The sequence below is a fragment of the Choloepus didactylus genome, chromosome 4, assembly GCF_015220235.1.
Source record: "Choloepus didactylus isolate mChoDid1 chromosome 4, mChoDid1.pri, whole genome shotgun sequence".
Classification (NCBI taxonomy): Eukaryota; Metazoa; Chordata; class Mammalia; order Pilosa; family Megalonychidae; genus Choloepus; species Choloepus didactylus.
Genome location: NC_051310.1, coordinates 154,378,198 through 154,449,599, shown reverse-complemented (window position 1 = coordinate 154,449,599; position 71,402 = coordinate 154,378,198). Strand labels below are relative to the sequence as shown.

The following is a 71,402-nucleotide window of genomic DNA, read 5'->3' as shown; positions in this document are numbered from 1 at the left end:
TCCAGAACTTTGGGCAGTTGGACCCCTGAGGAATCTTTGTCCTTTCTTGGGTTGCCAAATTGATACCGGACAAAAGCAGTGTGTTGTCTGCCCAATGTGTGTAACAGCCAATCCATGACACTAGGATTTCAAAGAGAGAGAGAGTTTAATGCTATGTGTGAAGCAGGAGAGCAGATGGCCTATTAGCCCCCAAATCCGTCTCCCTGAGTCTAAGAAGTTCCGGTTTTTATGGGGGTTTGGGGTTGTTACCATTAAAATAGTAAGTATACACAAGCTGTGACCAGGCTATAATACTGCCCAGGGCTGCAACGAAGCTAAAATAACCATTACAACAGTAAGTATACACAAGGCTGATACCATGCTAGATCCACCGTAACAGTAGAAAGTATAAACAAGGGTGAGACTAGTTGTTTCAGTAATTTCAGGTATTAACTTCTGCCTTTTCTGCAATATAGAAAGAAAAACATCTATATAATGATCTGTTAATTCTCAGTTTCTCAGTTACAGCTTTTGACAGGTTTGAGTCGCTGCACTGTTTCCTGAGAGATAGTGTCATTGGATCATAAAATCTCCTAAATTAGTGCAATCTAAATTGACCTTTGTCTCCATGAAGTTACCTCAGATAGTCCAGGGCCTCTGCCCTAAAGAGGAATCAGGGCCCCTTTTTTAGCCGCTAAGTGTTATTTGGCTAAAATAATCCCCAAAGAGTTAATGAGTGCTTTGCTGCAGTACCTGAGCTGTGAGCCCTGGCAGCCAGTGCCTTTCTCTGCTCTTCCTTGTGAACCAGCAAACAGATGAGGTTCACTTGCCTCCCACACAGGCAAAGACTCACTCTTTCCTTAAAAGCCTGGAGAAAAGGGTGGCCTGGTGATCCCCACCCCCAGCCCTTCTTCACCTAGTCCTTGTTTCTCTCTAAACTGAGTCCCAGATGCTCCTCCCACTTTTCTCTTCTTGAAAGCCAAACCCCTTTGCAATCTGTATAAAATCCACACCTCAAGACTGAGTGACTGTAGAAGCTGTCCTTTCTTCTACTTTCTCCAGAAGACCCAGGTAAACTGCCCAGGAGCTTGTCTCAGGAGCTGCTTTTGCTTGAGGGTTGGAGAGGAGGGAACCCAGGTGGATGCGACTAGCATAGAGAAAACTTGGACCAGGCAAACATCACCCAGGGATAGAAAATTTGGGAGTATCCAGGCTGCAGAGAATCCATGGAGCTGGAGAAGGGGGAGTCCCCGAGTTGGAGGTGGGTGGATGGGCGGGAGCATCTCTCTTTGGAATCCTGTGGAATTCCTTTATGATCTGGTGTCAGGCCCTGAGCTGAATTTCCCTTGTGCTGTGGAACAGCAAGGCAACATCAGTCTTGATCCTGGATGTAATGATGATACCTCCAGGGTACAATTTGGCTCATGGTTCAATTGAAAATGATCTTCTAATAAGCAGTTAAGAACTGGTACAACCATTCATTTTTCAGATGTATTTTAGGTCAAAGAAACTCAAGTATCCAAAGGCAGGACTGCTAGGATTTCAGGACATCCCTAATTTTTGTTTGTCCTGTGAAGTAGCATCAGATTTATGCAACTCACTTAGAGGGGAAGGAAGCCTCTCTCTAGCAAGTGGGAGTAAAATGTTCTTGGAGAGGGTCATATGTGAGTGTCTCATTACTTGGTTAATTTCTCAGGAAGAGGACTTGCATTTGGCTGACCTGAAAGGGAGACTGCAAGCTAGGGCAGGCAATGGTGAGATCTGGGGTTCTCTCTCTAAGACGATGCTTTTCCATCTCTCTCCCTTTCCTTTGTAGGCTCCTCGAGGTGAGCAAGACCACCATGGCTCTGGAGAAGTCCCTTGTCCTGTTCCCACTGCTAGCCCTGGTGCTGCTGGTGCTGGGAGTCATCCAGCCTTCCCTGAGCAAGGAGACTGCAGCCATGAAGTTCCAGCGGCAGCACATGGACTCAGGCAGCTCACTCAGCAGTGACTCCAGCTACTGTAACAAAATGATGAAGGTACGGAATATGACGCAGGAAAGTTGCAAACCAGTGAACACCTTTGTGCACGAGTCCCTGCAGGATGTCCAGGCTGTCTGCTTCCAGGAAAATGTCACCTGCAAGAACGGGCAGCAAAATTGCCACCAAAGCCGCTCCAATATGCACATCACAGACTGCCGCCAAACCAGCGGCTCCAAGTACCCCAACTGCTTGTACCAGACCAGCAACATGAATAGACACATCATCATAGCCTGTGAGGGAAACCCATATGTGCCTGTCCACTTTGATGCTTCTGTGGAGGATTCCACCTGAGGCCAGAACAGAGAAATGGCCTTACCACCCCATTATGCCGCATCTGCCTCTCCTCTCTTCCTTCTTGCCCTGAGAGAAATAATTCAAATTCGGGCTCTGCCCCAACACACACATGCTTCCCCATTCTGAATCTTGCCTCTTGGTGGATTTTGGGGTGAGGTATGGCTTGTGAGGTGGGCCCTATAAATTTACCTCTTCACAGCTTCTCTCAATAAAACACAGTTGCAACCATCCAGATTCCTGGAAATTTCCCTCTCCAGGTACTGTCTCTGTGATTGCGTTCCTGTGAGGGGTAGGAACTGTAAATTTGAGCCTTTGGACTCTCAGTTTTTAATGATCTGAGATAATGCCTTTTCTTGCAGATTCCTTGATTCCAAATAAAAAGCTAAGTAGGGGCTGTTTTAGGTAAAAGAGGGTGAAAATGGCAAGGACTCAGTCATACTGGGTGGACTGACTGTAAGACGCTGGCACAGAGGGAAGGGCAGCAGGACTCCAGGAAGACCCGGCTCGGCCTCGGGGTAGGGAGTATTCTATTACATGATCCTAAGTTTTCATCTTCCTGTTTTTTGAGTGAGCTGTAACTGAATTAGAAAAATGGGCTTTTGGCTCTCTCACTTAGAAACTCAGACTCCTAAATTAAGAGTGAGAAAGGACTTTAGAAATCATCAAATTGAGGCATAGCAAGTAGATTTTCAGTTGAGCCAACTCAGATTAATTGTAAGTGCCTGCCTAGAACACTGGAGAAAAAAATTCTAAATATTGATGTAATTGAGCAATAGCCTTTATGAAGGCACAAGAGGGGAAAGGGTGAATGTGCCATACATTTGCCAGCCCTGATCTAACACAATGCCTGTCTCTTACAGAGGAGCCACCTGGATTTCAGAAAGCTAAGAAGTGGCTTACTTTTGACCAGTGGCTAGTTAGCAGCCTAGCTGGGGCTACAGCTCAGGACTCCTGGCTCTCCAGTCATTGTGCTCTCTCCTACGAGAGTTTAACTCAAAAAGAAAATGCTTGTCTTCCTCCTTCACTAAGTGCTGTGGAGTCATGGCTCTCTGCCTGAGCTCACTCACACTTTCTCAGATGTTCCCAGCATACCTGAGCCGGTGACTCAGTTCAGTTCTTGGCTACCCTTGTAGCCAAGGAGAGGACTAGACTCAGGATTTCTGTCACCACTTAATCATTTCATTTGACCCCCTGTTCACACTTGCCTCTGGCTCTAGACAAGGTCACAGAACTAGAGAAAGGCCCTGCTTCCAGCCAGTTTGACCAGTTCTGTCATTGTCTTTCTACACCACATTTATGGATGTTGGGAAGTGACTGTGATTTTCTTATGTAAAGTGAATCTTTAATCCCGGAGGTTTCTGTTTAAGGAAAGAGGCCTGTGGGTGAGAGGGGACCCAGATGTCTGGTAGTGGCGATCTGTGGTGATGGGGATATCTTTGTTCCAACCCAGATTAGCCCAAGACCAAAGAACACACCTGGCATGGAGTTACCCATGAGTTTAATAAGGGACTCACAAAACAGGAGACGATTTTTCCCAATGGTGATGGGTCGGGAGAGTGAAGTCAGTGTTCTGCCATTCCACAGAGAGAGAGAGAGGAATGCCAAGGGGGTGCTTATAAACGTTGTGACAATATTGCTACTGACCACGTCTAATTTGCAAGGCACTTCTGGGTCCACCCCCCCACAAAGCCTGTGCTTGGGAGGGAGGAGCCTGTTGCCTGGTCATGTAAGCAGCTGCGTGTATCTCAGTAATGGAAGAGCGGGCGGGGCCCCTGGGCCCTGGTTTCTCAGTCTTTGTGTTTTGAATTAGTGGAGCTGGATTTTAAATTTGGGTCTGAGTGGGGGTCAGATGTGACACAATGGTAACCTGAGGCCATCAAGCATTAGAAAAGAGTTTGTTACGCACAGGTCTCAGAGAGAAAGGGGTTCCATGAGGGGTCAACGAGAAGCACAATCGTGTGTGTGGGGAGCACACAAGGAGAATGAGAGGGACAAGTGGGTTTGTGCCTTTATTGTAGCCCAGGGGTGGAGGTTAGTAGATTTCCCGTGGGAGTTGAGGATTGGTTAGTTTAAAGCAAACACATGTGAAAGGGGGGAGGGAATGAGGGTCTGAGAGTGGTGGGGTGATTAGATTATCATTTGGGACCGGCTGTGGGTTTGGGGTGAGGGGTGTGGGTGGTGTGGGTGGTGACCACAGAGGCGAGTTTGTGCTTTAGGGGAGTTTATGCCCCAGGGCTGGAAAGCTGCTTATTAACTAGGCCAAAGGTCAGTGTTGAGGCAAGTGGCTTAGGCTAAGTAAGATAGATGTTGTGGCGGCACCCCCAAAACTTTTGATATTTATGACACTGGTAATGGAGGTCTCACTCTTACCAGGAAGTGAGGATGGAAAAGAAAAACAGAAACTTCTACTTCCTAGGTGTATCTCCTTTAGTCAGATTTTTCTTGTGTTCATCGCACTCTTGTACCCAGACCCAAGCGTCTAATTTTCCCACCCACTAGTGCCATGGAACACGTTAGTGGAGCGCTCAAGAAAGTTTACTTGGACTTTTGCTGCATCTGTGCTTGCAGCCATTAACCAGCACTGGCTTCCGGCTTGCCAAACCTTCCCAGCTTTGGGACAGTGAGGACAAGGGGTCCAGGTGCAGACTGCACACAGCCAGGAAGCCTGTGGGCAGGAAAGTGCTCTGAATAGGAGGACACTGAGAGAGGAAAGAGTGAGCCCCGGCCTGGAGAGGTTAGGAGCAATCAGGGACAGAAACACCTCAGTTATCTGGGATTGAATGAGAGGGCTCTGTTCTGTAAAACAAATGTTGGAAGGCTATTGTTACCCTGCAGATAAAGGGTTTCTAGGAGAGTAACTACGGGCAGGTTAATTTAAAAATTGAGTAGCTTAAATGTTAAGATAGGTGTCTACTTGAGGGCAGATATGACCATTTCCAGTGATTCTCCTAAGAAGAATCATGTAAATTTTAAATAGATTCTTCAAACCAAGCGATCTTTAGGAATTATGCATTTTCAGTGGACAGGTAAGCATATCTCAGCATCAAAGCGCCTCCTTGGCCCTGGCCACTTTAAGTGGACTGACAAAATTATAGTGTCTCCTGCCTCTTCTGGATAGCTGATCCCCTCTCCTCTCCTGCAGTTCCAGCAGTCACTGTCCCCTAACCCAGCCCTACCCACATCAGAACAAATCAGTCCCTTAATTAACAGCAAATGATAGTCACATCAGATTCTTTTCTTTCCCTATAGTGCTTCCATCTGTGTCTGCACTTTGAACAGTCTCTCCAACCATAAAATGAAAGGCTGCTATTAATCCCCACTCTTGCCTCCTTTGATAGATTCCACCTCACAGAGCAGGTGGGAACACTAAGGAGCCCTGAATCCATATGCCCAAGGTCTGCACCCCGGGGAAGCAGACTGCAATACTGCTTTTGGAAACCCCTCATGTGTATGGTACAACCACGTTCTGTCCCACAGAGTTGGCACGAGTTCTGATTCCTGATGGAGGTCCCAGTTGGAAGGCACAGAAGGAAAGTGTACCTCTCTAAGACTAGCCAGTGTCCTGGAAGCATCTCAAAACCATTTCCTGGAAGCTACTTTCTAGGGAAACCCGTTGCATAGTATCTCTGCAAATCATTCAGTAAATCTAGAGGTACTTTTGTTTGTGTCTTGCAGTAAGTATAGGTAGGGAAGTTGTCTCCTTCCCACTCCCTTATTGTCTTCTTAATTAACAACAACAACAAAAAACCCCACCACACAACAACAAACAATACTTAAGACCCTAAATCTTCCTTCGCCTTCCTACTCTTCCCCACAGAGGTAGCTCTATCAGTGATATGCCTCTGAGCCCTAGGCCCACCAGTTGGATCTGTTCTCAGCCAGAAACTGAGTAAGTGAGGGAGCTTTAGGACAGACAATGAAGTAGGAAGAGGCAAAAGAAGAAGGAAGGAAGATGGGGAAGAATGGGTATGACATCAAGGAAGTAAGTATAGATGGAACTTGAAGGTAAAAAGGGATGAGAAAACAAGATCAGAAAGGATGACATAGTTGGGTGCATAGTTCCTTTGGTTCTGTGGCATTGAGGATATTGACTACTGGCCTGGAAGGATAAAAGTGATGATGTCACTGCTCAGGAGTAGGAGGAAATCTGTTTTCTTTTGTTTTTGTTTTTTTTTCTCACAGTAATTGTGACTCCTGCTCATCCAGAATTCCACTTTCTTTTCTTGTGCTTTGGGAATGGTGGGTCCACTCCATGGCAAGTCTTGGTATTTTACCTAAGCTAAATGGTGTGAAGTCCATTGTGGTTTTACAACCTCCATGTATCCTTGCAATTCCTTCAGGCATTCAAGACACTAAGAGATGTAAAATAATCAATTCTTTACTCAGTGCAATGTTTCTTTATATAACTTTTGTCTGTGAAATCCCCAATACCACCAATAGGCACCAAATGAACGCTTGTCATAGAGCATGTGCGGGATAACTCTATCTATTGTAGCTTCACTTTCAAAAAGTAGCCAAACACAATGCAGACTATGACTCCTGGGGATGAATCTGGACCCGGCATTGTGGGACTGAGAGTATCTTCTTGACCAAAAGGGGGATGCAAAATGAGACAAAATAGTTTCAGTGGCTGAGAGATTTCAAACGGAGTCGAGAGGTCACTCTGGTGGACATTCTTATGCGCTATATAGATAACACCTCTTAGGTTTTAGTGTATTGGAATAGCTAGAAGTAAATACCTGAAACTACCAAACTCCAACCCAGCAGTCTGGACTCCTGAAGACGATTATATAATAATGTAGATTACAAGGGGTGACAGTGTGATTGTGAAGACCTTGTGGATCACACCCCCTTTATCTAGTGTATGGATGAGTAGAAAAATGGGGATAAAAACTAAAGGAAAAATGGGGTGGGATGGGGGGGATGGTTTGGGTGTTTTTTTCACTTTTATTTTTTATTCTTGTTCTGATTCTTTCTGATGTAAGGAAAATGTTCGGAGATAGATTGTGGTGATGAACGCATAACTATGTGATCATACTGTGGACAGTGGATTGTATACCATGGATGATTGTATGGTGTGTGAATGTATTTCAATAAAACTGAATTAAAAAAAAAAAAAGTAGCCAAACAGCAGGTTCAGACACTTAAATCTATAGATATTTCACACCATTGCCTGGATCCTTGGGGGTTTTTTGAAACCACTCACTTACTGTCTTCTTAATTATCAAACCTCTAACCAATTATTCTCATTTTCTTGGATGGAATCTTCTCATTTGTTGAATCACTGCTCTTTATGCCACCCTTTCATCCTCTCAACCACTCATTGTCCCATCATACATCTTGGACTGGGGCTTTGGAGCTCAGTGTCAGTGAGGAAAGAAGGGAAATCTCCATCCTTTCTTCATCTCAGAAATGGGAACAAATTGAGGAGAACCACTTTTATTTTATGGTCTTCAAAGTAAAATTGTGGAAATCTCACATGAAAATGGAATGAAGGCATGGATCCAAGGTTCTTGGGTGTTATGGGTTGAATCATGTTCCCCCACCCCCAAAGACATGATCAAGTCCTAATCCCTGGTCCAATGGATGTGAGCCCATTTGTAAATAGGATCTTTAAAGATGTTATTAGTTAAGGTGAGGCCAAACTGAATCAGGGTGGGCCTTAATCCAATATGATTGGAGTCCTTATAAACAGAAGAGATTTGGACACAGTCAGGAGTAGGAGACAGAAGAAGACAGATGGCCAAGTGATGGAGGCAGAAATTGAGTTATGGATTGTCAGCAAGCCACTACCAGAAAGCTAAAGACTTCAGATAAAGCATGATCCTGCTGACACCTTGATTTTGGACTTCCAGCCTCCAAAACTGAGACAACAAATCTGTTCTTTGATCTAACTACTCTGCGGTTTGTTATAACAGCCTTGGAATACAGGAAGATGCTGGGCTCAGGAAATGGGGGTGGGGGAGTGGGCAGTGCTCCAAGTGCCCTCTGAGTGTCGCTGAGCTGAATCTCCCTAGAACCCTGCAATAAAAGTCTTAGCTCCATCATTTGAAAGGTTGTAAGACTATTTCTCTTCACTGCCAGAGCTCAAGGGAGTGTGGGTTCTGTCAGCTCGAGAGCCAAGCCTATCTAGACAGGCTGTGAGATCAAGCAGGGAATCTGGAGAGTCCTGATCAAGTTCTCAAAGGAATACAGAATCAGAGTATGGACCAAATATAAGTCTGAGAATGGACTGGTAGGTGGAGAGCACCATGAGGAGGCTGAATCAGGGATGATCAAGTCAAGGCAGGACAAATAACTGAATACATTGGGATAGGCAGCCAATCAGCCTCCAGAGTCAGACCAAGCTCAAGGAGTAATCTAAATAAAAGAGTGGGTCATGACAACCTATGGGATAGTGAAACTGACTTGGTTGATTCCTCTATATTGGTCCCCCAAAGGAGCACAGTTGAATCTGCCCTTAAGGCAAAAGAAGAAACAACTGCTGGAGTTAGAGTAGTGTGGGAACAGGGACCTAAGCAAACCATTATGGGTGTCAGGGGATCAGATGTGGCTATATTAATTTCACAAAAAGTAGACTTCAGAGCAAAGAATATTGCCTGGGGAAAAGTGCATCATTTATACTGAAGAAATTCATTAATTCATCAAGAGGACATAAAAATTTATGTACCTAATAATAGAACTTCAAAATACTTGAAACAAAACTGAAAGAACTTCCTGGAGAAGTACACAAACCCACAATTACAGTCAGAGATTTCAACACCCTTCTTTCAACATCTGATAGAGAAGTAGACAGAAAATCTGTAAGAATGCACAATAGTCACTCTTTTTTGAAAATTCCAGCTTTCTTGTTTGTCTTTCCCACTCAACTGAAAACTATTAGAGGAAAGAGACTGAGTCTTGTTTACCTTTGTGTCTCTGGTGGCTTGCACTGTGCCAGACAATGTAGAGTTCAATCGATTTTATAAATGAATGAGATTAGGTATAATTTTCCATGCCTACAAATGATTATCTTCAAAGTTATATAACTTCACAGGTAATAAATGACTGTGCTGAAATTGTTTTTTTAACTTTTTATTTTGAAATAATTTTAGATGTACAGAACTGTCACAAAAATTGTACAAAAAATTCCTATGTATCTTTCATCCAGATTCTCCAAATGTTAACATTTTCTTTGTTATTCATATATATATTTGTTATTCGTATTCATATGTATATATGAAAATTTATGAACATGTTGTTCCTTTACCCCTAAATTTTTCAGTGTTTTTTTCTAAAAGCAAGGATATTCTTTTCACATTTATCACAATCAGGAAATTTGCACTGAAATTGTCCTATTATTGAATTGATAGACCTATATTCAAATTTCCCCAATTGTCCCATTAACATCCTTTATAACAACAGAAATATTTTGTTTCTGGTTCAAGTTCCCATCCAGGATCACACAATGCATTTCATCATACTTTAATCTGTATATCCTTTAATTCAGTCTCTCTTTGTATTTCATGATGTGATACTATTTGATGAGTATCATATTAGGAGGCACCTGATACTTGTTTGTTTCATTACCGGTGATGCTAAACTTTAATTACTTGCTTAAGGTGGTGTCTATTAAGTTTCTTCACTATAAATTTTTAGTTTTACATTTGCAATCAGTGAGTTTCTTGTAGACATAATGGATTATTTTACATTCCTATTCTGCATCTTAAGAATTTGTTCCAACATTTGCTTTCTCACCATCCTTCCAGACTACTGTCATATGATAATGTGATAGGTATGACATCCATGTCCTCATACAAGTCAATAATAAAAATATTGACCTTGGCAAGCCTGATAGTAGAGCCTATGACACAGATTTCTCTTGTCACACCTCCTGCCTGGAATTTGTTAGTTTCTTCATACATACAACCAGCTTTTATTGTATGATCATTATGGGAAATACATTTTTTTTTGCTGCCAATACGAAAAGTGAATTAGTCACAAGCCAGTCTCCGGGTATCTTAATTCTCACTGGAAAGATGTAGAATAAGTGTTCATTTAAAAAATGGTCTAAATACAGGCAAGACAATGCCTAATCCAGTCATTGTCCTTCCCATTTTCCAATGTATCTCAACCATTTTTTCTTATCATACTCCTAAGGAGCCTTTCTAAGATATTTTTTTTCTTAATTCTGCCTCCCACCCATGAAATTAAATGCCGAGGAATAAGGGTTGAGCTTCTAAGGGCCACAAACCATTGTAGTAGCTAAGATTCTTTTTTCTTCCCAACAACTAATTTTTGCCCTCTGGGGGTGATATAGCACCCATTGAAAATGCATGTAGTAAATCAACCTCAAAACCCATCTCCAAAATTTATTCAACTAACCAACTACTCCCTCTTGCCTACAGGAGAAATTAGGAATCTCTGGTCCTAATAATCAATGATATTATTTGAAAGAAAAGTTGCTTTAAAAATACAACAATTACATTTCAGAAAATGTCTTTAAAACTGTTAAGATCATCAAAAAGAAGGAAAGTTTGAGAAACTGTCACAGCCAAGAGGTAAATGTAATGTGGTGTCCTGGATGGGATCCTAGAACAGAAAAAGAAATCGAGATCAAGTATGGAGTTAGTTAATAACTTATAATAATAATAAACAATCAAAACAATCCTCTGCCTTAATATGTCCTTGGTGGTAAGCACTCTGGGACTGCTTCACGGAGCTCTCCTTTGGCTAAAACAATTAGTAGCTTGAGCATAGTTTTAGTGGATTCCAGACAGCGCCTGGAGCAACAGCCTGCCCTGAGATCTGGGCTCATGTTAATTCAACAACTGCCATTCTTCCTCCAGAAGAGGGCGCTGTAAAACACAACTGCAAGAAGGAGGAACAAACACTTCTGCTTTTGAGGTAAAAACTGTTATTGGGGCCCTTGGCTGTTATGCGGTCAATATCTCCCTTCCAAGAATTTGTGTGAGAAATACCTCCCTTGTCATAAAGTCTTTCCTTTACTAGTTTTGTAATGTGGGTAAGTCTCTTCCAGAGCCTCAGTTTTTTAATTTATAGACTAACAATAGCAACTCCTTGTAAGAATGTTGATTCTTCACATCTCAAATCAAGCAGCAGCATTTCCTGGAGGAAATCATCCCTGACTCTCTAAACTTAGTCCAACTCTTTGTTAACAGTTTCATAATGTTGTGCACCCTTTCTTCATAGCATTTATTTAGTTTGTAATTATCTATCAGATTGGGTGACTATTTGATTAACATCTATTTCCTCAACTATACCCTGGATTCCATGAGGCAGAGACCATGGCTCTTTGTCCATCATTACATCTGCAGTGCCCAACACCACCTGGCACAGAAAAGTCACTTAGTAAATTCTTGAGTGAGTAAATGAGTGCTGAATATATGATTAAATGGTGTATATGAAATCTACTGGGCACATAGCAGCTGTCTTAAAAACAGTCTGGCTTTGAAACATGCCGCTGTTGGAATGATGAGGATCAAGTACCTTCGAATGACTTGTTTCTTAAATAGACTGTCAGTTAGCTCAAGGCTGACTCTAGTATAAAATGAGGAATGCCAGTTTGAGTGACTCAGATGGGCAAATACTTGGTGAAGGACTATAAAATTAAATTAATGATTAGAGTAAGTAAAGTTTGAAAAAATTGTGCTATAACTTGCAAGCTCCTCTGGGTTATTAGTGTAAAAGGAAGGAGCAGGGGCTTTGGATCTGAATTCAGCTTCTTCCCATTATAAGTACCACTTATAAATGCAGCCTCAATTAAATCATCTCATCTCTTGGAAATTGTTTTAATATTCATAAAATGAGGATAAGTAGGTTCATTAAAGTTCATGTAAAATAAGTTATGCAAACCACTTAGAACAAGGTCCAACAAACTGGACATTTATTAATTCTTACATTGAACACATATTTATTAGAAACCTGCTACTGGGGAAAAAAAAACCTACTAGTGCCAGTCACTGTGCTAGAAATTGAGGACATAACGATGCAGATAATCTCTCTTTTTTGCCTGCCCAACAACAGTAGTCTGCCATTTCATGCCCATCAGAATAGCAAATATGTAGAAGTATGACAATGTCATATGTTACTAAAGATAGGATACAGAAAAATAAAAACTCATATACCATACTTTCTGGCAAGAGCATAAAATTTTACAACCAATGTTCCAGTTACTTTATCTGTGTAATAAATTATCTCAAAATTTAGTGGCATAAAGCAACTATTTATTATGCTCCTAAACTTTATGGGCCTGGAATTCAGACAGAGACCCATGGGGACAGTTTGTCTCTGTTCCATAGTGTCTCTGTTCCAAGTATGTCTTTTATACTTTAAGAAATACTTACAGGCTGGGTGCTGGAACATCTCAAGGCTCGCATGTTGCGTAGTTGATGCTGGCTGAAACCTTAGCTGGGCCTGTTGGCTTGAATATCTATGTATATGAAGCCCCTTCAGATAGCAAGGGCTTCCTCACAGTGTGGTGACTGGGTTCAAGGGTAAGTGTCCCAAAACATAGAGGCAGAAGCTATATCACCTTTTATGACCTAGCCTTGGAAGCCATGCAGGATCATTTTCACTGTGTTCTACTTATTGGAAGTGAGTTACTAAGACCAATTCATATTCAAGGAAAGGGAACACAGACCCTACCCTTTTGATAGAGTACTGTCAGCATCACATTATAAGAATAGCATGTAGAATGGAATACGTTGGTGTGGCCATCTTTGGAAAATACAGTGTGCTGCTACTATGACTAGTTTGAAGAAAACTGGCAATACTTGGCAATGTTGAAAATATATACGGCTTAGCAATTCCACATCCAAATATGCACTAGAGAAAAATGTGCACCAAGATATTCATTGCAACATTGTTAGAGGGAAATTTTGAAAACATCCCAAATGTCCATCAGCAGATAATTGGATAAATAAATGGTGGTATTTTAATACAAATAAAAAATAATTCACCAGTAAAAATGAAAGAACAAAAAAATACACATTTTAATATTGATGAATCTTAAAAATGCCATGAGTAAAAAAAGAAAAGCAAGTCACAGATAATATTTACATAAATTTATTTTTAAATTGCACAGAAATTCCTATATTTTGAGTATATTATTTATGAAGTAAAAGAATAAAAATAGGACCAAATACATTCCAAATTTATAATTTCATCTAAAAAGGCTTAAGAGGAATGTTAATGGAAAGAGGAATAAAGTGGACTTTAAGGTTTTTGTATACTATATGTTTAAAAAATACTAAGGAAAGGAAAAATTAATAGCTATTTGAGGACTATATTGCGTTTATCTACATTTTAAACTTTTTAAAAATAATTAATCACATTTTACATGCAAAGAGGGCAAGGGAAAGACTTTATAAAATCTGTCAAGTGTGAAGAGCTCCAGAAGAATTCCCGTCTCACGAGCTTCTGCTTCTCCTTCCCTTTGAAGCTTTTTGGCCCTGTTACTGCCACTCCCACACCTGGGATTTCCTTCACAACCTTATCTCAAATGTGGACAAATAACCCTTTCCCTGTTTGTATTAGCACTGTCGAGGTAGAATAGCATTTTCATTTCATTAAAAGATGACCAACCATGAAAATGTATTCACAGTATTAAAATAGTCAATCAAATCAGTTTTGGATTGCATAATTTTTTTACCTGGAACTAAATATCCATCTAAGATAGTAAGTAATAATTTTTACTGGCCCCTATTCTCTTGTCTTAAGAAAAACTTACCTCTGTTCATTGAGAGTTCAATGTAACTGACCTGATATTCATTCTGTTTCCATACAGCATGAGTAGAGGAAATGTGCTGAGTTGTCTGCCTAGCCCATTTTCCCTGGGAACTGTGATACCTCTACTCAGGGCCAGCCCTCCTGGATGGGGCTGGGCCCCTGGAATGGCATGGTAGGTGTGGGTCCTGAAGCCCCTCGGGGGCATCGGTTGACCCCATGTGTGGGGAGGGAGGGTAGAGAGTCAAAGAAAGCCCCAAAGGGGAGAAAAGGGCTGAGAGTCCATGCAGCTCTCAAGCCTGGCACCTCCAGCCCCAGCTGGTTCCATCCACTAGAAGACCTAGAAAATGTTGAGAATGGGCTGGGGCAGGAACCCCACTTGCTCCGGTCTAAAGACAATTCTGTTTCTAACTCTATCCTCCACATAGTCCAAAAGAAAGACTCTGGAAGCACTTTGTGCAGTGTCACCTTGTCCAAGTGGTCATGGCTGATTATCCAAGAGGGTTAATCAGATACTCTTCACTAATAAATTATATTTGGAAAACAAATAGAAAGTGAGAGGGAGAGAGATGAACATCTTCAAATTACCATATGAAATGGAGAAGCAGAGGAAATAAATCTGATACAGAAGAAGACTGAAACAATGCATAGGAAGTAGCAGATATGAGAGACATGGAAGGCCAGATATTTTTACATTCCTGACTGTATTACTTTCCTGAAGCCCTGAGGTCAAAATCCCCAGCCTGCTTACTTCATTGCAGCCAACTGCCTCAACCACAGCGGATAAAATCCTTGATTGAGCAATTGACCAGAGGTCAACAAACTTTTTTCTGTAAAGGTCTAGGAAGCAAATATTTGACTTTCGTGGGTCACATATGGTCTATCTCACTACTCCTCCTCCTTCTTTTTAACCCTTTGAAAATGTAAAATCATTCTTAGCTCCAGGCAGTACAAAAAAACAGGTTGCAAGCCAGATGGACTACAGGCTGTAGTTTGTCTATCCCTGGATCTATAGTGGTTTCTAATCCTGGCTGCCCATTACAATCATACCATTTAAAAAAAATCAGATGATGCCCAGGTCTTAGCCCTAGAAATTTATTTAGTTGTTCTGGGATGGGATCCAGACATTGGTATTTTCTAAAAAATACATGACTCTAATATGAAGGCCAAGTTGGGAGCCTCTGGAACATTTCTAAGTTTTATGTACTTTGGGATCATTCTTTAATAACTTTCAGGTCATTTAAGCTGATCTACAGTGGTATCTGAAGAATTTCCATTTTAGTCAAGCATCTTGACTCCTTCCATGATGCAAGCAGAAAAAAAAAAATCTGGGGAAGTCTCCACTTCCATATATTCCACTTGTTTTAAACTAACGTCTTCTAAGAATTTGGGCATAAATCCTTGTCCAAAAGTTATCCCTATCCTTGCTCCTTCCTTAATCAGAGACAAAAAGTGACTAGAATTGTTGAGTGGTTCGTGGGGGGAGGGGGACTAGATATTGTTGCTACAATTCTTTCCAAAAGATGGCACTCATAGCTGTATTTTTCTGGTGACAGAATATTGCAATTTTTTAAGGCAGCAGGAAAATATTTAAGGTCACAATCAGGAGAGGAAAACATTTGGACTTTCCATGTCTCTATTTATTTAGCTAATTTTAAGTAATATTTTATGGTCTCTAATGTTTCTGGCAGCTCAAAAATTTCTGTAGCCCAGATCCTACAAATTTCTTTGACCCATCAGGCCCCTTTAATCTATAAATAAAACTCAATAGCAATTGAGTTGTTTGACTGATGGAACTTCAGTCTATTAGGCTACCTTCTCCAAGATCTCTGGGAATTTCCAGGTGATGCTTGTATGTTATATAAATCCATTTTGATTAACACTGCAGGTCAATTGGTGCCATCTGAAGCCTCCTTCCCTGAGTATGTTGCTACCTCCCTGCACTAGTTCACACCAAATATGAGCACAGACCCTTCCATCCCTCCTTCCACCCCCACAGACTCTGAGACTATGAAACGTAAATACAACACAGCTTAAAGATGAAAATTATTGAAAGCTGATCTGAATTAGAGGATCTAAATCCTACCATAGAGTTCACCCTACTGTGTACCCACCTTCTTAGGTGCCGTGTTGCCTTAGCCTGCTTATTTCTTCCCAATTGGAGTTTCCTTGAAACTTTTCCTAAATCATGATATAAATATATGGCATAAAGGAAGGTGAGCCTAATTAGCACATTTATTAAAGGAATGCTCTGGTTTGGAAAGAACTGTTCTCAGCAACAAACTTGTGACTACTTCAATATGTGACCTTTCCAATGTACATTGTCTTTGGCTCCTCAAAGGCTCATCCCTTTACAAAGCACACTGTAAAGACTTACATTGACCCTCTAGCCCAAGGATAACTCTAGAGGTTGACAAGGAAATTGAAGCTCCCTCTGTGAAAGTGACCTGGGCCCTAAATTCTTAACCTGTGCCAAATTCTTAATCCTAGTGATTCTGTTTCCAAGTCTAGTACCTGTTCCAAAACCCCAATGTTCCTGTAATATTAAAGCATTTAAGTAGGGCTGGAGTGTTTTTATTTTCCCAGTGTTTTCTTGTGGTGGTGCTGGTGGTTGTTGATCTGTGCTTTCTCTTTGTCCATTTCAATACATAAGTCTCCAGTCCCCACTAGTACTAATAACTTATATTTAAAACATTATCTGATTAAATATAGAAACAAATAGAAAAGATCCAGGACCCTCAGTTGCCAGCGTTAGGATCTGTGCTTGAAAAGTACCATTAACTCTCTAGGTGGTTTCAGTATCACTTCCACATATATAGAGAATAGTTTCAAGGGAAATGTGAAAAGACATGAGCAGGGTTTAAAGGGATAGAGGACTTCCCTGCTCCAATGTCCCAGAAGAAGAAGGATGAGGGAAGTAGCAGAGAGCCAGGGAGCTAAGTAAACCCAAAGATGGCCTAAGGACATAACCCTGAACTAGTACTGGCAAGTGCAGACCTAGATCAGCCCAAGCTAGTGAGATGTGAAAGGGGGATCTGAAACACACTCACACTTATTGGAATGCAGCAGAAAGTGGTTTTATTGTTGTGAATACAGTGCAACAAAGCATGGCAAGTTCCCAAGTTTAAAAATCTTGAGGCCTGGACCCTTCTTTGCCCTCTGCTCAATTGCCTTCCCTGAAAGCACAGAGTTTCAAAGCACAAAAGAATCTTATTTCTTTTTCTTCCAACTCTGGTCTGGTTTCCTAGGGACTCAATTCTCCCAATAATTTCCTTGTTTCCTCTGTGGGATCCAGGGAAATCAATAAGAAAAAAAAGGAAAAACAGAGAGATCATGAGAAAACCTGTGCCAGGTGAGAGGAAAAGTTGGAGGAACTTTACACAACCTTATCCAAGTGTACAGGAACCAGCTGATAGGGAGGGTCACTCTTCTCAGGGGGATCACAGGCAACAATGAAGAGTTTGTATAGGGCAACCTCTTTGTAGCGGCAGTTAGGATACTTCCCTGCAGTGAGGCTGCAGTGAGTCATGTTAATAGGCTTCAGGCTCTGGTGGCAGTTGTCCTGGCCATTCTTGCAGATGATTTTGGGCAAGTCACAGGCAGCTGCCACATTCTGGAAGGAGTCATGCAGAAAGGTGTTTTGAGGCTTACAGTGCTGGGTATAATTGTTGACACCACTCATTGCCCTGTTGCATTGGAGAGGACTTGGCTGTATGTGCTGAATTTCAAACCAGTGAGCTTTGGTGAGATGCTCAGGCAAAGCATAAAATGAACCAACTGGTCCACATAGTCCCAGCACCAGTAGAAGAGGAAAACATCCTAGATGATCTAGCACCATCTTTTCTGTGTAGGAAGAGGAAAGATAATAGTAGTAGTAGACCAATAAGAGCAAAACTGTTAAACATAGCCATTCAGATTTTTACTGAGTTTTATTCATGAGATATATTCACATACCATACAATCATCTGTGGTGTACAATCAGCTGTTCACAGTACCATCATATAGTTGTGAATTTATCACCCCAATCTATTTTTTGAACATTTTCCTTATACCAGAAAAAGTAAAAATGAGAATAAAAAATAAAAGTAAAAAAGAACACCCAAATCATTCCCCCTTCCACCCTATTTTTCATTTTGTTTTTGTCCCCATTTTTCTACTCATCCATCCATACACTGGATAAAGAGAGTGCAGCACTGCTTCTTTTTTTTTTTTATTTTTATTAAATTCAGTTTTATTGAAATACATTCACACACCATACAATCATCCATGATATACAATCCACTGTCCACAGTATGATAACATAGTTATGCGTTCATCACCACAATCTATCTCTGAACATTTTCCTTACATCAGAAAGAACCAGAACAAGAATAAAAAATAAAAGTGAAAAAAAACACCCAAATCATCCCCCCATCCCACCCCATTTGTCCTTTAGTTTTTATCCCCATTCCTCCACTCATCCATACACTAGATAAAGGGGGTGTGATCCACAAGGTCTTCACAATCACACTGTCACCCCTTGTAATCTACATTATTATATAATCGTCTTCAGGAGTCCAGACTGCTGGGTTGGAGTTTGGTAGTTTCAGGTATTTACTTCTAGCTATTCCAATACATTAAAGCCTAAGAGGTGTTATCTATATAGTGCATAAGAATGTCCACCAGAGTGACCTCTCGACTCTATTTGGAATCTCTCAGCCACTGAAAGTATTTCGTCTCATTTTGCATCCCCCTTTTGGTCAAGAAGATACTCTCGGTCCCACGATGCCGGGTCCACATTCATCCCCGGGAGCCATACTCTGCGTTGCCAGGGAGATTTACACCCCTGGGAGTCGGGTCCCACGTAGTGGGGAGGGCAGCGAGTTTCTCTCTCTCTTTTTTTAAACCACCTTCTTTCTAACTTGAGTTTCACAATTCTCTAAGCACATGAAGCTCAGTGAGGAGAAATATGAGGTAAACAGAGCTTTCCTTAAATTAGCAAATTCCATTCTCCTCTTTGTCCTGGGCTCACATGTTCAATGGCTCCCATATCAGAAACCTGGTCTCTCCCCTCTTCACCTCCTAAACTAATCCCTTCTCACCTGGGAAGAAAAGGGCTATCTTCAATGATTGCCCTTCTCTTCCCGGAGCTGAGACTTCACTTCTTACCAGGTCTTGGTGCTGGGGCTCCTGCTGAGAAGAGAAGAGGTCCTTGGTCCCAGGCTCAGATGCCTTTTTCTATCTTTCTTCTCTGGGGCCTGCCAGAGCTGCCCATGTGGGGAAGGAAGGAAGGAATCTGAGCCTGAGGAAAGAAAAACTGAAAGCTTGGCAGATGAACGTCTTATGCAGAGCATGGGTGAGGATCTTAGACTTGCAAAACTGCTTTGTAAAGTGGTATCAATATTACTGTATTACAGGAAGAGAAAGTCATTTTTAGAAATCATGTGACCCAAAACAGAGTTTTGGAGGAACTGTCACTTCCTGACAGGGAGTGGTTGAGTGCTTTCTTCATAATCTGAAGTTTTGATCTTCTTTTGAAAGTTCTATGATTTCAGTTCTTTGAAGAAAATATGCCATGTAAATCTGATATAATAGCTGTCACATACTTGGTAATGTTGGGAGTTCAACAACAGATGTGAATTATTCACTTATGTATACATTTATTGGGCTAGTTATTGGGTACTCACTTTCAGGAGCTCGTTATCTGGTGAAAGACAATATGTATTAATAAATGTGAACAGCACTTAACTATTTAGTGCTTTTATTGCAGAAATCACAGAGGACTGAGGGGAAACATTGGAGGGAAAGGATTATTGGAGGCCATAATGTCTTAGTTGTGAGGAATAATTAGAAACTAGAGCATGGTAAGGGCATCCCTAAGAGAGTGAACTTTGTGTAAAGAGGTCCAGAAGCATGAAGAAGGGAAAACTTAAGTAATTTTCCTCTTGAATCTGTTTCTGCTTTTCCATTGGTGCTGCCAATCCTCTTATTCAGAGCCTCATTATTTCATGAAGGATTCACATAAAAGCCTTCTACATAGACTCCCTGCTTCTAGTCATTTTTTCTTTCCAATCCATTCTACAGATTACTTCCAGATTAGTTTTTCTTGAGCATAAGTATACTTGTACAACTCTATTACCCAAATGCTTTTAATGGCTCCAGTTATCTACAGGATGAAATTTATGTCTATTAGCTTGGCATTCATATACCCTACACTACAGCCAGGTATATTAAGACAGTCCTTCCTTTTTTTATAGTTGCACAACTTGATAGCTACCAAAGCCCACTACTAGAGAAAAACGGTATCAGGTTACCCATGCCCCTAGGCAGGGGTCCCCAAACTTGGCCTTGCTACCGGAATCACCTATGGCAAAGTGATTTTTTAAACTCACACCCAGACCCACTGAATAGAATCTTGGAGAACGAGGTCTTTGCTCATAGGTGATTCTGATACCCATCCTCAGTTGAGAACTATTGTCCTTGACTGACCCTGACTTTAAACAGATGCTCTAATTCCCAGGACTAGGCTTCTGCCTTGTTCCTGAGATGAAATATCCACTTTTTCCTGATTCAGGCAGGTGAATTCTTCTCCTACTACTCTGGGCAATAGGAGCAGGGCAGATGAGGGAGCACATGTACCAGAGTGTCTCTATTCTGTCTCTTAAATTGTCCCAACTCTTGAAAGCTCCCTGAGTAGAGACTAGACCATGCAGGTTGTCTTGCCCTACTTCCAGCACTGTAATTCTAAAGCATGGGTGTGTCCGTTATAGGGTGTAATTCAAACACACTTGCCTCCCCTCCAAACTTTTGCCTGGCTAGTAAGAGATCAGATCTAAAGAATGGTTATTTGGTTTATTCCTCTCCCTTTATATGTTTGCTGACTGCAAAAGTAATGGCTCCAAACCTCTGTTGCTGAAATAACAGGAGATTAGTATCTTTTACCAAACAGTTGGTTATTACAATTATCAGTGATATTCAGACCTATCAGAACACTCTCCCATGGCTGCTGAGGTGTTTCTGTGCCAAGCTTCTGGCCAGTGAGTGGCCAGGCCATTGAGTCAGAGGCTGGTACTAAATGATGAGGTGCAAGTTCCTTTTTGAGGTTTACTTTTATTGTTTCTGCAGAACTGAAGGCCTGGCACTCAAAATGGTCCACCAAACACCAGCCCTGTGGCGATGCCAATTTTGTCCCATTGCTAGGTCATGCTAATTCTTCCTGTCTTCCTCTCTACACCGATCATAAGGAACTACATAGGGTTTCCTGCAAAAATCATAATTTTCCCATGTCTTCTGAAGGAAAAATTGTCCAAGCCTTGGAAATAGGCAAAAGAGATTACTGGGTGTCCTTTCATTGGAGTGCTGGGGCTTGTGCAGCAAACCCAGAGGGAATTGATTAACTCTATAAAGGTGTGCATCTTTGGTTGACTTGCAGGGTGGTAATTAAATTGCACAAAACTGATAGCAATGAAGATATTTCCTGTTCATAGCAATGCAATTGAATTTTGTCTAGCAGAGAATATAAATTTCTGTAAGTCAAAATCTCATTTGAACTAGTTTTAACATGTTACTATTTCCCTCTCTAATTAATGAGTTGAATAAAATCTTTGACAGGTTTATTTTATATTTTCATGATAGTCATGTTTTTAACATTTTGAAAAAAGTTATACTTTAACATTCTAATTTTATAGTTGTTATTCTTTCTGCCTGTAATATCCTTTCAAATCTAGCCTGTTTAAAAAACACCTACACATCTTTGAAGGCTATGTACAAATGTCCCCTCCTCCAAGAAGTCTTCCTAACCTCTTCTCCTCCTGTCTTAGTACATATATATTTGGTTCCAGCTAATAGGTCCAGACACTATTAGCACTCATTGAATTCTATTTTAATCATTAAATTACATTACAATCATACCAAAGTATAATTGGAGAGGTATTCAGTTAGAAAAGCTCAAATCTGCTGTCTCACTCTTTTCCCATTCTCTGCATGATGGCTTTAAGTAACCAGACATCTGCATAGTGACTTTCCAAGTTGTTCCTTCTGAGTTAGGATTCCTCTGTTAAGCAAATTGACTCCCAGGTTTTGGACTTAACCACAGCTTTCCTGTAACAAGACTAGGTCGGGAAATAAGAATACATGCCTCCCAAATCTAGAATAAAAATTTAGAAACTTTGATGGTTAGCATAAGGCACTCTAACGTGATAAAACCATGATTTTTCAATATTTGAGAGGAAGGAAGTGAGGACTGTTACATGCAGAAAGTTTGCAAAAGTGAGATGGTTGCAAAAGTTTCTCAGGACACAGAACAAAAGGCGAAGATTGCACAGTGAGTCATTTCTCCTCTTCCCCTCTCTCTCCAGCACACCCACCACCTGCGATCTTGTAGTGAATTTGAGTGTGGTCTAGGGATGGAAATAGATACTGTGGAAGGGGACTTAGGGGGGGTACTGTAACTTGGAAGTTTATAGTATTTTTGTGAAAATATCTATCATTGAATAAAATTTTGTTCAGAGCAATACTGATGTCCATGACATGGATTATAACATATGACCAATACAATCTGGATTTTTGTCAGTGAATGTATCTCCACCTCAATTTAAATTACTCCAGGACCACCAATTCTAGTTGATAAAGATGAGATCTGAGTAGTTTTAATGGTATTTTTGGTATTTACATGCATAAGTTTGGTATTTACATCTCAGCCACTTGACCAATGGGTCATAAACTTTTATGAGAACTTGATGAAATGTATGGACCCTGTCTCCAAAAATGGAAATATATCAAAATGAATGCAAATAGTTGCAGTGGGTTCATGGACTTCCTGAAGTCCCCAAATTATAAGCGACTGTTCTAGAAGATTTGGTCCACGTAAGTGCATTGAATGCATCTTTTTCATCATTATATCACACAGTAGATATTCTACAAATGCTGTTGTGAGCGAATACATGAGTGAATGAATGAAAGAATATGAGGAGTTTTTTTAGTTACACAAAGTGATGCATGCTAGGTGCCAAATGTGAGGTGTTAATGAGTTAGGAGGGGTGGTTCACCATAAGCTAGACCCTAGCACATGGAACTGAACTGGGATGTAAAGATTGGGCAGACATTCATAAAGTAGCAAGGAATAGGAAAGAAATTTCAGTGGCTGGAATGTGTAAGGCATGTTCCTGGGACTGTAAGTAACTAGGTATGACTGCAGTTAAGGGAACAAGAGTAGCAAGTGATAAGAGATGAGGCTAAAGAGGTAGGCAGAAACCAGACTATGAAAGAGATTTTGTGCTGTGCTAAAGAAATTTGATGTTTCCTGAAGCATAGGCACCTGACATGCATGACAGTTAACAAAATGTGGATGGCATAATTTCTGGCGCAATCATGAGGATCCCAAATGTTGCAAGTAGATATGTAGCACGTATGCTGCATCTATTAGGTTTTATTGTTGTTGTTGCAAGCAACACAAGTCAATTTGAGCTAATTTATGGGGGAACATTTTAAATGATGGTGGGAAAGGGATGGGGATGTATTGGAAGAACATGGGTGAGATTACAGTATGAAGAAATAAAGCTGAAAGATCACTTTTTGGAAATTGCTGCAACCCAAGAAGCTTTGGTGAACTGGAGATCAGGGCCTAATGGGCATGAATCATCCCCAGCTGGTTTGTTGGTTGTTTTTTTTTAATCCTTATATCACTGCTTGAGATGCAGACTCCCAGGAGAAAGGCCAGTTAGATGATCTTGGGTCTCATGGTCATTGTTCAGCTCCATAGAGGAGACTGAGAACTTGATGGAGAGCCCCACCAATACTGCACACAAGAAAAAGAAGGATCGTTCCTCCAAGGGAAATGAATTTACAGCCATCTGAATAAGGGGAAGTGGATGCTAAGAAAGCCAAAGCAACAACCCAAAGCTATTATATAGATTGTCTTTAAACACATCTCCTCGTATACTGTTTTGAACCATCATCAGCTAACTGTTTAATAAAAAGCCACTTTTAAAGAATTTTTAAAATAAGTTTTTTGTGTAAACCTACATTTTGAAGCAGATTTATCAAGTGAAAAAGGCAGTCAGTGTTCCTCATATGTAAACTGATGATTAATGAAGAAGTATGTTTTACCATCAATCTCTTAAGAATTTGGTTTGTATTGGTCACTCCCCAGGTGTCTGCTCTTCCCAAGGTACACTGGAAAATTACAAAGCTGAGTGTCCGTCCTTGGAACATGATGATCCAACTTAGATTCACTGGCTACTCATTGAGGTCAGAGTTCTAGGAAAGTATGCACTCATGTAGTTGAAAATGTTGGTCCTCTGATCTTTTCTCTAATTGTTTCAAGGCCAGAGTCATTCAACAGTGCAGGAGGCTAAAGAACATATGGTACTTTAATGTTTAGCATTTTCCCTCCCCATACCTGCCCCAGGCAAAATTATATGAGGAAAATGTTTCTCTTAACGCCCCTTCTCTTAGTACCTTGTATCTCTCTTCCCACTTCTTGGATTCTAGAAGCTTATATCTCCAATATATCCTTTTCCCATTTATTCCTCTTCCCTCCAACAAAATTTGTCTTAAGCCCTATTCTTGAAAAGTGTTGCATTTTAAAGTCCTCTTACTCCCACCCTATTTCTCTGCCAAGTGAAAATGGGTGTTTTCAGATAAATTCATCTGTGCTAATATCTTCTATTTAATATGTTAGCCCTCAGGAAACAGTAATCAGTAATACCTTTGTCTATCTAAAATGCACTAGCCTCTCTAGAGACTTTCCTCATGAGTAAGTCTATTAGGGAGCTTTGTCATACCATGGCTGTTGGAGAAGGGATTATTTTTGATCCTGAGAGTTTATAGTTTCCACACAGATAACAATTTACTCTGTTTTCATATTGAAAATTCACATCTTCTGGAGCCAAAGAGTACAGATGACTGATGGACACTTGTCAGGTTTCTAATTATCACGGCCAAAATTAAAGTGCCAAGCCAAAGGATGGGAAAGGAAGAAAATCCATTTTGACTGAGAACCTGCTATGAGTCAGGAACCATGCTACATGCTTTATACCTGGTCAGCTCTACCTCCTACCTCCCCCACACCAATCTGGTTGGCATTATCAAGACAGGGTGATTATTGCCTAGACAATACCTGGTCACAGCCTGTGCCAGTTTAATACATAAATATTTACATACCCATTGTACACATAAGGCATATCATACAGATTAGACATGTACACATGATAAACACCTTAAACCTACACCCAGCACAAAGCACATCCAAGCATAATCTATATATCACACACACATCCATACAACTCACACAAATCACACAGCACACACTCTGCACACATCTCATATATAAATGTTTCACACATTGGAATGATACAATTTATTTAGAGATGGAACGATTGTTCAACTTGGGTAGACATAAGGAGAGTAAATATTAGGAAACATCCTGAATTACTGAAGAAGAAATGCCATTTGAGTTGAATCTTGAAAAAAAAAAATGTAAGAGTAAATCAGGCAAATGAGGACAGAAGGGTATTCCAGGCAGAGAAAAAACATAGTAAAAATTATGATATCAAGAAACTCTAAGTAGTTTGAAAAAATTAACATATAAAGTGCAAAGTGGCAGGAGCTGTTGATGTAGGCAGGGGCCACCACTTGGGAAGCACTGGACACTACTATAACTTGGGGTGGTGGGTAGCCATTCTACACGCTGATAACCTCTAACAATTGGATGTCTTCTATGCTATCAACGTACCCATTCATGCTACAGTGGAATTCAACATAGCTGTAGCTCCTCCTCTCTTTGTAGCTATTTTTAAAATTCTTTCGGAAACACTTGAGAACTTTGATGGGAGATCTGGCCCATATATACACATTGCTGTAGCGTTCTTTCCAGGACTTGAAGCATATACGATCAATATGATGCCATAAGGTATAGATAAAAGTGTGAGTGTTCTTGCCTCTCAGAGCCTCTATTTCCCTCATGAGGACATTACATTTGTACTGCCCAAATTCCTGGGTTGGCCTCAGGTAGTGCTGTTTCATGAAATCCTTCCAGGAGAGGTTCTGGCCATGTATAAGCAGCCCACATAGGGGAAAAAGGAGGACAAAGAGAGGGTGCAGGACCTTTAAAGAGGATGACATCTCCCTCGCCAGAGACACCTGCAGATCTACAAGGAAGAGAGAGGAAAGCATTATTTAGATGCTGCCTAAGAGTTCAGCTCCACCTTGAGATCCATTAACCCTGACAGTCTAGTCCCTTGGATCCAATTTCACTATTTGGTCCCCAGACTAAAATATGAAAAGCCTCATTAGATAATAAAATTTATAAGAACTGAAAATATGCCATACCCTGAGTCAGCCAAGCAAAAAATTGCAAATAAATAAATAAATAAATAAATAAATAAATAAATAAAATTTATTTTGAGAATTCCAAACATCTATCTGCCCTCTGTCAGGAAAGCCTGTGTCCAAAAGAGAATGGTGTTTTAACTTTATGTCTGCAAAGTGGAAAATGTTGTCACCTTTCAAGGGAATGTAGAAGAAGAGTAAGTATTTGGGATTTATTTTCTAGACAGCAAAGCTTTGTTTTCCTGAAATCACATCCGAGGCTGCAATTATACTCACTCAGTATATAACCATGCTTATCCATCTTAACTTCCTCATAACACTCCCCAAAAACATGTGTGAAACATATTATCACTTCTTCCAACTACCCACATCCCTCCTTAGGGCCCATTTCCCCAATTATCATCACTATAAATGATCTTGATTTGTCTTAGCTGCTTTTGAGAATGCCATCATAAAGGAATTCCAGTTTTGAAATATTGCTCTGACCATACAAGCACCAAGACTGAAGCACTGCCCTCACAGGATCTACTCCGGTCAAAGCTTAAGGTGTAGAGCTGTTTGAAAAGTCTCCCCTTTAAACCAGACCCTCTGTTCTCATCTACCATATGGAATGTACCTGGCTCAACTGGACCTCTGACCTGATTCTCAACTCCCTGAGCATCAGGGTCCTCAAATGGGCCTAATAATAGCTCCCTCACACAACTGTGAGAGCCTAATGAGCTACATGCCCGTGAGAACACTTCTGAAGGCATCGAATGCTACATCAGGCACAGGACCAGCGTAACGATTTTCTCATTTGTGGAACCCTGTGACCGGCCACAAAGGTCTAAACAGAATGAGGAGACCAGGTTTCAAGTTCCTTCACTGCATTATGCTTGGGAAGACTGAGGGGAAAAGGGCAGTATCAGTGATACTAATGCTGAGTTGAATTCAGGTCTTGCTTCCTATGAGTTTGATCACTTCCATTCCTAAGTCTACCATCTACAAATTCAGTGAAGATCCTGATGCCCTCCAGTGCTCCTGGGTTTTTCCCCCAATCATTAGCAGCATCAACCCTTCTAACTCACCTTAATTAGATTCAGGGTTCACGTCACTAATTGGGGTTGGGATCGGTATGTAGATCAGAAAAGCAGAGTGTCTGTGTCCTTCCCCTCTTTGTAGAGCCAAAAAGTTCTGTAGTAGTGAAAAAAGGAGTGGTGGTGGAAGGTCCAGAGTCCATCTGCTTGGTAGTGGTGGTAGTGGTAGGGAAGAGGGCAGACTAATTATGTGAACCCATTCCTCTGTCTTCTCATCTAGAACACTTGGGTTCACTCTGAGAATAGCCCCAAGCAAAGATGTCACACATCAAAGACTGACTCCTGGCACAAAGGATTTGCAAGGCCTGGGAGAGGAAAGGTGACCCTGGAGAGGAGTAATCTGAAGTTATCATGAGATAACTAGGATCCGGCTACTAGACTCATTTCCTAACAAAATTTTGGGGAAAATTCTCTGATGACTAAGCTATGGTTTGGGGGAACATCAAGGAAGGAAACTGCCTCTGAGGTTGTGAAATATGGGTCCCTCATTGAGGGCTGCTCCTAGTTAAGCCACCCTGGTTGAGCTTCTCACTGGGGCCACCTTGTTGTCAATATGTCAGAATGTTCTCTTTACATCCACAGCTTATCTTCAAAGCATATTAGCAATGCAATCCTATTTTATAGCTCCTGATCTTCTCTTGGAATGGGAAATAAGTCCTCAGAATTAGATAGGGACAGTTGGTATCTATAGAAACTTTGGTTTCTATAACCCTAGCTCACATCAAGCATTCCTTGAAAAATAGGGAGTAGCACTAGGGTTGTCTCAACTCATACTCTGTAAATTGTCCTACAGTCTGGTCTGTGGGGTGACAGGAAAGAGTAAAAATGGAGGAATTAATGTTACCTGGGTTTGGGTAGATCTGAGAATGCACATATTTCAGTTATGCTATCTGCATTGTGGTGGGAACGATGGGGAACAACAAGCTCACCAAATTGGATCAGGTACATTAAACATATTTTCATCTGACTGGTCAGTAGCCATGCAGTAGAACTTGAAACACCCAGTGAAAATGCTCAAATGCCCATTTCAAGAAACTATATACAAGTCTTGGCTACATTACAGTTAAAACTAAGAGCTTAATTGAAGGGGGTGATCTCTTGAGAAGAGTAAGGAATGCAGGGTCTGGGACATAGTTGGGGAATAGAAAGTCATTAGAATAGGCACAGTGCATAGAGACAAGAATAGAAGATAAACTCCAACACCAGTGAGATTATGTGCCCACAACTGATTACTTCCTTTGGTTACCATGGTAGACTGAATTGTGTACCCCAACAAAGACACATTCTTATTCTTAATCCACATTCCTCTGGGTGTGAACCTATTTATAAATAGGACCCTTTGAAGATCTTATTTTTATTTAACATATGACCCAACTGAACCAGTTGCGTCTTAACTCCATATTACTGGAGGCCTTGAAAGGAGAAGAAACTAGAATCCAAGAATCAAAGAAAGACACAGGGAGAAGCCAGAAGTCAGTGGAAACTGGAAGAGAAAGACAGAAGGAGACCAAAGACATCACCATGTGATAGGAGGCAGAGAAGCAAGCCAAGGAACCCAAAGGATTGCAGCACACCAGCACCAGAATGCTACAATCATCAGGGAGAAAGCGTAGTTTTGCTAACACCTTGATTTTGTACTTCTGGCCTATAAAACCATGAGACAATAAATTCCTGATGTTAAGTCAACTGATGTGCAGTATTTGTCATAGCAGCCTAGAAAACCAAGAGCATTACCAACTCCTGTGACTACCGGGAGAGAACTACCTGGAGAGAATTCCCTTCCCTACCCTTAATACACACACACATACACACACACGCAGAGAGAGAGAGAGAGAGAGAGAGAGAGAGAGAGAGAGAGAGAGAGAGAGAGAGAAAGAGAGATCCATATTCATTCAAACATACCCCTCCCCTCTTCAACAGGTAGGGTCTTCAGATTTCTGTTAACCAGTTGGTTACTAAATTTACAAAGGAAGTTCTGGAGAAGGGAGAGATGTGAGAATTGTCTTTCATAGGAATCATTCTCTCTGGAGTAAATGAGACAAAAGTTTGTGTCATAGTCATGGATCTGATGGACATTAGTCTTTGATCAGAGTTCATGAGGACGTTGTGGTATGTCCATAATTTAGAAACTAAAAAAAAATTAAAAGAGGATAGGAGAAAAAAGAAGTGAACCCATACTCAGTAACTATAGCACAGTTTGCTCAGATACCTGTAGTGTAAGCTCTTTATTACAGGGAACATGAAAATTCTGTCAGGAAGAGCTAGTGAGTCTTAATACATTGATTTACTAGGGTGATTCAAAAGTCTGGGAAGAAAAAGAAAATTTCTTACATTATGTCTTGATCTTATCAGACCCAAATACAACAACAATGCCAAATTACATAGACAGAGCTCTCATTTTGTCAGTATATATTTCCAAATTTTTAAAAGTTTCTCCCAACAGCCAACTTTTGGAGATAATAAAAAGCAGATAATTTCAAAACACCCCTTGTAATGACATGCAAAAAGTATTGCATGAGTAGACAGTGAAACTGGATTTTTGTGTCACTAACTTTATGGCCTTCAGCAAATCACTTAGTTTCTAGCTCTTGTATATAACAGCAACATCAGCATCACAGAGTTGCTATGGTATTAAAATGAGGTGACCTTGAAATGTTCGAAATACTATATAAATACATGTAATGATTAAATTCCACAGAATAGGATCTGAAAGAGCTAAGTCAACCAGTATTATTATAGGAAGCTTATTATTTAAAAAAGCAGAGACTCGTAGTTTTATGTCTCCATTTTTCTTTGATACTATGTAGTTAACAGAATGGGTTATATAAAGAAAAAGAATGAGAAATAAGCAGAGGAATTAGAGCCTGGGACAGCTCAAATGCATTACTCATTGCTATTCAAGGAGTAAGTTAAAGGCCAAGCAATGGGCTCTAACCCCTGCAAGGTGGCATCTATCTGTCAAAGTGCACAGGCACCTCCGGATTACCCTCACAAGCAATGACAACTCGTCTGGTGCTGGCCATGGCCCTATATCTACAGTTGGGAGCCTTAGAACCTCCTGTCTCCCTGCAATCTGTGACCTTCACTACACCCTCATGGCAGTTCATCTTGCCATTCTTGCATTGGATATTGGCGGTGCTGCAGATACTACGAATGTTCCAGATGTCTTCATGGATGAAGCTGTTGAAGTGCTTGCACTGATGCAAAGTCATCTTCCGTCTCTGCATCATCAAGTTGCAGTAGCCATCATTGCCTCCTGTCCCCTGAGGGTCCACGTGCTGCCGCAGGAATCGTTGGTACATGTGGTTCTGGCCACAGGAGGGCTGCACCAGCAACAGCTCCAGCAGGATCAGCAGCAAGAACAGAACCAATGAATGGGTCCTCTGTAGAGCCATCACTGTCTTAGTGGTGTCTAGAGAGAAGGCAGGGGCAGGAGAAAAGAAGATAAGAATTGGGGCACTGGAGAGAGGTGGTGAGAATGACAGGCTACTTCTTTACTTGCTGAGTTCCATAAATCTCTTTCTGCCTTCTTTTATTTACCATCTCCCTGCCCTTCTCTGCTCACAACTTTTCCCACCCTTGCTTCCAAGAGTGAATAGTTTGCAAACATGGTCTCCCTGAAAATAAAAGCCTTTCTCTTTAGTAGAGAAGAAGTTGCCATAGCTAGTTCAATGATTCAGGGCAGACTGACTGACTCTTTGTCCAGGAGGATATGGCCTGTGAGGTCAGGGAGTGGAAAGAGAGAAAAAAGGCAAATATACATGAAATTGGAGTTGTCTGTTTCTTGAGGTAATTCCCTAGTCCTGTGATCTTTGGGGAGGGTTTGGTTCCCTGGAGACTCTGATTCTAAAGTTTGGACAGACTCAGGATATGCCAAAGAAAGTTTGTGAACCAATTTTAATTCCTTATGTCTGGGAATTGAGGGAGGTGGAGAAAAGAGGGTAGAATAACTTAGGTTTAGCCTTTCTTCTCATGTGCTCCTGTGGCTATTCTACTAATGGTTTTAAGTCAGGTCCTTATGGAACTTTGGTTAATCCTATTAAAAAAAAAACAGTGCTTTGAAGAGAGTAGATAATAAATATTGGCTGAATGAACTAATAAATGAAATGAGTGAGCTAATGAACAAATGAAATTCATGGATATATGTTAGTGAAGGTATTTCCCAGGCTTGTGAAATTGAATGATAAGAAAATTTGAGAAATATTTGAAAATCAATCTAAACAGCCTAGTCTTCACAGAAAAGGACTTGGAGTGTGGTTTTTTCCTTCTCTTGCTATTTCTATGCACAATCTAAAACCATGAGGCTTTGGGGACATACTCCAGGGTCAAGCATTTATCCTTGATGCTCTGCCTGAATTGTCAATGGCTCTTGGTAGTTGTTTGTCTTCTCTAGTTACAGGATCATTGTGCTGGCACCTCTAGTCAGTTAAAATTAAATGTAGATTGTATAAGTTTTTTAAAAAAATACCCCAGACCACCAACCAAGAATGCATTGCCATGTGGTTTCAGAACATTCATTACTTTTGTTGACTGAAGAAAGGAATCCAGCTCTACCTAGCTCCAAAGCCTGTACCCTTTCCACTATGCTCTACTCTTTCACCCACAATCCCAGGATTCAGGATATTAAAGATGTTTGTGTTCAGAATTGCTTTTCCTCTCTAGCATTAGAGTTTCATTAGGGGTTAAGGGGACAGAAGGGAGGGTGAATCACACAAAAACACTGACCAGACAGATGCTACTAGTCACTGCCATGGACTATAAATCTACTTGCCTTTTGCAGTCAAGGCTGACACTAGAGCAAATAAAAATCATCCCTGTTTCAACTAGAGGTAAACAACCCAAATCAGCAAGGAAAAGTTTTTTTTAATATTCATTTTATTGAGCTATATTCACATACCATGCAGTCATACAAAACAAATCATACATTTGATTGTTCACAGTACCATTACATAGTTGTACATTCATCACCCAAATCAATCCCTGACACCTTCATTAGCACACACACAAAAATAACTAGAATAATAATTAAAGTGAAAAAGAGCAATTAAAGTAAAAACGAACACTGGGTGCCTTTGTCTGTTTGTTTGTTTGTTTCTTTCCCCTATTTTTCTACTCATCCATCCATAACTAGACAAAGGGGAGTGTGGTCCTTATGGCTTTCCCAATCCCATTGTCATCCCTCATAAACTACATTTTTATACAATTGTCTTCAAGATTCATGGGTTCTGGGTTGTAGTTTGATAGTTTCAGGTATCTACCACCAGCTACCCCAATTCATTAGAACCTAAAAAGGGTTGTCTATATTATGCATAAGAGTGCCCACCAGAGTGACCTCTCGGCTCCTTTTGGAATCTCTCTGCCACTGAAGCTTATTTCATTTCTTTTCACATCCCCCTGGAAATGTTTTTGACAGACAAAAAGACCCATCTCTAAATGTACAGACTGACCCCAGCTGAACTCCTGGTTTGATGCTTATGGGTACTACTGTCCTTTGTTTTCAAAGATGCTGCTTCATGATGGCAGATCACACTGTGTGAGTAGATAGAGTTCAAATGGCTGATGAGGAAACTGCAATTCATTCCACCTAAAGCCTATTCTTTGATTAGTGATAATGGCCACTATCAAGCTATCATTATTTTAAGTATCACTTCCTAAATTCACAGTCACTTTTGCCTGTACATAGAGAAATATAAAATTTTATGCCATATTCCTGTGCCTGCAGCTGTAAATAAGAGATATGGTGTTAGGAAGAGAAGGAAGTGAAGGGGATACATGACAAAAGGTGGCAGGGATTGATAAGCTTGATTCAGTACTTACCCAAGACTAATGGATACAACTTCTGGAGGTACACATGGTACTTGGGTAATAGTTCCAGTAGAGCAATGTACTTTGGGTTATTTCTCCAACAGCAACTCTAATCTTGCATGGTTTTATTTACTTTCTCTCATCCTGCTTCTTTGTGATCAAGAATATGGTTTTGCAAGAGAAGACCTAAACTATTTATGGGAGAGCAAACCCATGGCCTCAGCCACAGTAATTAACTGAATTTACAAGCTACAGAAAAATATTTGAGAAAAAAAGTCCACTGTAGAAGTCAAAGGGTTCATCTCAAGGTTCTAGCTACAAGAGAAAATGAGATAATCCTGAAACCATCCCAACACAAACTTTTTGGTCAGGACTTCCTCCCAGGCTTTCTTCACTGCACCTTATGAACTCTCAATTAAAACTTCTATTGACACTGTGGTTCCAAAGATCTAGCCCTGCCATACTAGCTGTGTGACCTTGGGGGAATCTCTTACCATATTCCCTCATAAGTAAATTGAGCATGATAATCATACCTACCTCTTAGGGATGTTATGAAGAATAAATTAAAAAATCAATCTAGCATGCTTAACACAATGCCTGGTGCTCAGTAAATGTTGGCAATTATTATATCATTTCAATTTCTCTTGGTTTCTTCTGCTTCCTTCAACCTGGATAAAATAATGAATGACCACACTGAATTCTGTATATTAAAGATCCCCTTCTATTCTTAGAGTACCTGTAATCTCAAGAAATTGGAAGGCTGATTTTAAGCTATAAAATATCTTGGTACTGGAATTTATACTATGTCTCAAGAGAAAGCTTTCCTCTCCAAATTACATGGGATTTTCTTCCTTCCATGTCATCATTCTTCAAGGGGTTTGGCAATTGGGGGGTGGGAGGTTCTTCTATTTTCCTTGCAAGGCACAACTGAAAGTTTTCAATTCCTCAAATGATTTGCTTGAGATAAAATATCTTGCCTGTGACTTGGCCTTTCATTCTGAACAGCTTCTGGCTGTGACAGAACAAGAGACTCAGAGTGAAAAGTACTAGAATTGACTATCTAGCAGCTAGCTCCATCCAGCAGGCCAGGAAATACCCCATCCCATTGCCACGTGATTTTCTATAGCAATCATCTTCCGTAATGCCAGAGCAGTTATGCAATGATAATGCTCTACATGGATGTTTGGAGAAGATGTGACTTTTCACCATTGTAGCGTGATCAATATAATAAAGATCCACAGCGTTGACTTTCCTCCTCAAGGCCTTGAGTGAGCCAGTGACCTCTAAGGAAGTCACTCTGCCTCACCTCCAGGATCGGGTAATGGTTAGGGAAGTTGAGAAAGCATCCAAAGAAAGTCCTACCAGAGACTGGGACTTTCTTATTTCCTGAAAGGCTTGTGAGCTTTTATAACAAGGTAAATTTTCTAATAAGAGAGGTTTGGAATACTCTTAGGAAGCAACAGTGCTTTCAGTTTTAAAATAGACTAACTCAAGGGGGAGAGATTCCTGTGCTGTGTGTGTCCCAGCAACTGACTTCTCCGTCCCCTTCCTCTGTAAGCCTGAACATCTTCAGTGAGGCTGGGCTCAGCTCAACGGCACCTGGACAGTGCATAACCAGGACTTTGGGCCCATTTCAGGGCACTGCAGGCATCAGGAGAGGACCCAGGCAGAACTGTGACCCTACAGTCATGTACTCCAGAGACAGCTCTTAGTTTCCTGGGCTGCACTAACAAAATATGGCAAACTAGGTGGCTTAAAATGAAAGAAATTTATTGTCTCAAAATTCTGGAGGCTTTTAAGTGTGACGTCAAGGTGCCATCAGGGCCATGCTTCCTCTGAATTCTGTGAGGAAGGATCTGTTCTGTGCCTTTCTCCTGGCTCCTGCCGGTGGCTTACTGGCAATCCATGGCACCCTTCTCCCCTCTGTCTCTCTGTCTGTGCCCAAATTTCCTCTTCCTATCAGGGCACCAGTCACACTGGATTAAGGGCCCACCCTACTCTAGAATGATCTCATTTTAACTTGCCTAATTTCATCTGTCATGACCGTATTTCCAAATAAAGTCACATTCTAAGATATTGGGAATTAGGACTTTAACATATGTTCTTGAGGGATGCAATTCAATCCATAGTAACAGTCAAACTAGTTGATTATAACTGTAATTTACTAACAACTACTTTCTAAATAAAATATTCAGGCACCTATTGATAGAGAATTAGGTAACAGGAAGCTAACCACTGAACCTATGAATTGATCATAGTGTATTTTACAAAATGAGTGTCTGTTAACCTAAGCTTATGTTTACTTGAAAACAAATCTAGTTGAAGAAAAATAAGTGAAAAGCTTTAATCTTTTTATAACTTTCTTAAGACATCACAGTCGCCAGAAATCAGTTGATAAATTAAAAGATTAAAGAGAAAATAATGTAATCAAACCTTTTTAACTTTATATGAAAGAACCATGATAAGACAATATCCTTGGAGCATTTCATTGAAACCAACATCAAAATTACCTCCCGCTTGAGACAAGAGGTGGCTATCCTGAATGGATGATGATATTCATTCAGGATTGTGTGTGTGTGTGTATGTGTGTGGTAGAGAGAGAGAGAGAGAGAGAGAGAGAGAGAGAGAGAAACTACAATTAATCTGTTAGTACTTAGTCCTAAATTCTTCTTTTTAAGATCTCATATTTGTAAAAGTAATATTGGCTTATTGAACAGCAAAAACAGTTTGCTCACTTGAAAATAAATTCTGCTCAGCAGCTATGAGCCCTGGAATTTCCTCAGCTCTCTCTGTAGGATCAACTTATCATCATTTCCTTCACGGAAAGGTAAACCCCACCTCCCTGCTATTCTCTAGAATGCACTAATAAGGAAAAGGGCATTTCTATTCCATCCAATCTTCTTGGGGAGCAGCTAAGTTGAAAAAAAAATGGGAAAAGATCAATATGCTATGAATCAGTGAGAAGACTTTGATTCTTACTGATTTCAGAGACAATTTTATTTCTTAAACATAAAACAGGAAACAAAAGATTCAGGCAGCTCATTTTCTGGGCCCCAGGCAATGAGTCTTGCAACCATTGTTCTGGGGAGTGAAGAGGAAACACTAGGGTGGGACAGCAGAGTCAGCTCCGGGCCAGCAGTCTGCTGGTTATGGACGGAAAAAGGACTCATCAAAGTGGACAGGCAAGCCATTTTCACAGGCAACAACAATGGTTCTGGACCCTGCAGTGGCTCTGTACCGGCACGGAGGCCGGGGAGACCCTCCTACATGCCTGCAAGTGGTGACCTGGAAAGGAGATTTGCTTATTCTTAAGTTTGTTCCATAAGGTTTGCCATTCTTATCTCCACAGATGTCTTTGATGCTGCCCTTGTTGCCATGGATAAAGGTGTTGATATCTTTGCAGGGTGTGGTCAGGCCTCTTTTCTTCATCATGCTTTCACAGTATCTGTCATTCCGGCCACTTGGTTTGGCATCATAGTGCTGCTTCAGGAAGTGTTTGTACCTGGAGTCATCCTGAGTCAGAGTTGGTGGGGTCAGCCCCAGACCCAGCATGCAGATCAGGAACAGGGGGACCAGGCCCATCACCATCTCTTCCAACAGAAGCTCCTGCCAAGGGCAAAAGGAGGTGTGGTAGGGGCACAGAACAGTGTTGCCAAAATTAGGCTCAAAGGATGGGGACTTTTCTCCCCGACAAGGCATCACTAGTCAGGTATCTTCAGGCATGTCACTCAACCTTTTCTTTTCCCTTCTTTATTAACCTCATACCTGTTGTCAACCCATTCCTTTGGAAAATCTATTTAATAGTTTCCTCAACACAACTTCCAGCCCCAACCATTCTTTCCTATTCCTTAGATCACTATTTATGTTTGTGTCAGTCTTAGCATTACAAAATCCATTTGTACTTTTTAATTCACATATTAATTAATTTAGTAATAAACATTACATAAGCCCCTACTGGGCACCAAGCACTGTGCTAGGTCTTGAGAACACAAAGACCATTAAGACACACCAAATGCCTCCCTAAAAGTGGGATGTGGCATCCATGGGGAAGGGATGGGAGCTCCAATTTACTGAGATGGCAGAGTAACATTGAAGATGAGAGCTGTGAAGAAGAGGGGCTTATGTGAAGACAGGACAACAGGTACAGAAGTGAATTAGTTAGCAAGCTGTGAGCAGAGCAGTTTCACCCTAAAGTGAAAGGAGGCCAACCTACTCCCCCAAGAACTAGAAGGTTTGTGCCCATTAGTGGAAGTACTATGCAACATGTAGAAAGAACAGGAGAAGGGCATGGAAGGAGCCATGTAATGCTTGTGGGTGGGTCCAGGTTAACTCTTACAAGGGACGGATCGATGGAGGAAGTCTAGTGAATTCTGTTGTCCTGGGAGCTTTTCACATTGGAAACAATTTGGATTTTTCTCGGAAAATATTTTCTATCGTTTTTCCTGTGTACGTTCATAGACTGTCACACAACAGGCAAATGATGTTGTCATGTGGTGGGGATGGGAGGAAGCCTCCTTAGACCTTTTTCATCAAATCAAAGGACTTGCAGTTCCTTTAATGACTCCCTTAAAAGAAAAAGAATAAGAGGATTCCTGCCACCATCGATCTAGAGCTATCAGTCTCAGACTGTAGAATCCACACATCCCAGGAGTGGCGTGTCACAGACAGACGAGCCACAGAATAAATTCAGGGCTTTTCCCTGGAGTACAATTTTAACTCAATGATAGGTAATTTAAAACATAATTAAACAAAGATGGATTCTAATGAAACAAAACAAAATTCTTATGAACTTTTAAGATTATATTTCTTAAGATATTTGAAGATTTGAGAATTCAAAGTTATTTGATGTTGGCAGCAGGTAGTTTCTGACTATACTGACTATACCTTTAATTCCTCTAGGGAGGAGATGTTAACTGTTCTCTATCCTTAGATCTCTTTGGTGAAAATTTTCAAGAGCATCTGTAGCCTCTAAAAATCACTATAGGCCTATCTTACATTATATCAGACATATGAGAATACACCCACATACCAAAATCATACCAAAAAATGACTTTTGCTATAAATTTTAGCTGATTTTTATAATTTTGTTTTTAAAATATTTCATCTATGAGTAACTTAATTTACGATTGGCTATGATTTCTTGGCAATCATCATACATCCTGAGAAATTCTTACAGAGGGAGAAAAATCCAAACCCTCAAATTATTCTTAAATAAAATTCTTATGAATCCTAAATTTAAAAATAAATGATACATTGAAATGACATTTAATTAATTATTTATTAATTTTTATTTTGTGTTTTTCTATGTGTGGAGTCAAGAAATGTCATTTTCATATGTCAGTATTTTTGTAGCTCTTACAAAGGCCATGAGCCCTAGCTCTGGGCCTGTGGTGTTGATAAACAGCTCTGGGAGTATTACCATAAGTCTAGAAAGGCAAGGGAATCTGCCGGTTACATAGGAAGGCATGTGACAGAGTGAGCAAAGCTGGCTCTCTTTCTAATCACATTTGTCATTAATCCACCTGGTCCACTTGGTTAATAATAAACATAAACAAATGTGATGCACTACTGAAGAATATAGAATTATACCCTAAGGGATTCCATGGTTGTTCCACAATAATGAAATAAAATAGCAGCTGAAAAAATTTCCATGGAGCACAGTGATCATAATTTGTAACAGAATCAAGTTAAATTGCATCGGTGGGAGCTTGGCTAGAGAGCAATATGTAACTGCAGAGAGGAGACCACAGCTAAAAGAACATGTATTCACATCTGGCCGCTGCTCCATCATACCTGTGAGGCTTCATGCTCCCATTTGCCAAGCCCTTTACTTATTGTGCTTTTCAGTCTCCTGAGCGTTTTCTCTTTCTAGGTTTTTAGAATACCTTATCAAAGTTTTAATGATGTGTAATCAGTTAAATCTCTTACTCTAGAATAGAGAAATATTGGCAATTGTAGAATCATGGTCTCTCAGGATTGAAAGGAACCTTAGAGGTCACCTGTCAATGTCCCTCTATTTGGCACCAGAATCCCAGAGTTCAAAAATCAGGAAGTAGAACCAGAGCTGGTAGTATACCCAAAAGAGCCAGTAGGTGGCAGTGGTGGATAAGAATGCTGCCAACGACTTCTGTGCTGTCGGAGGGACAGTGGGTCCCTGTAGGCGGTGCCAGTGTTGTACTTGTGGGAAAATGGCTGTTGACAAAAGGGAGTCTCAGCTGGCAGGCCTGTCTAGAGTCTCGATCCAAACTCTATGCATTGGATGATAAGACCAAGGACACCTCACAAGGGCAAGTGTCAAAGCAAAGGCCACAAACCTCAGGATCTGCCCACACAGATATCACGAAATAAAGAAGACTGACCAGTTGTCAGGTTTTATGGGCACCATTTCCAAGCAAACAATCACTTACCTTAGGCAAACAATCGCCTATTTACTTGTCAGTGTTTCCTCCTGGTGTATAATCTACAGAAGGGCAGGGCCCATGTTGGTCATCCTTGGATCACAGTGCCTGCCTCATAGCAGACCCTCAATATCTGTATATATATAATATGTTAATGATTTACTTCATTTTCCTCTCCAGGACTAAGTCTGACCTTTTATAAAATGAGAGAGTAGCTAGCTCTAAAAGTCTGAAATTCCATGGTTCATATTCAATATAAGAAAGCTTCTGCTAATTGCACTATTAAAAGTCCAGTGACCATGGACTTACAGAGACAAGTGTGTGTAAGTTTAGTTGATGGCACAAGGCACCAGCTGGACATAGTAGAGGACAGGGGGACTTGTGGTTCAATCTCACTGAGAAGCATCCATCCTCAATGCTTGGCATGTAAGCCATTCTATACCTAGTTAATGCACTGGACTGACACTAAATGGAGGTTTACCTCCTAAAAAGCACATCCCAGTCTGGAGAGGTAAAGAGGTATCTTTATTTCTGGTCTGCAGAATTTTCACTTTCATCCATAACAACTCAGCCAAGGTTTACCTCAAGCATATTGTTATCTTGACTCCCTATGACATCCAAAATCAAAATGCAAGCAAGCACACATCTTGAACAGCAATATCTAATATCTGCTCCCCCATCCACAATGTCCTCATTCATACATTCAATTCTAAATTTCCCAAAAAGCAAGATATGATGGGATTGGGAAAAAACAAGTAAAAGACAAATTATTTGTGGGGCAGACATGAATCTGCCTAGTCCAATGGTGCGACAGTTGTATCTTGGTGGTCAAACTCAAATATACATGGTCTTTCTATATTGAAACACATAACTATCGACCAGCTTTTCATCAGTGGAATGTGTCTCAGATATTCTTTAGACTAACTTTATCCTCTGTCTCAAACCAATTCCTTAATCTTCACAAGAATTAATTTCCCCTTCCTTTCCACAGATGATGGATTGTATCCAAGAGAGCCATCAAATTTTATGCAATGAGATGTTAACTTGACAGTTTATGGTAATAATTTCCATAAATATAATTTCACATTCTTATACGTTCTAGGGCAATGTCCCCCAAAGTGAAAGTATTAACACCCAATATATCTCCTCCCCTTACCTCCTTTACTTCCTTCTTCCCTTCAACCTGCCAGGGTACCTTCTTTTGTATCTTTGGATATATTATTTTTTGCTTTTAAAGAGCATCAGAAACTTTTTTAAAGAAAGAAGTTATCAGAGAATGTTGGAAAGCAACAGTGCTAAAATTTATTTTGTGTGTCTTTCCCTATTAAGCCACATATAATTCCTTACCCAGGGGCTCCAGACTCAGTGGCATCCTCAGACCTTTGAAGATTTTATCACAATTAGTAATCCTGTCTAAACCTCCACTTGTGCCCAGTCTCACTAATTTCCTTTTATCCACATATAGACTACCCCAAAATAAATCTTTTCATTTCAAACTTTAGAATCTCATTTGTTTTTTTTTCCTAGCCCATGAACTTGGGCCCAGAGATTTTAAAGGGAGAAAATGATCTCATTGAAATGGGTGGATGGCTAAAAATCATATATATATATAAACAAATAGAACAACAGATTACCCAGGAAGAAGAATCTTAGAAAAATCTGGCAGTTTCCCTCCAACTGGAGATGGGTTCCAGCTATTGGTTCCAGGAGACAATTTCCAGCTGTGTGAACCTAGAGATACCTCCTGGTTCTGATTATATAGTGTGTGGGAAACTGAGTCTTCCATGTTGCCTGAGGCATATCTAGGGTGGTGGCTTGGAACACTAAGCCACAGGCCTGCATGGAATGCCATGCAGGCCCGCCCTGTAAAGATATGTGTCTTGTGACTATGACGACAATGTTTACCATTGTCCTAAACCTAGATTGTTCCTTCTGATATGCAACAGGATGTAAACATAGGTATCTGGTGGGCTCTCCCGAGCCTGAGGACATTTAGCATATATTACCCGATCTTCTGACATAAATAACTGGAGCAAAGGTGCATTATTGTCCACTTAGCACGAGATGCAGTGGGCCCCCTGTTCCCTTAATTCTTAACTTTGTGTCTGTGTCTCATTCCTGCACCGCCCTGTCAGCAACAAGTGGTGCCCAATGTGGGGCTTAAAGAACCGGACCTGGTTCCTGACAGAAGAACCGCTTGAATGACTGAGGTACAGCGGCGCTGGAACTTGGGTGGAGGTAATGGCCGTCTTTTGTATGCGTTCCTTGTAGAACGACCCCGAGCATTATAAGCAGGGTAATGGGTAATGTTGAAGGACACAATAAATATGTTCCCTATATTTCCCTCTTATGGCAGCTGCTGCAGGCCAGCGGTGTCAAGGTGGGGGAGTCACAAATCTTAGAACTGCTGCAGGTTATTGAAAAATACTGCTCTTGGTTCCCTACCCTTGGCTCCCTTGAATTGCATGACTGGGAGCGGGTAGGTAAGGAATTGAAACAAAAACATATGCAAGGAGTTGATTTACCTGTTACTATTTGGTCTACATGGTCTTTAATTAAGTCTGTTCTTGAGCCTTTAAAAACTGATGATGACAAGGAAGAATATGAGTCTGATGACAATACTGGTCCCAATCTTCTTTCTGATGATGATAAGGGTAGAAAAGATCCAGTAAAATCTGCTAAAGTTATTTATTCTTGTCAATGCCCAAAACCTCCTTCTGTGCCTTGCTGGGAGGAATGGCCCCCGCCTCCTCTGCTGCCTCTTTCTGAGCATAGCTGTACCCCAGTAGTTAAACCTGCCCACCTCTCTGGTGTACAGCAGGGTCTGGCAGAAGCCAGGCAGTGTGGAGATTTGGAGGCCATGTGCTGTCCCTCCACGAACTCCAAGCCCTCCATCTTGGAGCTTTCCCCAGCTACAGCATGGAGCGCAGCAGTAGACCTCACTGCCAATGCTGAGGTATGTCTTCTCCCCAATAATCCTGTTAAGGTCCCCACTGGCTATTATGGCCCCTTACCTAAAGGGATGGTGGGTCTTTTGCTTGGACGCAGTTCTCTCAATCTTAAGGGTGTTCATGTACACACTGGAGTCATTGACTCTAACTATACTGAGGAAATTCAGGTAGTCATGTCTTCTTCTATTCCATGGACTGCCCATAAAGGTGAAAGAATTGCTCAACTCTTATTATTACCTTATATACCTGTTGGTTCCTCCTCTAAAAATTGGGAAAATGGAAGTTTTGGTAGCACAGGAAAGACAGGAATTTTTCTCACAGAGGCTCTGCAGAAGCCACGCCCTATGTGTACTCTTACAATTCATGGGCATAGCTTTACTGGGCTTACAGATACGGGTGCAGATGTCTCTATTATTAGTCAACAACATTGGCCCTGACATTGGCCATTGCAAGAGGCACGAATTACTGTTGTGGGCCTAGGCTCCCCTCAGGGACTTATGCAAAGTGTTCGTATTTTGCCTTGCCTTGGCTCTGAGGGACAGAAGGCCACTCTACAGCCTTATGTGGCTGCTCTGCCTCTTAATCTTTGGGGCAGAGACCTACTTGAACAATGGGGTGCTACTGTACATATCCCTCCTCCTAGTGGAGTGTACAGTGTTTAAAGCCACAAGATGATGGCAAATATGGGGTATGTCCTTAGCCGTGGGCTTGGCGTATGTTTGCAAGGTACCCCTTCACCCATACAAGTCTCACCAAAACGTGATCAATTTGGTTTAGGATATAAACCTTTTTAGTGGCAGCCGCTGTTCATTCACCTCCCCAACCTGTCCCATTAGTATGGACTACAACAAAACCAGTATGGGTAGAGCAGTGGCCACTTACAAAAGAAAAATTAGAGGCTTTACATGAATTGGTTCAAGAACAATTGTCCTTGCAGCATATCGAAGAGTCTTTTAGTCCTTGGAATTCTCCTGTGTTCCCAATAAAGAAAAAATCAGGAAAATGGAGAATGTTAACTGACCTAAGAGGTGTTAATGCTGTCATTCAGCCCATGGGACCTTTACAACCTGGGCTCCCCAATCCTAGCATGATTCCTGAAAACTGGGCTTTAGTGGTCATTGATATTAAAGACTGTTTCTTTTCCATCCCTTTAGCTGATCAAGACAAGGAAAAATTTGCTTCTACTATTTTGTCCCTTAACAATAAAACCCCTTCTAAATGATATCAGTGGAAGGTTTTACCACAAGGTATGCTAAATAGTCCTACAATATGGCAATATTATGTTGACCATGCCTTACAGCCAGTCTATTTAAATTTTCCTAAAGCTTATATAATCCATTATATGGATGATATTTTGTGCTCTGCATCTCAGGAGACTGAAGTAGAAGCTTTGTTCTATGCTGTTCAAAGAGCTTTACAGGATGTAGGATTGCATATAGCTACTGACAAAGTGCAACACACTTTGCCTGTGCAGTATTTGGGTTCTAGTATCCATAGACTTACAATTCAACCCCAAAAAGTACAACTCCACAGAGATGCTGTTACCACCTTAAATGATTTACAAAAACTACTAGGGGATATTAATTGGCTTTGCCCCAAAGTAGGTATAGCTAACTATGAGCTCTCCAACCTATTTTCTCTCCTTTTGGGGGATTCTAAATTAAACAGCCCTAGATCTTTAACTTCAGCTGCAGAGAAGGAATTACAATTAGTAGAAACTAAAGTTCAACAAGCTCAGATATCCCGTGTTGATCCTACACAACATTTATCTGTACTTATCTTTTCCACTCTCAAATCCCCCACAGGCTTGCTTTTGCAAAACGATAAGCTTGTAGAATGGATCTTCTTGCTCAATACTTCTGTAAAATCCATTTCCCCTTATCTAGATCTCTTAGCTGCTTTAGTTGCTCAAGCCAGAAAAAAAGGCAAAACAACTCAATGGTTTTGACCTTTGTTTAATTGTGCTCCCTGTAACTGCTAAAGAACTCTCAGTTATTTTGCAACAACATCTAGCTTGGCAAATTGCTCTAGCTGACTATGTTGGCCAGCTGAATAATCATTATCCAAAAAATGATCTTTTCCAGTTCATTCGATGTACACAATGGATACTGCCTAAATATACTTCTTGTGAGCCTTTAATCAATGCTCCCATTGTTTTTACTGATGGGTCATCTAAAGGTCGAGCTGCCTATACTGGCCCTAAGTCCAAAGTTTTAGATCTTCCTCATTTCTCTGCCCAGCAAGCTGAACTGGCTGCTGTAATGGCCGTCTTCACAGATTTTCCTGAGGCTGTTAATATTTTATCTGATTCTGCCTATGTTGTTCATGTAGCTAGTAAAATTGAAACAGCATCCATTAAGCAACAGTTGCCTCCTTGTTTATTTAACCTTTTTCTTGAGCTACAATCAGCTATTCGTGCTCATGTATCTCCTTTTTATATTACCCATATTCATTCCCATACCAACCTCCCAGGCCCTTTTGCAGCTGGCAATGCTGCTGTGGATAAATTATTACTGCCTGTTATTTCAGAAGCTTCTCATTTTCACTCGCTTACTCATTTTAATGTGCAAGGACTCATGACTCGATTTTCCCTTACTAGAACACAAGCTAAAGATATTGTTTCTTCTTGTCCTAATTGTCAACTCCTTACTGCTCCACCTTTGCAGGATCCTGGTGTTAACCCTCGTGGTCTCGCCCCCAATGATTTATGGCAAATGGATGTTACTCATATCCCTTCCTTTGGCTGCTTAGCCACTGCTCAGGTCAGCATTGACACGTACTCTGGCTTTCTTTGGGCCACAGCACAAACCGGTGAAACATTTCGACATGTTCGTACTCACCTTTTTGCCTGTTTTGCCTCTATGGGCTTGCCCCGTGCTTTAAAAACTGATAATGGCCCAGCCTATACATCTGCAAAATTTGCTACTTTTACTACAACTTGGGGCATTCGTCATACCACTGGTATTCCTTATAATCCCCAAGGACAAGCTACTGTTGAGCGTGCCCATCATACTTTAAAAACTATGTTAACAAAACAAAAAGGGGGAGATGATGGAACTCCCCATGAATGATTATCAAAAGCTTTATTTACTTTAAATTTTCTAAATTTTTATGAAAAACTGGGTGGCACTGCCGCAGAACGACATTTTCCAGCTGAAAAGACAACACTGAAACATTATTTCCAGAAAGCACCTCCTATATGGTGGAAGGACATGCTAACTAATGAATGGACAATGGGTACTTTATTAACATGGGGAAGAGGTTATGCTTGTGTTTCCTCAGGTGACGGACGAGCACCACTTTGGATACCAGCCCGATGACTGAAGCCGTACCATGAACCCAGCAAAGAAAAGAAAATTCCTATGGGACATCAAGCCACCAGTGATGCAGTTCCAGGGTCTGACGCTGAAGACAACAGTGCTCGGGCCAACACCCCAAACTAGGGAAGCCCAACATCCAACTTGGGGTCAGATAAAAAAGCTGTGTCAGGATGCAGAAAAACAAGTCCAGCAAGCCATGCTGCCAGTAACAGGTCCTAATCTGACTGCAGCAATGTTGGCTCTTATCGCTGTTGCTGTGAGTTATCTCCAGCATGTGCTCATTCAGGAAATTACACTTATTGGGCTTAATTCTCTTTATGCTCAGGCTAAATATCCTATTATTTGGCACAGTGTTGGCTGGTCTCCACCTAGACCTACTTTAAATCATTCTTATTTTCAATATACACTTTGGAGGCTTCCTATTAGTTTATAAAATATTTATTTCACAAAAATAGATACTTTTGGAATACAAGCCTGTGTCAGAAACCCCTGTGTGTTCTGGGTAGGAAACTTAACTTTTAACACTACTACCAAAGAAATTACTTGTCTGGCCAATTGGAGTTGCTCATTATATACTTGATTAAATAACACCATAAATTCTAGCAACATCACTATTGTAGTTATTAGATGACGAAAGGGTCTATAGCTCCCTGTTTCACAGCATAAACCTTGGGAGTCATCACCTGATATGCATATGTTACTACAAATTTTAAAAAAGTTCTCAGATACATGAGAAAAACCCTCTCAGACCTAAAGCAAAAAGAAGCTGCTTGGTCCATCCTGTCTGCATTGAAGAAACAAAAAGGGGGACATGTGGGAAACTGAGTCTTCCATGTTGCCTGAGGCGTATCTAGGGTGGTGGCTTGGAACACTAAGCCACAGGCCTGCATGGAATGCCGTGCGGGCCCGCCCTGTAAAGATATGTGTCTTGTGACTATGACGACAACTTTTACCATTGTCCTAAACCTAGATTGTTCCTTCTGATATGCAACAGGATGTAAACATAGGTATCTGGTGGGCTCTCCTGAGCCTGAGGACATTTAGCATATACTCCCTGATCTTCTGAAATAAATAACTGGAGCAAAGGTGCATTATTGTCCACTTAGCACGAGACGCAGTGGGCCCCCTGCTCCCTTAATTCTTAACTTTGTGTCCGTGTCTCATTCCTGCGCCGCCCTGTCAGCAACAATAGTGTTCAGATGAACAGGATGGGGAGAATAGAGCTGACGATCCCCAATCCCTGGCAGAGATGTGAAAAGCAAGGACAGTGCTTTTGGGCAAATGAAGAGAGTCATTCACCTCTTCCCTGGGCAGGATTGGGTCAAATATTAACCCACCTAAATGGGATGGAGATTTGTTCTGGGAGGCAAAGTTTGATAAACATGGCCTTTTGTCCAGAAGCTGCTTTTTTCTGAAGTCCATGGTTCTTACACTTGCCCATGAAAGGACCAAGATTTCACTGTTCACATGCAGAAGATATCGTCTCTGATCTTATGAGCCAACTCAAAGAATTGTCTTTGAAGAATTCTGCAAAGGAAGAGAATGTCCCCTAGCAGGATGCTTTCCCATTGTATTTTCTATTTATCCTCATAATTTGGCTTCATAAAAGAATACTAAGCAGGTTATTCCACAGATTTCACAGAGCCAGGAAAGCACTTCTAGAGGTTATGTGACAGCTGTTAGTCCCCTGCCTCACCTCAACCTCCCAGACATTAAGCCCCAGAAACATCATTGCCATGTCCCTTGGGCTCCTCCTTCCTTTCATCCTTACCTGTCCACAAGACATAAAACATGGGCATTCAATCTTCTTTTCCTTGAAACACAGTTGCAAAATTTATTATTTCCACCATCAGTGCAACACTGATATTGCATCTACTCTCAAAGCAGATTTGTTGCTTGCACAGAAAGAAGCAGTGAGCCCAAGGTCACCATGATCACTTTATAAAACCTATGGTTTCAAGTATTAGATGCCAGCAGGTTCTGTTTCACAGACCCCCAGCACCTACCAACACTGGTGATGGACCTAGAACAGTGTTATCTTTTTAAAAATCCTCAACTCTTTATCATCAACCACCTATTTCCAAGTACTCAGTCTCCCGCATTTGAGAAGATGTCATCTAAAGACAGGTTGCCTGCCAGTAAAAAATAAACAGCACTCAAAATCATCATAATACTTATAATAATCAGTGTCACTAAGCACCTTTCATTGTATGAAGTTTGCACATTCATGATTTCATTTCATCCTCACAGGAGTGTGTAGAGTAGGTATTACATAAATGTGTTTTTCTTATGAGGGAACTCCAAGATCAAACAGTCAATGAATGAGTGGTGGAGTCACACCTCAAACCCCTCACCTACAGGGAGATTGTTTGCTCCTCTGGTCAAACAGGGCTCAAGTAACACCTCTTCTATGAGTCCTTACAGACCCTCCTCAATCCCACCCCAACCACTCCAGGAAGAGCTGCCCACTTCTTTCATTGTGAATTCATTGTATCCAGTACATACTCCTGCCTAGCAAAGCATGGAGCAGGGGTTCTGAGTCAGCAGCTTAAGTTGTAGTGACTTCAGACTTCAGACAGTTTTGGGTGTGTCTGAAAAGCTGGTGAGTCAGCCCAAGTGAAGCCTATTTGCCTAAGAGTCTTGCTGCCCCAGGGAAAGGATTCATCCTGAAGGAAGAAAATGAAGAGGGGCATGAGAAGACACAATGGCCATGGAGCAGTGTATGGGGAAGGGTCCAGTTTGTGCCATCAAACCCCCTGCTGATCCAGCCTCCAGTGTCCTAGAGAGAGGACATTACAATAAAAACTCAAATAAAAATAAAATCCATTTTGTGAAATCACTCTTAAGATTCTGAAAGCACATTGCAAGCCAATGTAAAGATATACACCAGAAGGTGGATGGGGTGATATGGGGGTGGGGTGGGAGCAAGAGACAAAGTACCTTCCCCCACTTGAGGATCCTGATGGGTCAAATTTGTGACAAGTCTGGACAAAAGAGCTGGAACATCAGGCCAGACCAGTTGAGCTAGCAATGAGGAAGAGGACACTGCATGTTGGCATCTTCAGACATTCCCTGCAGCTCCGATCCCTTTGTTTGGCAGTGCTAGATCTCACACAGGGAGCTGGGGCAGAAAAGGAGTAAAAAGGCAGCCTCCTTGTGTAGGTTAAAAGGATGAGTTTGCAAGCATGTTTATACTCCCTGGAACTTCAGAAATGCTAAGGGAAGAATGTGAACTAGTCTGGAATTCACATAACACGGTGGGGAGGGATCCATTTTCACTTCAAGTTAGTGTAATCAGGGATATGTAGACTGTTAACCATCACTCCTCTGAAGGCTAATTGATCTCACTAGTATACCTCTCTCTCTCCATTAGATGGAACCATTTGAGAAAAGAATAATTGTTTTATTCATCTCTACATTCTTAGCATCGAAATACAGTAACTGACACCTGGGAAGTGATCATTAAAAGTGGAATATTAAAAAAAAAAAAAAGTGGAATACAAGAATCTCATTTTTCTGACTATAAGTTCCAAGTTCCTTTTGTCAGCCCTCTTCAACTTTTAGGAACACACCATCAGATTTTACTTTGGAGACTCCAACCATGCAAATTCTCCTGACTTCTCTTAAGGCCTACAAATATGATAAGGTTTGGTAGCAGTTACTAAACAAGGCAGGCTTGATTCCCAGGTAGAGCAGGAAGACTTTCAAGTTTCCAAGAAAGCTCTGCTTCTAGACTATGAGGTAATTCTTGAAATCCCACTAATATACTTTAACTTTTGAGCTAATAGTTTCTACTTCAATGCGAATGTCCCTAGGAAGGTAAACTCTTTAAAAAACTACAGTAATTTACACATCCTTGGGCATGTGCTTCAGAGCCTATCTTAAGAATAGTTTAGGTAAGTGAAAGGGCCTGAGCTCTTAAGGAGGAAGAAAAATGGGCAGAATTGGGGATCTGGAAAACAACAAATTTCACCTGCTTTTAAGTTTTGTTGGGGCTCAGCTGTGCCAGAACTTTCTTCCCTGTCCCCATCCCCTCTCCCTGTACCTCCAACCAAATCCTGAGCTGAAAGGACAAAAAGGTCAGGGACAGTGAGAAGAGGACCAAGCTTTTCCTCAGTTACTTTTGCCTCAGGGTTACTGGAGTATCTGGAAAGGACAAGATGGGCAAACTGCTAGGCAGTACATTTTTTTCTGCCAAATGCCAAAACTCAAAATGTCTCAGGAGCAAAGAGAAGTAACGAGACATGGATCCCACAGAGTTGAGCCTCTACCTACATCTAACAGACTGCCCAAAGGCAGTCTTTTGGCAAATACACCATTAGCAAGTGGTACCCATTTTAAATTATGCACACATTGCTTTTTAAACAGACTCTGAAGAACTGAGCTGTAAAAGTTATCAACCAGTCCTTTGTTAGGAAACCCACTGGACACCCCAGTTGCCTCAATAGTCCCTGACAGTGCAAAAGCCAAGGCTCACAGCCTAGCATGACTAAATCAACATGACCTTTTGTGGTGGTTTGGAGTTGGATGGACCCCAGAAAAACATATTCTTAAAACATGTTTCAGTTCCTCAAAAATGTCACTCTTAGTTGCTCTTGGGGCATTTGTCCTCTCTTAGCTTCTCCAGAGCAAAATTCTGCTTTCAAAGGCCGTCTTCAAAATGTCTCTGTAAGCTGAAGCTTCTCTCTCAGTTCCAGTGTGTTCTTCAAAGTGTCCCTCTTGGCTAAAGCTCCTCTTCAAAATGTCAGTCTCAGCTGCACTTAAAAATGTCACTCACAGCTGCACTGAGTTCCTTCTGTTTGTCAGCTCATTTAAATGGCTCCAGTGATTTCATTTAGAGCCACCCTGAATGGGTGGGGTAACACCTCCATGGAAATTATCCAATTAGAGTCATCACCCACTCACTAAATAGTTGCTCACTAAGTTTTAACTCTCAGAAATTTAAAGACACCAGAGTGTTCCTATGTCAGACAAGTCCTAACCCAGAGGCAACAGCCTGTTTAAGAACAACAATCATATGTGGCCCCCTTCCCCATACTGTTCACACTCCCTTTCAATATGAGCAAGTTAGGGTGCTCACTGCCTAGACACCCCTGAAGATGGAGAAAGAGATTAAGTGAGCAGAAGGGGTAGCAACAAACAAGATAAAATTTAACAAAGGTCTATGAATACTGAAACTATATATATATATATATATATATATGATGCTGTGATGTTGGAATAGCTGGAAAGAGGTAAATGACATGCTGGGACTGTAACCTATAACATCCTTTGAAATTTGCTCTATAGCTACTTGTTCAATTGTGCTTTGAAGGTCTTCACCTTTCTGTATATACCTTATATTGCGTGACAAGGAAAGAATTGAAACAGTGGAACTGTAACCGATAAAAATTTTTGAAATTACCTATATAACTGCTTGTTGAGCTGTACCTCAAAAGTTAACAACTTTCTGTATATATCTTTTATTTTACAATAATGGAAATAACTGAAGTCATGGAACTGTGACCCACGATATTCTTTGAAATGTGCTCGCTAACTGCTTGTTAAATATATACACTGTTATGTATATATGTTGAAGTTCACAATAAAAATGCATTAATATATATTATATATATATTAAATATATTCCATTCCTATGGGTGTGAACCCATGGTAAGTAGGACTTTTTAATGAGGTTACATCACTTAAGATGTGACTCAACTCAATCAGGGTGGGCCTGAATCCTATTATTGGAGTCTTTTATAAGAAGATGAAATTCAGACAGATGGAGAAAGCTACAGAAGGAGCAGCCAGAAGCTGAGCATCAATGGAACCTAGAAGAGGAGGGAGAGACCAGGAGATGCTGCCATGGGCCTTGCCATGTGACAAGCCAAGGACCAATGTTCACTGGCAGCCAGCCCCAGAATGCCACAGCCTTTGGGGAGAAAGCATTGCCTTGATGATGCCTTGATTTGGACATTCTCTTAGCCTCAAAGCCATGAGCAAATAAATTCCCATTATTTAATCAGAACCATTGCATGGTATTTGCTTGAGCAGTCCAGGAAACTAAAATACCTTTCTAGAATAAATCTCCCAAAAGCAGAGATAAGGTGTGCTCCACAACATACAACACAACACATAGTCCCAAGGACTGAGACACCAACACACTCAGACACAGCGGCCTCTGATTTTAGAGTTAAGCAATTGTCCTGGGGAGCAGTCTCCAGCCTCTTGAACACTACCAGGTCCATTCTCTGCCTCTGGACATTCACCTGCTGCCCTTGGAGGATTCACAACTTGCCCACATGGTTGACAATGCAAAAAGGCAGGGATGGATGGTTGCGTTTATTTTCTTTTTCTTTTTTTTTTCCTTTTTATACCAGTACCATGAGGTTATGTTGAAATTGAAAACAGGGTTTTGACAAAAATGTTTTAATAGTTCATTAAAATCCATCTCAGTACTTACACATTTGTGTTTTGAAATACATCAAGGAATTATAGTCTATGATTAATGAACATTATATCTTTGTCAATAATTTTAACGTGTGAAGCAATCAGCAATTGAAAAAAAAATACTCGCCTGTTTAAAAAATATTCTGACAGCTTGAACTTGAACGTCATTCCTCTTTTCCTGGAATCTGTTGTCATGTCTCTCCCTTAAGCCCATAGCATCCTGGCACATAGACACAGGAAGTACAGGTTTGCCTCCTAAGGACTCCAGTGTTGGTGTACTCTCCCCCGTTCTACAATGTATGTTTAATTAGTACTAATGATAGAATTAGGTGATAGAGTAGATGGACTAGACAATCTCTAAGTTCCTTTCTAATGCTAACATATTTGGGGTCTATAAGCATGAAATTTTTTCTGTAACAGAAATAATGATTAAAAGGAAGATGAAGCTCTCATGAAAAGCAGGATCACCTCTCCAGAAAGCCAGGACACTATTGATTGAGGGAGAATGAGGGCAAAGTTCTGTTGACATGCCTATATTTCCAAACAAAGACAAAAATTAAACATTCACTTTTCTACAAACTCTGGGCTCTGTGCCCATTATCTCTTTCCTGGGTATTTTAAGGCTTTCATCTGAGAATAATTGTTTACAGAGATTTCTCTTTGCCCAAACACAGATTAAATGAAAACTCCTAAAGAGGAGTTTCACCATCCTGCATTGGTCCATTTTCTTCTTGTCCATTTACTTTAATTAAGGAATCACACTGGCAAATGCTTCCAACAATAACTTGACAAAATCTTTTTTCTTTGGCCTGCTTATAACTTAACATCTATCTGCTCTGTCAACAAGAGTCAAAGTCATTCCTCTTTTCCTGGAATGCTCTTTCCCATTCTTGCTGCCAAATTATTGCCCTTCTCCACATTACTGAAATACCTTCTTTTATATGTCATGTTAGTAACACTAACCCCGCCCCCATCCACCCACCCATGAAGTCATGAAATCAGAGGAGAGGCCTCCCAGATCATATTCAACTCCTCATTCCACAGAGGAGGAAACTGAGAAACAAAGAAGGAACATCACTTGCCCAAGGTCACCTATGGCTTTACCGGAGCTTTCCAATGCACCACATCACTTCTGTATTCCATGCTAATTAATTTCTAGAAAATAAAGCTAAGTTTAAAGGTGCCACTGAGAGCTGCTGTTTAAAGGAACTTAACATTGAATACTTCCGTAAATTAAAGAAATATTTACTTTTCCTTTTATCCACTCTGTAAAAATGTTTTATCCCCTTGGTAAAGTTTTGTCTGTAAACAAAAGTATCCACCTGTGCTAACTGGCCGTTAGCACCTTTTTCCTTAAGTAGCTCTTTGAATATCTGAGGCTGCTTCTGGGAAGTCGGTCATGTACTGGTCAGAAAATTATGCCTCTTGAGTTTCCAGTAATTACATTTATGAACTGATGATAAGGTTTTTAATTTAATAGAGCAAGGGTCTTGGCTCATTTGAGAGTTCCCCCACCGTGGTGGGTGAAACTGTTTCTATTGTCCTTCCTTAAAAAAAAAAGAGAGAGAGAGAGAGAGAGAGAGAGAGAGAGAAGAGAATAACGCTGAGGATCTCAACGTTTCAGTAAGCAAGCTTAGAGAAAAGGCCATTTGCAAAGCCTCTCCAAGAATTTCATACTGGCCGAGGGTGGGTTAAGGGTGGGGAGATAGGGGAGAGTAAACAGAAAACGAAAACACCAGTCCCCAAATGTCAGTTCTGCTTGCAAACGCTCCTTAAATCTAGTGAGTAAACGAAGTACGAAGCAAAGAATCCTTAGTTCTTGAGTAAGTATGGGCCTCCCCATGCCCCCATCGGCTCGTTGATTCTGCGGTTCCCTCTGAGCCGGGGCTAGACAATAGGACATTCAGGCTGGCATCTCTGTCCAGCTGCGGAAAGTAAACATCGCGGCGGTGGGACCGTAGAATCACGAATCCGTGCAGGAACTGGACTTTTATCTCCCTACCCATTTCTGAGCCTCCCCGAGAAGCCTCACACAGCTTCTGCTAGGAAGAGACTCCCCTGACCAAAATGCTCCCGCCAAAGTTATCAACAAGGAGTAGGAGGGATGTGGGCACAAGGCGGCAGAAACCGGCAGGACAGTGGAAAGAGAAGGTTTTGTTTCTCACCCGCTTCTTCGTCCCTTGTATGACGAAGGGTGCTGGTAGGAAATGCAAACGCGTTCTTTTGAATTCTACTCTGGATCCGCGTGGGGCCGGAGTGCTGGGTATGTTTTTACACGGCCGGAGTAGAGGTGCAGTGAAGGGAGGAGGGTTTGGCGTGCGAGCCTGCGTGCAGTTGGGACCGTGTCCTGTTTCTCGCAGAAGGCTCCACCCGCCTGCACCCGCCTCCGTAGCGGGCGCCGCTGCAGTCCCCGCACCAGGCACCGCGGGCGGGTCCAACCCAGTGGGGAGCCGGCAGGAAGATCTTCGCCTCCTCTCCAGCCTAAACCCGACCGACAGTGGCCGGAATGACACGGCCTCGGGAGCCAGCAGACAACTGGGAAAGAGCCCCTCTTCCCACGACTGAGGCTGCCCCTCCTAGGCGTTCGCTGGCGGAATGTCCCGGAACCGGATCTGCCTCGTGCTCATTCAGGGGTGGTCACTTTTTCGGGAGAGTAGGCAAAGTTTGTGATAGAATTTAACTTTTCCCAAGTACCCAACTGTGGCCCCGATAGAAGGGTTAAATTATTTAAATTTTTTAAAAGGAGGAGAATAGGGCTCGTCCGGGATTTGAACCCGGGACCTCTCGCACCCAAAGCGAGAATCATACCCCTAGACCAACGAGCCGTGATATGGCAGCTTTACTATTACTCTACTTGAATGGAATGGTTCAGGCAGCACTGCCAGAATGATCTGTAGCTTTGTTCTCTAGTGTGTTCCCCTTTGTTTCATCTAGTTCTTCCTTTAATCCTTATGAAGTTACATCCTTGCTTCGCTTGTTCTGCCCGATCCACGTCCTGGACCCCTCCAGAATCGTACAGGCTTAGCCGCTGGTTGGCACCAGGAAGGAGCTTGAACGGAGCTTGGGAGGAGCCGGAAGGGCGGAGAGGAGCTCAGCGGAAAGGCTGTAGAGTCCTGAGTCCCAGGCCAGACACGCGCAACGTCTAACTGTCGGTCTGCTCCTATCTCAGAAGGATAAAATCCTAGAAGCAAGATTGGTGGGCATCCGTGCTTAAGAACCACTGAAACTTCTTATTTTTATTGATGGGTAAATTGAGTCCCAAATAGAGGAAGGAACTTGCCTAAATCACAGACAAGGCATATATCAAAAAGTTTTTGAAAACCTGCTATAGAGAGCTCAGGCATTCTACTAGAGCCTGGGTGAACCACAAGAAGTACAAGATAGGACCAATTGTCAAAAGAGGACAGAAAGAGAGTAAAGGAACTAAGATTTATTGAGCATCTATTGCTTTCTAGCACCTTTTAAACCTTCCCAATTAATCTTTGCAACAACTCTGAGGAATCCGAGGCTCAGAGAGTTAAGGTGTGGAGTTAGAATTTGAACTCAGGTTTTCCTGACTCCAAAGTCACTTCTTTCACTATTATTAACCTTTCCAATGTATATGCAACCTTAAAAATTAGCGTTTAAAAAATTATCCAAACTTTGGAAATAAGGCAAAAAGATGACCTTGTGTCATTGCAAAGTTATGCTGGAACACTGTCTGATTAACCTTCGTAAGTGTCATCTAGCTCTCTAGAAAATGTAACTCTGTTTGACTTACTATTTACTATTGTTTAGGGCCCAGACTCTGTAAAGTTAGAGATTAACTAATACAAAACCAAGAAAGTACAAATAATTTTTTCCAGTAAGTTGGATATGTAAATGGTTTTGTCCAATAGAGAAGATTGCCATAAAAGTTGTAGATTTATTTATTTTTAATGGTGGGCATCAAAGTACCAGGAGCCAGAGTTGGTTAGGGGTGAACTGGGTATTCCCCAACCAGACAGCTCACAGTTTCCGTGAATGAATCAAGTTTTCCATTTTCCCACCTTTGCTGAAATTGTTTCCTCAGTCTGGAATTCTCTCTCCCAGTCTGATTCCCAACTCATGTCAAATCCTATTCCTCCTTCCTGCTCAACTCAAAATCTTTTTGTGGAACTCTATAAATAAATAGTTATATAAATTAAAAGCACCTTGACTTAGTTTCCCGGCTGCTAAAGGAAATACGATTTAATGGGATGGCATAAATAACAGGAATTTATTGGTTCACGGTTTGGAGACTAGGAGAAGTCCAAAATCAAAGTGTTACCGAGATGTTGCTTTCTCCCCAAGACTGGTATTCTGGAGCTGGAGTTCCTTGGCTTTTCCATCACACCATCTCCTTTCTCTTCCAGGTTCCACTGACTTCCAGTTTCTGGCTGCTCCCTGTGCCTTCTCTCTCTGTGGCCTTTTCTCTATAAGGACTCCAGTAATAGGATTAAGAACCATCCTAATTCAGTTGTGCCACTCCTTAACTGAAGTAACCTCATCAAAAGGTCCTATTTACAGTGGGTTCACACACACAGGAATGGATTGAGATTGAGAACGTTTTTCTGGGGGTACATAACTCCAAGCCACCACACATCTTGTGAGGGCTTCCCCAGAATGGATGTGTGTTGTAGAGTTGGGGCAGACACCAAGGCTGAAGGTCAAAGGGAAGCAAATCACTGTCCCCAATTTCGCAAAACACAGACAGGACACACAAGCATATACACACGATGTTCTGTAACAACAAGTGGTCTTTGGTCTCCGACCTTTGGCCTCATGCAGTGACCTGAGATCAACTGGAAACCAAAAGAAAGTCCACCTTGGGAAGGTCCAACAGAACTTTATACAATTGACTGGAATGGTTGGATCGCGGTTCCTCTCACAAGAGAATCCATTTTTTAAAACACAGGAAGTAAATTACAAAACTTGGCGATGAAAGCAAGTAATTCTTTGGAAAGGTGTAATGTCTGGAGGGAGGGAGGGAGGGAGGGAGAGAGAGAGAGAGAGAGCTCTTCAGAATACTGCAAAGTATGGAGGAAACAGGAAAGTTGTTGCTCAATGGATGAGCCTTCACGTGAACCCCGAAAAGATAACCTCCTTCGAGCCGGAGTCGAACCAGCGACCTAAGGATGACCAACATCAAGACCTACTACAGTCCTCCGCTCTACCAACTGAGCTATCGAAGGAAGAATGGTGGTGGGTATTCTGGTATAGCCCTTTCGGTAAATGGCTAAACACATGGCTAAGCTCAGTTCTGATTGTTTGAGGCAAAGCAAAGCCAGTCTGTGAGAAAGTTCTGCTTGAGCAGTTCTGGGGACAATCCTAAAGCTGTCATCGCCTGCTTCACTGAGGGACTTCCAGGCAGAGACAAGAGGTGGACTCTTAACCGTCGCCCCTGGAGCCCATTCATCCCGAGGCCGCATATCTACTCTCCCGGGTTCACGGCTTCCCCGGAATGTGTTTGTGTGTGTGTGTGTGTGTGTGTGTGTGTGTGTGTGAGAGAGAGAGAGAGAGAGAGAGAGAGAGAGAGAGAGAGAGAGAGAGAGAGAGAGAGAGAGAGGGCTGGCATGGCACCCGGGCATTGGCGAGCTGGGGACTGGGCAGTGGGAGGTTGGAGGGCCACTCAATTCTGACCGCGCAACGGCCTGGGCCAGTTTACATTTCCTCACTTCCTGTGCTCGCTTCCTAACCCAGGCACTTCTGTGCTGGCGAGCTGCATCTCTTCCACTTACACATGTCCATAGACTCGAGGGCGGGAGAGGGAAAAGGAGCACAAATATTCAAAGTAGATATGGAATATAATACATACGGTTAAGCCTCAATGCTTCTGTGAGAAGTCTCTTTTGGAAAGGCTAATTTAAGCTTTTTCAAAGCAGCCACAAATTCTTTGAGTCAGTATCAAATTTAGTGACCCAAGTCCCACCCCGAAACCATGGGCCCTTAATTTTCCTCGCTGAGATAACTGAAGTGTCCGGAAACCGACTTAAAACAAGAATCCTTGTGGAAAAGCTATCCTCCAGGACGCCCAACCCGGACAGCTATCGCCGGCTCCTCCCCATTGAGTTAGGGGGCCTCGCTCTCGGCTTTAAATCGTCCCAAAGAGGTTAACATGGGTTCGACCCCCTTTTTTTCCGACCGCACTCATCCCCGCTGCAGCGCTCCAGGTTCTGTGAATCGGTTCCAGCAGCTAGTAGGACTCGCGTCGCCGATCCACGCCAGGCAAGGCGTCAGTGAGGGCCGGCACCGCTTCCCGCTGCTTGTAATGGACTCCGCAGAGCAGCACTTGCGCACTAATACAGGAACAAAAGAGGAAGAGAGTTTTTCCCACCGGGTGTTTATTCTGGAGATCTGGATTGCGGCGATGAGTTGCAATTAGCTTAATTTCCTGAGGGTGAAGAGTGAAGAAATGTCTTGAAAAGGATCATGTAGGCCCCAGCGAGATTTGAACTCGCGACCCCTGGTTTACAAGACCAGTGCTCTAACCCCTGAGCTATAGGGCCATACGACGTGGAGTGTTGTCTCGTTCTTATAAAAACATAGTTTTTGTGTTTGTTGACTCCCTCCCTCCCCATTAGAATGCCCAGGTGCAGAAACAAAACTGAGGTGCTGTTTCAATCCATTCTCCAACTCTAGAACTCAGTGTGTAGGCTCTTCCTGACTTTTCCTGGGGATGGAATAAAGTGGGGACAAGTGACAGGAACCACCATGAATGGAGAAAACTGCCCAACCCGACAAAATCTAACTCAGATCCTGAAAAGTTTTGAGGGAAACCGGTCATAGAAGGACGAACCTACCGCTGGGACTAGGACATTCGCACCTGTGTTTTCCCTTTGATTCAGAACATCTGCCAACCGCAACCGGCTACCCCTTTCAAGTTCCTTGGACTAAGAGACCTTTCTCGCAACTCCGAAGTCTCAGCGCCAGAGCAAATATTCGTTAACTCACTATTCGTTCATACTTGCATTCAACATTTACTGAACTTCAATTACTGAACCCTCATTCAACACTTACTGAACTTCGTTCAACACTCACTGCACTAAGAACTAGAGATCCAGATATGGTTTTTGTCCTGAGGTTACTGACGTAGTCTTGCGGAACAAAAAGACTTGAGTTTTCACGAAAGAGAACAGTGAAAAGTGGCTGTGCCAGGTGTCAAGGGGCTCTGGAGAAGGTTCAAGTCCACAGTCTTACAAGAACTAAGCCATCTTAGAGGCAGGCCTTCAGGGGGTGATGGGGCTCGAGCGGCACTTTGAAAAGTGATTAAGACTCTTAAAATTCTTGTTTTTCCAAGTATCATGGTGGAGATGTCATGTTCTTGAGTGCAGGCCTTCTTAAATCTGTTAATTGCTGTCTTTTTTTTTAGTTCTGGAAAATTCTCAGCCATTATCTTTTCAAATATCGGTTTTGCTCCATTTTTTCTCTCTCTCTTTATGGAATTAGAATTAAACTTTTATTAGATCTTCATTCCCTGTCCCCTGTTTCTCTTAATCTCTCTTTCATATTTTCTATCTTTTTATCTCTGCATGTTGCATTCTGGATACCATGTTCTGACTCATCATCCTGCTAACTAATTTTCTCTTTGGCTGTTAAATCTGCCCAACAAGTCATTAATTTGTATTAAATTATAATTTTCAATTCCAGAAATTCTTTTTGGTTCTTTCTTAAAACAGATAGGTCAAATCTTATAATTTTGGGTTCCTTGGAGACACTTGCCAGCTTGTCTTTTATTTGTTTAAGCATAGTAATTATAGTTGTTGTAATACCTGCACTGATAATCTCAATATCTGAGCCTACATACCCTTCCAAGTTTCTACTTCCCCTCCATTCCAGAGGCCTGGCTACATCCCATTCTGGATTTTATGAGACTTCCCTGAATTCTTATAAAAGTTTCCTCTTTTTATTTTAGTGAAATCTATTTTCAACGTAAAGACTCAATTCAGAAGTAGTTCTGGAAGGCTAAAAAATAAGATTAAATAGTAATTATCTTTTGATAGTCTTTCACATAAGAAGAAGTATGGGATGCAGAGCAGAATAATTTGATAATTTCATAATTGAGTCAAATATATATACAGAAAGTGTGATATTAAATGGTAATGTAGGTCTGGATGCTTACTTTTTGGTGCCATGGGTCATTTATATTGCTGTGTCCTGGTACCAATTTTGAAAGTGGTAGTGAAGAGGAAGGGTGTCATGAGTTTCAGGGGAAAGAAGAGATAAAATCTACTAGGGTTAATGGCAAAGGCATTGTTTTAAGAAGGACTAATCAAGATGGTCTTTCTAGAGTAAGTAGCATCTAATAAGTGTGGAAGGATGGGAAATCATTCTAGCTGAAGAAATCATAAGCCATTGATGAAAACTGAAAAGTTGTGACATATTTGGGGAATTATAAATAGACCAACTTGACACTAGCAAATATTTGTACAGGGCAATCTGTTGCTAATATAAAACTGTCATGATAAATGCTGATCTAAATATTGGAAGATAAAGATAGTAAGGTAGAGAGGCACACACTGGGAATAACTTCAGTGGTTTTTAGAATCATGTGTATTGGTACAGCATCCTCAGCTTATATAACCTCAGTGCCTTCAGGGTAGATTTTATGGTTCATACTTCTGTGTCTCCAAAATACCTAGCAAAGTAACCAGCACATATCAGGGTGTTAATAGATACTTGAAATGGACAGAAAGCAAGTGCATAGACATGTGCATTGAAAAAAGTAAATTATCACCCACAGAAATCTGGAACTCTGTGGAATCTTTCAGTTTCCTTTTCCTGGAATTCTTGGTAAAATAAACACTAGAAAATCTATAAACACCTGCCAGCTTTCATACAATTCAAGTAAAAATACCAGGAAAACAGTCAGAATTTGGATAACAACTCTCATATTTATGTGGTTGCCAAAAGGCATACCTGACACCAGCACAGAGATGAACCCCCACTTATCAAACACATGCAGAGCATCCTCAAAGAAAAAGGGAAAAAGTTACCTGAAAATAAACATATGGATACCTATTGAGGGTGTAAACCTCGGAGTCAATTTCCTCAGCAAAATATTAATACAGAATGTGCATACAGTCCTGCTAAGGCAGATTTCTTCTGAGAAATGGCTGACCTTCTTTCTCAGGCCAATAAGTGGCTTCAGACCGTCAGGAAGATGTACCTTCCACTCTCCTGCTAAAAGGGTAACCAACTCCTCTTATCTCTTGGCTTTTCCTCCACCAAGGACCAGGGCTCTACTGGTGTGGTCTGGGCTCTATCTGGCTGCTCTTTGGTTTTGAGCCATGTGACGAGGGTGTTCCCTGAGAGAAGGCTAAGGGAATGTCCCTTGCATCTTGGTTTCTACAGGAATATGTATGCCCAAGGCCTGATTGTAACACTCTTCAATCCCACAAAGGTTGAGTTCTTTGTAGGATTTCAGCAAAAGAGACTTCACAGGTTTAGCTCTGAGTGTAAGGAAACCAAGATTGGATGATATGGTGAGAAGGATAAATGTGAGCGTGACGAGGCGGGGCAAGATGGCAGACTGGTGAGCTGTAAGTTTTAGTTACTCCTCCAGGAAAGTAGGTAAAAAGCCATGAACTGCGTGGACTGGACACCACAGAGCAATCTGTCTTTGGGCATACTTCATACAACACTCATGAAAACGTGGAACTGCTGAGATCAGCGAAATCTGTAAGTTTTTGCGGCCAGGGGACCCGCGCCCCTCCCTGCCAGGCTCAGTCCCGGGGGGAGGAGGGGCTGTCAGCTCCGGGAAGGAGAAGGGAGAACTGCAGTGGCTGCTCTTATCGGAAACTCATTCTACTGATTCAAACTCCAACCATAGATAGACTGAGACCAGACACCAGAGACTCTGAGAGCAGCCAGCCCAGCAGAGAGGAGACAGGCATAGAAAAAAAACAACATGAAAAACTCCAAAATAAAAGCAGAGGATTTTTGGAGTTCTGGTGAACACAGAAAGGGGAAGGGCGGAGCTCAGGCCTTGAGGCGCATATGCAAATCCCGAAGCAAAGCTGATCTCTCTGCCCTGTGGACCTTTCTTTAATGGCCCTGGTTGCTTTGTCTATTAGCATTTCAATAACCCATTAGATCTCTGAGGAGGGCCGTTTTTTTGTTGTTGTTGTTGTTTTTTTTTTTTTTTTCCAAATCCTTTTTTCTTTTTCTAAAACAATTACTCTAAGAAGCCCAATACAGAAAGCTTCAAAGAATTGCAATTTGGGCACGTCAAGTCAAGAGCAGAACTAAGAGAGCTCTGAGACAAAAGGCAATAATCCAGTGGCTGAGAAAATTCACTAAACAACACAACTTCCCAAGAAAAGGGGGGTGTCCGCTCACAGCCACCATCCTGGTGGACAGGAAACACTCCTGCCCATCGCCAGCCCCATAGCCCAGAGCTGCCCCAGACAACCCAGTGTGACGGAAGTGCTTCAAATAACAGGCACACACCACAAAACTGGGCGTGGACATTAGCCTTCCCTGCAACCTCAGCTGAATGTCCCAGAGCTAGGAAGGTGGAGCAGTGTGAATTAACAAAGCCCCATTCAGCCATCATTTCAGCAGACTGGGAGCCTCCCTACACAGCCCAGCAGCCCAGAACTGCCCTGGGGGGGACGGCACTCACCTGTGACATAGCACAGTCATCCCTCAACAGAGGACCCGGGGTGCACAGCCTGGAAGAGGGGCCCACTTGCAAGTCACAGGAGCCATACACCAATACCAAAGACTTCTGGGTCAGTGGCAGAGACAAACTGTGGCAGGACTGAACTGAAGGATTAGACTATTGCAGCAGCTTTAAAACTCTAGGATCATCAGGGAGATTTGACTGTTAGGGCCACCCCCCCTCCCCGACTGCCCAGAAACACGCCCCACATACAGGGCAGGCAACACCAACTACACACGCAAGCTTGGTACACCAATTGGGCCCCACAAGACTCACTCCCCCACTCACCAAAAAGGCTAAGCAGGGGAGAACTGGCTTGTGGAGAACAGGTGGCTCGTGGACGCCACCTGCTGGTTAGTTAGAGAAAGTGTACTCCACGAAGCTGTAGATCTGATAAATTAGAGATAAGGACTTCAATAGGTCTACAAACCCTAAAAGAACCCTATCAAGTTCAGCAAATGCCACGAGGCCAAAAACAACAGAAAATTATAAAGCATATGAAAAAACCAGACGATATGGATAACCCAAGCCCAAGCACCCAAATCAAAAGACCAGAAGAGACACAGCACCTAGAGCAGCTACTCAAAGAACTAAAGATGAACAATGAGACCATAGTACGGGATATGAAGGAAATCAAGAAGACCCTAGAAGAGCATAAAGAAGACATTGCAAGACTAAATAAAAAAATGGATGATCTTATGGAAATTAAAGAAACTGTTGACCAAATTAAAAAGATACTGGACACTCATAGTACAAGACTAGAGGAAGTTGAACAACGAATCAGTGACCTGGAAGATCACAGAATGGAAAATGAAAGCATAAAAGAAAGAATGGGGAAAAAAATTGAAAAAATCGAAATGGACCTCAGGGATATGATAGATAATATGAAACGTCCGAATATAAGACTCATTGGTGTCCCAGAAGGGGAAGAAAAGGGTAAAGGTCTAGGAAGAGTATTCAAAGAAATTGTTGGGGAAAACTTCCCAAATCTTCTAAACAACATAAATACACAAATCATAAATGCTCAGCGAACTCCAAATAGAATAAATCCAAAAAAACCCACTCCGAGACATATACTGATCACACTGTCAAACACAGAAGAGAAGGAGCAAGTTCTGAAAGCAGCAAGAGAAAAGCAATTCACCACATACAAAGGAAACAGCATAAGACTAAGTAGTGACTACTCAGCAGCCACCATGGAGGCAAGAAGGCAGTGGCACGATATATTTAAAATTCTGAGTGAGAAAAATTTCCAGCCAAGAATACTTTATCCAGCAAAGCTCTCCTTCAAATTTGAGGGAGAGCTTAAATTTTTCACAGACAAAGAAATGCTGAGAGAATTTGCTAACAAGAGACCTGCCCTACTGGAGATACTCAAGGGAGCCCTACAGACAGAGAAACAAAGAAAGGACAGAGAGACTTGGAGAAAGGTTCAGTACTAAAGAGATTCGGTATGGGTACAATAAAGGATATTAATAGAGAGAGGGAAAAATAGGGCAAACATAAACCAAAGGATAAGATGACCGATTCAAGAAATGCCTTCACGGTTTTAACGTTGAATGTAAATGGATTACACTCCCCAATTAAAAGATATAGATTCGCAGAATGGATCAAAAAAAATGAACCATCAATATGTTGCATACAAGAGACTCATCTTAGACACAGGGACACAAAGAAACTGAAAGTGAAAGGATGGAAAAAATATTTCATGCAAGCTACAGCCAAAAGAAAGCAGGTGTAGCAATATTAATCTCAGATAAAATAGACTTCAAATGCAGGGATGTTTTGAGAGACAAAGAAGGCCACTACATACTAATAAAAGGGGCAATTCAGCAAGAAGAAATAACAATCGTAAATGTCTATGCACCCAATCAAGGTGCCACAAAATACATGAGAGAAACACTGGCAAAACTAAAGGAAGCAATTGATGTTTCCACAATAATTGTGGGAGACGTCAACACATCACTCTCTCCTATAGATAGATCAACCAGACAGAAGACCAATAAGGAAATTGAAAACCTAAACAATCTGATAAATGAATTAGATTTAACAGACATCTACAGGACATTACATCCCAAATCACCAGGATACACATACTTTTCTAGTGCTCACGGAACTTTCTCCAGAATAGATCATATGCTGGGACATAAAACAAGCCTCAATAAATTTAAAAAGATTGAAATCATTCAAAGCACATTCTCTGACCACAACGGAATACAATTAGAAGTCAATAACCATCAGAGACTTAGAAAATTCACAAATACCTGGAGGTTAAACAACACACTCCTAAACAATCAGTGGGTTAAAGAAGAAATAGCAAGAGAAATTGCTAAATATATAGAGACGAATGAAAATGAGAACACAACATACCAAAACCTATGGGATGCAGCAAAAGCAGTGCTAAGGGGGAAATTTATAGCACTAAACGCATATATTAAAAAGGAAGAAAGAGCCAAAATCAAAGAACTAATGGATCAACTGAAGAAGCTAGAAAATGAACAGCAAACCAATCCTAAACCAAGTAGAAGAAAAGAAATAACAAGGATTAAAGCAGAAATAAATGACATAGAGAACAAAAAAACAATAGAAAGGATAAATATCACCAAAAGTTGGTTCTTTGAGAAGATCAACAAGATTGACAAGCCCCTAGCTAGACTGACAAAATCAAAAAGAGAGAAGACCCATATAAACAAAATAATGAATGAAAAAGGTGACATAACTGCAGATCCTGAAGAAATTAAAAAAATTATAAGAGGATATTATGAACAACTGTATGGCAACAAACTGGATAATGTAGAAGAAATGGACAATTTCCTGGAAACATATGAACAACCTAGACTGACCAGAGAAGAAATAGAAGACCTCAACCAACCCATCACAAGCAAAGAGATCCAATCAGTCATCAAAAATCTTCCCACAAATAAATGCCCAGGGCCAGATGGCTTCACAGGGGAATTCTACCAAACTTTCCAGAAAGAACTGACACCAATCTTACTCAAACTCTTTCAAAACATTGAAAAAAATGGAGCACTACCTAACTCATTTATGAAGCTAACATCAATCTAATACCAAAACCAGGCAAAGATGCTACAAAAAAGGAAAACTACCGGCCAATCTCCCTAATGAATATAGATGCAAAAATCCTCAACAAAATACTTGCAAATCGAATCCAAAGACACATTAAAAAAATCATACACCATGACCAAGTGGGGTTCATTCCAGGCATGCAAGGATGGTTCAACATCAGAAAAACAATCAATGTATTACAACACATTAAAAACTCGAAAGGGAAAAATCAATTGATCATCTCAATAGATGCTGAAAAAGCATTTGACAAAATCCAACATCCCTTTTTGATAAAAACACTTCAAAAGGTAGGAATTGAAGGAAACTTCCTCAACATGATAAAGAGCATATATGAAAAACCCACAGCCAGCATAGTACTCAATGGTGAGAGACTGAAAGCCTTCCCTCTAAGATCAGGAACAAGACAAGGATGCCCGCTGTCACCACTGTTATTCAACATTGTGCTGGAAGTGCTAGCCAGGGCAATCCGGCAAGACAAAGAAATAAAAGGCATCCAAATTGGAAAAGAAGAAGTAAAACTGTCATTGTTTGCAGATGATATGATCTTATATCTAGAAAACCCTGAGAAATCGACGATACACCTACTAGAGCTAATAAACAAATTTAGCAAAGTAGCGGGATACAAGATTAATGCACATAAGTCAGTAATGTTTCTATATGCTAGAAATGAACAAACTGAAGAGACACTCAAGAAAAAGATACCATTTTCAATAGCAACTAAAAAAATCAAGTACCTAGGAATCAACTTAACCAAAGATGTAAAAGACCTATACAAAGAAAACTACATAACTCTACTAAAAGAAATAGAAGGGGACCTTAAAAGATGGAAAAAATATTCCATGTTCATGGATAGGAAGGCTAAATGTCATTAAGATGTCAATTCTACCCAAACTCATCTACAGATTCAATGCAATCCCAATCAAAATTCCAACAACCTACTTTGCAGACTTGGAAAAGCTAGTTATCAAATTTATTTGGAAAGGGAAGATGCCTCGAATTGCTAAAGACACTCTAAAAAAGAAAAACGAAGTGGGAGGACTTACACTCCCTGACTTTGAAGCTTATTATAAAGCCACAGTTGCCAAGACAGCATGGTACTGGCACAAAGATAGACATATAGATCAATGGAATCGAATTGAGAATTCAGAGATAGACCCTCAGATCTATGGCCGACTGATCTTTGATAAGGCCCCCAAAGTCACCGAACTGAGCCATAATGGTCTTTTCAACAAATGGGGCTGGGAGAGTTGGATATCCATATCCAAAAGAATGAAAGAGGACCCCTACCTCACCCCCTACACAAAAATTAACTCAAAATGGACCAAAGATCTCAATATAAAAGAAAGTACCATAAAACTCCTAGAAGATAATGTAGGAAAACATCTTCAAGACCTTGTATTAGGAGGCCACTTCCTAGACTTTACACCCAAAGCACAAGCAACAAAAGAGAAAATAGATAAATGGGAACTCCTCAAGCTTAGAAGTTTTCTGCACCTCAAAGGAATTTCTCAAAAGGTAAAGAGGCAGCCAACTCAATGGGAAAAAATTTTTGGAAACCATGTATCTGACAAAAGACTGATATCTTGCATATACAAAGAAATCCTACAACTCAATGACAATAGTACAGACAGCCCAATTATAAAATGGGCAAAAGATATGAAAAGACAGTTCTCTGAAGAGGAAATACAAATGGCCAAGAAACACATGAAAAAATGTTCAGCTTCACTAGCTATTAGAGAGATGCAAATTAAGACCACAATGAGATACCATCTAACACCGGTTAGAATGGCTGCCATTAAACAAACAGGAAACTACAAATGCTGGAGGGGATGTGGAGAAATTGGAACTCTTATTCATTGTTGGTGGGACTGTATAATGGTTCAGCCACTCTGGAAGTCAGTCTGGCAGTTCCTTAGAAAACTAGATATAGAGCTACCATTCGATCCAGCGATTGCACTCCTCGGTATATACCCGGAAGATCGGAAAGCAGTGACACGAACAGATATCTGCACGCCAATGTTCATAGCAGCATTATTCACAATTGCCAAGAGATGGAAACAACCCAAATGTCCTTCAACAGATGAGTGGATAAATAAAATGTGGTATATACACACGATGGAATACTACGCGGCAGTAAGAAGGAACGATCTGGTGAAACATATGACAACATGGATGAACCTTGAAGACATAATGCTGAGCGAAATAAGCCAGGCACAAAAAGAGAAATATTATATGCTACCACTAATGTGAACTTTGAAAAATGTAAAACAAATGGTTTATAATGTAGAATGTAGGGGAACTAGCAGTAGAGAGCAATTAAGGAAGGGGGAACAATAATCCAGGAAGAACAGATAAGCTATTTAACGTTCTGGGGATGCCCAGAAATGACTATGGTCTGTTAATTTCTGATGGTTGTAGTAGGAACAAGTTCACTGAAATGTTGCTATATTATGTAACTTTCTTGGGGTAAAGTAGGAACATGTTGGAAGTTAAGCAGTTATCTTAGGTTAGTTGTCTTTTTCTTACTCCCTTGCTATGGTCTCTTTGAAATGCTCTTTTATTGTATGTTTGTTTTCTTTTTAACTTTTTTTTTCATACAGGTGATTTGAAAAAAGAAGGGAAAGTTAAAAAAAAAAAAAAAAAAAAAAAAGAAAAAAGACAAACAAGGGGAAAAAAAAAAAAAAAAAAAGATGTAGTGCCCCCTTGAGGAGCCTGTGGAGAATGCAGGGGTATTGGCCTACCCCACCTCAATGGTTGCTAACATGACCACAGACATAGGGGACTGGTGGTTTGATGGGTTGAGCCCTCTACCATAAGTTTTACCCTTGGGAAGACGGTTGCTGCAAAGGAGAGGCTAGGCCTCCCTGTATTTGTGCCTAAGAGTCTCCTCCTGAATGCCTCTTTGTTGCTCAGATGTGGCCCTCTCTCTCTGGCTAAGCCAACTTGAAAGGTGAAATCACTGCCCTCCCCCCTACGTGGGATCAGACACCCAGGGAAGTGAATCTCCCTGGCAACGTGGAATATGACTCCCGGGGAGGAATGTAGACCTGGCACCGTGGGACGGAGAACATCTTCTTGACCAAAAGGGGGATGTGAAGGAAATGAAATAAGCTTCAGTGGCAGAGAGATTCCAAAAGGAGCCGAGAGGTCACTCTGGTGGGCACTCTTATGCACACTTTAGACAACCCTTTTTAGGTTCTAAAGAATTGGGGTAGCTGGTGGTGGATACCTGAAACTATCAAACTACAACCCAGAACCCATGAATCTCGAAGACAGTTGTATAAAAATGTAGCTTATGAGGGGTGACAATGGGATTGGGAAAGCCATAAGGACCAAACACCACTTTGTCTAGTTTATGGATGGATGTGTAGAAAAGTAGGGGAGGGAAACAGACAGACAAAGGTACCCAGTGTTCTTTTTTACTTCAATTGCTCTTTTTCACTCTAATTATTATTCTTGTTATTTTTGTGTGTGTGCTAATGAAGGTGTCAGGGATTGATTTAGGTGATGAATGTACAACTATGTAATGGTACTGTAAACAATCGAAAGTACAATTTGTTTTGTATGACTGCGTGGTATGTGAATATATCTCAATAAAATGATGATTTAAAAAAAGAAAAAAAAAAAAAAAAAAAAGAAGACATTGCAAGACTAAATAAAAAAATGGATGATCTTATGGAAATTAAAGAAACTGTTGACCAAATTAAAAAGATACTGGACACTCATAGTACAAGACTAGAGGAAGTTGAACAACGAATCAGTGACCTGGAAGATCACAGAATGGAAAATGAAAGCATAAAAGAAAGAATGGGGAAAAAAATTGAAAAAATCGAAATGGACCTCAGGGATATGATAGATAATATGAAACGTCCGAATATAAGACTCATTGGTGTCCCAGAAGGGGAAGAAAAGGGTAAAGGTCTAGGAAGAGTATTCAAAGAAATTGTTGGGGAAAACTTCCCAAATCTTCTAAACAACATAAATACACAAATCATAAATGCTCAGCGAACTCCAAATAGAATAAATCCAAATAAACCCACTCCGAGACATATACTGATCACACTGTCAAACACAGAAGAGAAGGAGCAAGTTCTGAAAGCAGCAAGAGAAAAAGCAATTCACCACATTCAAAGGAAACAGCATAAGACTAAGTAGTGACTACTCAGCAGCCACCATGGAGGCAAGAAGGCAGTGGCACGATATATTTAAAATTCTGAGTGAGAAAAATTTCCAGCCAAGAATACTTTATCCAGCAAAGCTCTCCCTCAAATTTGAAGGAGAGCTTAAATTTTTCACAGACAAAGAAATGCTGAGAGAATTTGCTAACAAGAGACCTGCCCTACTGGAGATACTCAAGGGAGCCCTACAGACAGAGAAACAAAGAAAGGACAGAGAGACTTGGAGAAAGGTTCAGTACTAAAGAGATTCGGTATGGGTACAATAAAGGATATTAATAGAGAGAGGGAAAAATAGGGCAAACATAAACCAAAGGATAAGATGACCGATTCAAGAAATGCCTTCACGGTTTTAACGTTGAATGTAAATGGATTACACTCCCCAATTAAAAGATATAGATTCGCAGAATGGATCAAAAAAAATGAACCATCAATATGTTGCATACAAGAGACTCATCTTAGACACAGGGACACAAAGAAACTGAAAGTGAAAGGATGGAAAAAATATTTCATGCAAGCTACAGCCAAAAGAAAGCAGGTGTAGCAATATTAATCTCAGATAAAATAGACTTCAAATGCAGGGATGTTTTGAGAGACAAAGAAGGCCACTACATACTAATAAAAGGGGCAATTCAGCAAGAAGAAATAACAATCGTAAATGTCTATGCACCCAATCAAGGTGCCACAAAATACATGAGAGAACACTGGCAAAACTAAAGGAAGCAATTGATGTTTCCACAATAATTGTGGGAGACGTCAACACATCACTCTCTCCTATAGATAGATCAACCAGACAGAAGACCAATAAGGAAATTGAAAACCTAAACAATCTGATAAATGAATTAGATTTAACAGACATATACAGGACATTACATCCCAAATCACCAGGATACACATACTTTTCTAGTGCTCATGGAACTTTCTCCAGAATAGATCATATGCTGGGACATAAAACAAGCCTCAATAAATTTAAAAAGATTGAAATTATTCAAAGCACATTCTCTGACCACAATGGAATACAATTAGAAGTCAATAACCATCAGAGACTTAGAAAATTCACAAATACCTGGAGGTTAAACAACACACTCCTAAACAATCAGTGGGTTAAAGAAGAAATAGCAAGAGAAATTGCTAAATATATAGAGACGAATGAAAATGAGAACAC

General features: G+C 41.1%; 5 protein-coding genes and 3 non-coding genes across 10 annotated transcripts in view; 1 reads left to right on the top strand and 7 right to left on the bottom strand.

Moving 5' to 3' along the window:
• Window positions 1–2,513, top strand: part of RNASE1 (ribonuclease A family member 1, pancreatic) — a 9,627-nt gene extending 7,114 nt beyond the window's left edge. For 2 of the 3 annotated variants that reach the window (XM_037835522.1, XM_037835520.1), the window contains exon 2: window positions 1,796–2,513. In XM_037835522.1, the coding sequence (XP_037691450.1) occupies window positions 1,821–2,291 (471 nt within the window). In that variant the 5' untranslated portion in view covers window positions 1,796–1,820 and the 3' untranslated portion in view covers window positions 2,292–2,513. Of the gene's footprint in view, window positions 1–1,034; window positions 1,051–1,795 lie in introns of those variants that run through there. The other variant, XM_037835521.1, reaches the window with a different exon arrangement.
• Window positions 2,514–17,076: 14,563 nt separating this feature from the next.
• RNASE6 (ribonuclease A family member k6) lies at window positions 17,077–17,882 on the bottom strand. Its single transcript, XM_037835519.1, has one exon. The coding sequence runs from the start codon at window positions 17,857–17,859 to the stop codon at window positions 17,398–17,400; it is 462 nt and encodes a 153-aa protein (XP_037691447.1). The 5' UTR covers window positions 17,860–17,882; the 3' UTR covers window positions 17,077–17,397.
• A 7,613-nt stretch (window positions 17,883–25,495) lies between these two features.
• EDDM3B (epididymal protein 3B) lies at window positions 25,496–27,926 on the bottom strand. The gene is made up of 2 exons (XM_037835517.1): window positions 27,398–27,926; window positions 25,496–26,149 (listed from the first exon to the last, which is right to left on the bottom strand). The coding sequence occupies exon 2, from the start codon at window positions 26,121–26,123 to the stop codon at window positions 25,683–25,685; it is 441 nt and encodes a 146-aa protein (XP_037691445.1). The 5' UTR covers window positions 26,124–26,149; window positions 27,398–27,926; the 3' UTR covers window positions 25,496–25,682.
• A 1,681-nt stretch (window positions 27,927–29,607) lies between these two features.
• RNASE4 (ribonuclease A family member 4) lies at window positions 29,608–54,609 on the bottom strand. Its single transcript, XM_037834440.1, has 2 exons — window positions 54,478–54,609; window positions 29,608–30,818 (listed from the first exon to the last, which is right to left on the bottom strand). The coding sequence occupies exon 2, from the start codon at window positions 30,799–30,801 to the stop codon at window positions 30,358–30,360; it is 444 nt and encodes a 147-aa protein (XP_037690368.1). The 5' UTR covers window positions 30,802–30,818; window positions 54,478–54,609; the 3' UTR covers window positions 29,608–30,357.
• On the bottom strand, window positions 36,184–54,608 carry ANG (angiogenin). The gene is made up of 2 exons (XM_037834441.1): window positions 54,478–54,608; window positions 36,184–36,817 (listed from the first exon to the last, which is right to left on the bottom strand). The coding sequence occupies exon 2, from the start codon at window positions 36,797–36,799 to the stop codon at window positions 36,359–36,361; it is 441 nt and encodes a 146-aa protein (XP_037690369.1). The 5' UTR covers window positions 36,800–36,817; window positions 54,478–54,608; the 3' UTR covers window positions 36,184–36,358.
• A 456-nt stretch (window positions 54,610–55,065) lies between the features above and the next one.
• Window positions 55,066–55,137, bottom strand: TRNAP-UGG. Its single transcript has one exon. It is a non-coding gene; the product is annotated as a tRNA-Pro (tRNA).
• Window positions 55,138–57,413: 2,276 nt separating this feature from the next.
• On the bottom strand, window positions 57,414–57,504 carry TRNAY-GUA. The gene is given in 2 exon segments: window positions 57,414–57,449; window positions 57,468–57,504. It is a non-coding gene; the product is annotated as a tRNA-Tyr (tRNA).
• A 1,241-nt stretch (window positions 57,505–58,745) lies between these two features.
• Window positions 58,746–58,818, bottom strand: TRNAT-UGU. Its single transcript has one exon. It is a non-coding gene; the product is annotated as a tRNA-Thr (tRNA).
• Window positions 58,819–71,402: the final 12,584 nt, after the last annotated feature.

Excerpts from the sequence above, each read along its gene's own strand:
- RNASE6 (XM_037835519.1), bottom strand. The coding sequence starts at position 17,859 with ATGGTGCTAGATCATCTAGGATGTTTTCCTCTTCTACTGGTGCTGGGA.
- ANG (XM_037834441.1), bottom strand. The coding sequence starts at position 36,799 with ATGGTGATGGGCCTGGTCCCCCTGTTCCTGATCTGCATGCTGGGTCTG.
- RNASE4 (XM_037834440.1), bottom strand. The coding sequence starts at position 30,801 with ATGGCTCTACAGAGGACCCATTCATTGGTTCTGTTCTTGCTGCTGATC.
- EDDM3B (XM_037835517.1), bottom strand. The coding sequence starts at position 26,123 with ATGTCATCCTCTTTAAAGGTCCTGCACCCTCTCTTTGTCCTCCTTTTT.